Here is a 70665-nt window from a genome sequence, read left to right on the forward strand (position 1 = left end):
TCCGTTATGGGCTATATTTCCCTCAAATTCATATACTGAAGTCATCACCCCAGTAGCTCTGAATGTGTTTCTTTGGAATGTTTCTTTGAATGGTTCTTTGGAAACAGGGTCGCTGCAGATGTACTTAGTTCAGTTAAGATGGGGTCTTGTTGGAGCAGGGCGGACCATTAACCTGATAAACCCAGTGTCCTTATAAGAAGGAGAAATTTGGACACACGCTCACACAGGAAGGACATGGGAAGATGAAGGTGAAGATCAGGGGTTGCATCGACAGGCCAAGGGAGGCTGAAGATTGCCAGCAACCCCCAGAAGTTAGGAGAGAGGCCTGGGACAGATTCTCTGAATGGCCCTCAGAGAGGACCAACCTGGTCAGCGACTTGATCTTGGGCGTCTGGCCTCCAGAGCTGTGAGCCAATGAATTTCCATTGTTCACCTTTGTGATACCTGTTACAGCAGCCTGAGAAAAAGAATATCCTCCTTCTGCCTGGCAGGCCTCTTGCCCCCGTCCTCACTTAACTCACTCCCTCGAGTCACTTAGGTCTCTGATAGAAGGTCTTCTCTGACTGTCCTGTCTAAGGAGCCTGGCCTGCCTCCACCCCATGGCAAGGAGAGGCTCTGGTCACCCTTAAGCCCTTTGCTCTCCCCCTGCATTTCTGTCATCCCACTCCCAAGCCCTGAAAGATGAGGATGGAATTATCTGTGCACCTGCGGGTTGTCTGTCTTATGAGCTCCACACAGGCTAGGGCTTTCGGCATCCTCTCCTGTATCCGTAGTGCCTGGGGCTCAGGTTCTGTCACTTAGTATCACTGCTTAGATGCTTTTAGCCCATCAACACATACTTAGTGAGAATCCTTGATGGGGACCCAACAGTGGCAGTCCCTGTCTCACATAGCATCCCATTTGCAGGTGAAAGGCCCATATCTATCAACAAGCAATGTCCCCCCAAAAAATAAGCTACAAGGGAGGCAGACCTGGTGCTGGCTAGGAGAGTGTAATGGTCTTCAACGAAGACTGCTCTGAGGAGAGATGTTTGGGCAAGATCAAATGGCAGTAGGCAGTTTGAAGAAGAGGGATGCATGTGCAAGCAGGAAGCACGCTCAAATAGCAGAAGCTGCACGTGCAAAGGCCCAGAGGCAGGAAGAAGATAATGTGGGAGGGATGGTGGGACTTTTGTGGTTGGAGTGTCGTGAGCAGAGGGCAGAGTGGGAAGCGATGAGGTTAGAAAAGAGGGAAGAGGTCAGAATTACGCAGTATGGATTTTATTCTAAGGGCTGTGGGGAGCCACTGATGATTCCAAGCAGTGGAGCTTGTTTTAAGCAAGAGTGGACCTGGGAAGAAGAGGCCCATCGTCCTGGGCAGAGTGAGAATAGCCCCCGGACCAGGGAGGCAGAGGGAGATGGAAATGGGTCTGAGAAGTATCAACAAGACCAAACACATGCGCTGTGGTTCCGACTCTTGGGAGAGGCAAGAGGAAACAACCACATTTTAGCTTGAGCAAGATGGTGAGCTGCTGGGTGAGCATAGCCACGAGGATGCAGAGCCCAGGGCCGGGCAGGATATTTGGGGGTCAGAAGCAGCAGCGCACAGATGGCATCTGCAGTGAGGGTGGAGAGGGGTGTGTGTGTAAGCAGAAACGAGGGCTCTGGGGGCCCCTAAGGGCGGGCAGAAATCCCGGTAAGGGCCATGGACAGAGAGCAGCCGAGAGGCAGGGTGGTGAGGGAAACAGGAGAGGGTGGCATCAGGGACTGAGATGAGGCTGTAGATGAAGCAGTGGTCGACGGTCCTGGGTGCAAGGAGACGCCGACTAAGCGCTGAGAGATGGCACTGCGTTTGCCAGAACCTGGCCGAGAACGGGCTCACAGTCACAGGGGCACTGGACCTGGCTCGCAGTGTGGGGAGCCAAAGGGGAATTCGCCACAATGTTGAGAGAGGCAGGAGCTGGCAGAACGTGGGGTCCAGGGAGCATGACCTCAAGCAGGTTTGGGTGGGCATGGGGTCCTTTGCTGAGCATGTGAGGCCTTGGAGATCCAGCCAAGGGGAAGGGTGAGCTCAGGGAAGGCCGGGGGCAGGCGGAGCTGCAGCCTCGGGAAATACAGGCCTGCTGGTTTGGGGTAGAGGGGTGGTTCCCACTTTGGAGTGGATGGTGAGATGTGCCTGGCCCGTCTGCTGTGCCAGACAACTTCCTGCTTGACCTCTGGGCCTCCCAATGGCCAACGTGTCCCAACCCAGCGAGTTGTCTCCCACCGAGAATGTTCTTTACAGATTGCTGTCATGGGAACCCTGTGAACACTCACCAGCTCTCCCAGGTGGGAGCCTGGGCTCAAGCACCCCATTGGTCCCTGTCCTGCCACCCCCACGTCTGATGGGTAGACTCTCCTGTGCACCCCCAGTCCCTCTCCTCCACCCAGGCCTCCAAAAGCCTCAAGGATTCATAACAGCCGGGTGACAGGTGTCCTCTCAGGAAGGAGACTGGGCCCCTTACCCCAAATTGTCAATTAAAATGTCCACAAAGAGTTTAATGCCTTGGAGCAGTCCCGGGAACCCCCTTCTCTGGGGTCACAGCACTTCACAAGGCTGTTGAAGGCCACTTTCCAAAAAGCAGCAGAGACAAGGGCTGGGCGCTGTGAGGGCGGCGGCAACTGCGCAGGCCAGAGCTCTCCCTGTGCGTGGAGCCGTGTACTGCTGACCTGTGACCTGGTGACCTCCCCCTGGCTCCCCAAGGATGTACCACCGAGGCTCAGGGGGACCCTAGGGCCCAGGTCGCACTCCTCCAACTGGCCAGAAGCTTGTCTTCAGGTGCGCCACTGACCTCACAAGCCCCTGCTCTGGACCCAGGACGCCGGTGCGTGCCAGGCAGTGGGATCCCTTCAGGACGGTGGATGGCGAACGGGGTCTGGGGTGGCTGCAGGGGCATCACGACAGATAAGGAAGGTGGGTCATATGTCCCAAGAGTCCACTGAGGTTAAGCCCCCAAATGGCGCAAGCAAGGACAGGTCGTCCCCTGCAAACTCTACCTGAAACCGTTTCATTCATGTCTAACAGCCAAAGGGACCCAGGCCCAGAGAGGAGGGCCGTCGGCCTGGAGTCACAGAACGAGGCAGGGGAAAGGCACAGGGGAACACGGTGACCCTGACCATAGCCCAGCCCACAACGCCTTGGGCTTCTTCCTCAGTCCAGCCCCTGCCTCCTTGCGGGGGTCAGGGAATGAGGCAATGGGGGGGGGCAAGCTCCCCTGACCAATGGTGAGGGGGCCCCCAGCTGCCCTGGGAAGGATGGCAGCTTCTCTTCCCCAGGCCGCAGACCCCAGAGCGCAGGGGCCCTTCGCCCAGTCTCCGCCACCCTTCCCTCCACCCTGGAGCCTCCATTCCTGTCACCTCGACGCTCCCGTTGGTTTCAATAACTAAAAATAAAAAATAAAAGACAGAGCTGCCTTTCAGACATTTCGTGTCAGGAGACCCTTCCTCAGCAGCCACTGGGATCGATGTGGTGGCAGGGAGCGGAGGGTGATTCAAAGGCCACTGGGTCCAGCTGTGGGACAGGTCAGAGTCCACCGTGGCCCGGTGGCCGAGGGGGCCCAGCACACTGAACTCACCGTACTTGGGACTTGGTAGCAGGGGGACAATATACTTTTATTCCACACAATGAAACACCAGTTCTTGTCTACAACTAATGTCCCACCTCCCCTGGGGACCCCCTGTGCCTCCAGCTTGTGTGTCCTGTTCCATCACTGGCTCTGTGAAGGCTTCTTCCCCAAAGAGCTTCAATGTTCTGAAATTTATTTTCTGTGCATTTACAGAAATCAGAATCCCACATTGTCATTTTGTATTTTCTGACTCTGGGAGGATGTGCTGGTTGCCTTCAAGAAAGGGAGTTAGGGGGCACCTGGGTGGCTCAGTGGGTTAAAGCCTCTGCCTTCAACTCAGGTCATGATCCCAGAGTCCTGGGATCGAGTCCCGCATCGGGCTCTCTGCTCAGCAGGGAGCCTGCTTCCTCCTCTCTCTCTCTCTGCCTGCCTCTCTGCCTACTTGTGCTCTCTGTCAAATAAATAAATAAAATCTTAAAAAAAAAGAAAAGAAAAAAGAAGGGGACTTAGGGCACGGGGTTGACAGGGGCAGGGAAGGGCAGGAGGGAGACTTTGTGCTGGACATTCTTCTGTAGGTTTTGAATTTTGAACCATGGGAATGCATTTTTTGATTAAAATTTCTTATTTAAAAAGATAGTTTCCATTTTAAAATAGTACCTTTCTGGACCCTGTTCTCCTCCTTAGCACTTCTCCTCCCTTTTTTCTATATAGCTAGACTCTTGACTGCCTCCTTTTTGGGGTTCTTATCTCTTCCCCTGAGGCTGCTCTGGTGCATGGGCAGTCACTCTCCTGCCCCAACCTCTTAGGACAAGGTCTACTATCAGCTGCCTCCTGGAGTGACAGCTCCCGCCCCCCATCAGCCCTCTGGCTCTGTCTTTCCCATCTCCCTGGTGGGCCACCCTGAATGCTGGAGTGGTCTGGGCCTTCACCTGGATCCTCTCCCACACTGTCTCTTGTTCGTGAAGCCCCAACACCATCCTAGACCCAGTGACACCCAGCATGTCCCCCGCACTGGGTTGAGTCAAGGTGAGGTCCTTCCCTGCATGGCAATGGCTCTTACACCTCCAGCCAGGACCTCCCTACCAAGCCCTGGAACCTGGATCCACCTGCCCCTGATACCCCTTGTTTGTCTTGGGGACCTCACTCCATCATGTCTGGTTTGCCTGGTTTCAAATCTGTATTCCGTTCCTTCTTTGCTCTGAGCAGGTTTCTCTTTGTTTCTTTATGCGTAAATGGTGGTAAATGTGGTAGTAGCTACCTTATAGGATAATTACAAGGATACATGAATTAATAGTAGTAAAGTTCTTGGAACAATATCAAGCACAGTGTTAAAACCAAAATATGATTATAGGTAAAAACGTCCCAAACAGAATCCTTTATCTTCCTCTTGCGAACCCGATCCTTCTACAGCATTCCCCACTGTCATCCTGTCCTTCTGAACACCAGAAAACCTGGGGGTCTTGCTTAACATTGCCCTCCTCCTCCTCCCCTTCTTCCTCCTCCAATATGCACCCCATCACCAACTCTGGTGCATTTTACCTCCTAAATGTCTCTCCATCTCCACCCCCCTTGCTGGTCCACGAGCTCCTAAAATTGCTCTTGTTAAGCTCATCAATGTTCTACTAATTGGCAAATCAAAAGAAAATTTTCAGCCTTCATCAGTTTGGAATTTTCTGCTACATTTGGTCCTGCTGATCCCCCTCTCCTAGAAACGCTTCGCTAGCTCAGTTTCCATGACAACCTGCTCTCGGCTCTGCTCACGTGGCCACGTGGCGCTGACATTTCCTTCCCGCTGCTGCTTTTGTAGGTGCCCCAGGCTCTGCCAGCCCCTGAAATGGTGGGTTGGAGGTCCTTGGACTTCGGCGGGACTCTCTCTACTTCTGTCTTCACAAGCTATGGCCGTGGGCAGGGTGACCACTCCAGCTCTGTGTCTCCAGGAGAGATGTCCTCCTGAGGACCAGAGTCCTTCCTGGCTCTGCCTCCCTGCTGGTCATCACTTCTAGGTGTCCGCAGGCCCTTCAAAGTCAGCCCCCAACTGTGGCAATGACTCCTCCCTAGTTCTAGTTGGTTCTAGTTCAAGTTTTGTTTGATGGAGATCTCTCTAAGTCCCAGAGAGATCTCCATCAAACAAAAATCTGCCCATGGCACCTGAGTGCTCAAAACTTTTCTATGGCTCACTGTCACCAACAAGGTTAAGTTCAGACTCTTTAATACAGCAAGAGCTGCTCCCTGCTGTTTTTTTCCAGTCTGTTTCCCTGTTTCCCAGACTGTTTCCCAGTCCCTGTCTCAACCCAAATTCCAGGAACACCTAGCTGCCTCCAAGCATACACTTCACATCCTGTCTCCTGCCTTCCATGGCTTTGTTCATGCTGTTCCCTCTGCCTGGAAATCTCTGCGGTCTTTTCTACCCTGGTCCCTACTCCTTGAGACATCAACTGAAGTGTCACCTTCTTGGGGCACCCAACCTTTCCTGGGAGCCTCCCCCTCTCCCCACACTGACCAATTCTGAGTCCCCAAGGTGAGGTTACAAACCCCTTCTTGTGTTCTGATTACACTCTAGGCATTATCTCTATGCTAGCCCAGAATGTTTCTGGTCGCAAGCAACAGAAACCACGTTTGAAACAACTTGGGCAAAAGGAAGGGCAGGGATTCCTCTGGGTTCCTGGGAAACTGAATGCAGAGATGAGAGCTGTGGGAAATTCCCTGGTCCTCACGTATACCAGTATAATTCCTATTTTGTTATTTATTTATGTAACAGCTTTATTGAAGTGTAATTGACATACAAATAAACTGAACAAATATAAATTGCAATGTGGTGAGTTTTGACATATGGATATGCCACGGAACCATCGCCAGGTAAGATAATCAGCATACCCATTAACTCCAAAGATTTCTTGTGTCCTTTTGTCATCTCCTCTTCCCCTCCCTTTCTAACTACCCCTCTCCCTCCATTCTCCAGGCAACCCCTGTTCTGCTGTCTGTCGCTCTACATTAGTTTGTAATTCCTAGAATTTTGTACAAATAGAGCCATCCCATTTCCCATTTTGTCTGGCTTTTTCTCATTCAGCGTAATTATTTTGAGATTCACCCATGTTGTATATTGATAATTTATCCCTTTCTAGAGCTGAGTAGTATCCCATTGTTTGGGTGAACCATAGTTTAGTCATCCTTTCACCTCTTGATGGACAGTGGGGCTATTTCCAGTTCGTTGATATCACAAATGAAGCTGACTTTGTATGGCCACATGCTTTCATTTCCTTTGGGTAAATATCTAGAAGGATGGCTGGGTCCTATGATAGGTGTCTAAGCAACTTTCTAAGAAATGGCCAAATTCTTTTCCAAAGTGTTTGTGCCATTTTATATTTTCATCTGTGATGTGTTGCTCCACACCCTCACCAACATTTGTTCTGGTCGTTTTTTTAATGACTTTTAAAAATTTATTTGAGAGAGAGAGAGCAAGGGGCAGGGTGGAGGGGCAGAGGGAGAGAAATCTTCAGCGGACTCCCCCGCTGAGCACGGAACCTGATGTGGGCTCCATTCCAGAACTCAAGCTCTTGAACAGAGCCAGTATCAAGACCCAGGCGCCCCAAATGGTCTTCTTAACTTTAAACATTCTAATAGATATGCAATGGTATCTCATTGTGTGTTCATTTGCATTTCCCCAAATGACTAAAGATGCTGAGCATTTTCACGTGCTTATGTGCCATTTGCAGGTCTTTCTTGATGAAGTGTCCTCCCTTCAAATCCTTTGCTTGGGGCGCCTGGGTGGCTCAGTGGGTTAAAGCTGCTGCCTTTGGCTCAGGTCATGATCCTGGGATCGAGCCCCACATCGGGCTCTCTGCTCAGCAGGGAGCCTGCTTCCTCCTCTCTCTCTGCTTACTTGTAATCTCTGTCTGTCAAATAAATAAATAAAATCTTTAAAAAAAATCCTTTGCTCATTTTTAAAAATTGATTTGTTTGGTTTTTTTATTATTGAGTTTTGACACTTCTTCATATATTCTAGGTACAAGTCTTTTGTCAGATACATGACTTGCAGATATTTTCTCCTAGTTCATGGTTGGTCTTTCCATTCACTCATCAATGTCTTTCAAAAACCACATTTTTTTAACTTTGATGAAATCTAACTTATCAATGTCTTTTTTTTTTTTCAAAGATTTTACTTATTTATTTGACATAGAGAGAGAAAGAGAGAGAGAGAGAGAGTGCACAAGCAGGGGGAGCAGGAGAGGCAGGGAGCCTGATGTGGGGCTCTATGACAGGACCCTGGGATCACGACCTGAGCTGAGGGCAGACACCCAACTGACTGAGCCCCCCAGGCGCCCCATCCGTTTATTCTTTCATGGATCATGCTTTTGTTGTTGCAGCTAAGAAATCTTTGCCTACACTAAGGTCACAGAGGTTTTCTCATATGTTTTATTCTAGAAGTTTTATAGTTTGAGATTTTACCCTTTAACTTTTTTACTTTTATATTTTTAAAGATTTATTTATTTGGGAGAGAGAGAGAGAGCACGTGCACAAGTGTGAGAGACAGAATCTCAAGTAGACTCCACACACTGAACGCAGAGCCTGACATGGGGCTCGATCTCACAACCCCAAGATCCTGACCTGAGCTGGAACCAAGAGTCAGATGTTCAACCAACTGTGCCACCCAGGTGCCTGTTGTTACGTTTTTATTTTTATGCCTGAGTTAGTTCTCAGTTCAAAAACTGGGTTTTTAGTATTGCAAAGAGAGTTCCTGCTAATACTGTAATCTATCTAGAAGGAAAGCTTAAAAGTCTTCAGTGTTCCTCACTGACCTTGGGGTAAAATCCTAATCTCCCTGGCAATGCTCAAAAAGGTCTTCATGAACTGCCCAACCTGATTTCCCACCCATCCTTCTTTGTTCTTTGCTCTGTGTGTAATGAACAAATTCTTGATCTTGATGCCCAAGGCGATTCTTCAAGCTTTAGGCAGGCTGAACCTCTCCTTCTTTCTCTCCTTCAGCTATAAAGTTCTTTGAATTTGAGATGATCCAGGACCCCACTGGTCATCTTCTAGGACTTGACCATTTATTTCCCTGTCCTCTTCAAAGCTTATTTGTCTGGAACCCTGTCCCTACCCTTAGGTTCAGGGATCCAGCATGTATCTTTTCATTAAAAAAAAAAATTCTCTTGTTTCTTTGTTTCCATATCTGAGATAATATCCAGCATACTATCTGCACCCTTGTTTCTCACCTGCTTTCCCATTTTGATATTGCAAGAATTTTTCAGAGTTTTAAAAAAAAATCACAATTACTTGATGAATAATAGTCCATTTGAGTGGATATAAAATAATTTGTTTAACATTTTCCGGATAATTGGTTATTTTGGTTGTTTCAATGTTTCTGTTGTTGTTGTTGTTATAAACAAGGCCACACTGTATCTCTTTGTACATAAATCTTTGTCAATTTGAGGTTATTTCCTTTTGCTGGAGTGCCCTAAGTGTAATTGCTAGGTCAAAGGCTGTAGTAATTTACATTCCAATCAGCAGTGTTTATTTCTTCGCACCCTAGCTAGCATGGGATATTCTCATTAAAAATTTTTTCTTCACTCTGTACTGGGCAAAAGTGTTATCTCATTGTTGTTTTAATTTACTTTTAAAAAAATAATTAGATATTGGGAAATAGATTCAACCTATGAGCCATAAAAAAATTAATCTTCTGTTAATTGAGTGCTCCTATACCTTCCCATTTATCCAGCAGTGATTTGAATTTTTGAAACTCAATTTTTATAGATTCTTAAACACCAAGGATATTAACCCTCTCTATGACATCCTCAAAGTTGTTTTCAATTTTCATATGGAGCCAAAAATTTACAACCTTTTTTTAATTGATCTTTTCTTTTTGAATGCTTCCCTTGCTTTTAAGCTGAGAAGGTAACACTCGTACAGAGTTTTGAATGGATATGCACGTCTACTTTATTCAAGTGTGATTTTTTAATTTAAATCTTTAATCCATCTGAACTCGATGTGGATGTATGACATGGAGTAAAGAATGAAGTGGATCTGCTTTTCCAAACAGATTAGTGATCAGTCCTGACCTTTGATTGACTAATCCCTCCTTTCCTTACTGCTTCAGGGTGCCCCCTTTTTAACCGTGTGAGGTCTGGTGATATTTTCCTCTTACACTGTATGTGGGTGGAATTCCTTCTACCTAACTCCCTGCCCCACTAGCCAAGTTTCCTGGATGATCTTGGGGGTAATGACATTATACAGAGTCCCTAGCTTGGCCTCTGGTTCCTGTGTGGGCTTCTAGGAATTGATAGCACAGATAGTTATCCAGACTTCTGTCCACAGGGGAGCCTACAGAATGAGAGCTGTGGCCTTTCAGGGCAAGAGTCGGGGCTTGAGAAAGAAAAGATTCTGGATGCCGCAAAGCTTGGAGTCAAAGGGAAGGGAAGGGGCAAATTGTTTACGCAAGGACAGTAGATTGAAAAGATAATTCACAATGCTGTCCAAGCTTGGGCCTCATGAAGGGGCTAAATGTTCAACCTGTGAGTAGAAGAAGAGAAATCCAAGGGGATCGACTAGCACTTTGACATTGCCTGGGTCCCCAGCAGAATATCATGCCCCAGCTGCTAAGCTGGGTCCCAAGGAGGAATATGACAGGGTCCCAGGCAAGTTTGAGGGATCTCAGAACAGAAGTCTTGAGTCGATCCTGATGCTGATGTGAAGGAGGACACAGGCAGACTCCCTGTAGAGGCCTTGTGGGGGCTGGGACATATCCGAGGGTGCCCTTGGGGCCCACCACTGCCTGCCGGGGGCTGAGTGAGCTGGCAGATCCAGGGAAGCTAAGGAAAGCTGTGGGGGGTGCCGAGCTTGTGGGAACAGTGGCTGTGGCTGTTGGCACGTGAGGATGGGTTCAGAAGAGGCAGGGTTCTGCCCAGGATAGCTGAGCAGCTCGCATGTCCTGCCTGTGACCATGTGCCGGTCTGAATCTTGTGGCCTGGACACATACTTGGCACTGGGGCCTCATTTGTAGTTTATTTGACAGAGAGAGAGAGAGTCTACAAGCAGGGCAAGGGGCAGAGGGAGAAGGAGAAGCAGACTCCCCACTGAGCAGGGACCCTGACATGGGGCTTGATCCTAGGACCTGGGCTGGAGGCAGACCACCAGCTGACTGAGCCACCCAGGTGCCCCTTGAGCTATATTTTGATGTCCAGGAGGGCTGGACCACCCCAAGCCCCAGGAAGCCCTCTGACAAATGTCTTCTCTTGAAGACCCGCACACTGCTTTCATCTTTCATAACTTTTACTTCTGGTTCTGGCCTTGGTTTACTGCAGCAGTCAACTTCAGAACAGAAGTTTCTTGGGGGGCTCATCCTGGGGCACAGAGGGGCTGGGTCACCGGAGCCAGAGGTCAGGGAGGGGGCCATTAACACACTCCAGGTTCTTCCCACATGGACTCAGCTTCCTCTTCTGCTCATCTGGAAAATGGGCTGCCCACCCCTGCCGGCCTCACGGGGTCTGTAATGGCCACATAAGACCATGGCTATGACCTCACTGTGTAAACTGTAAAGACCCAAGCCCAGGCTGGGATGTGTTGTCCTGGTTCTGTATCCCAGGGTACACCTCCTTTCCCCATATCCCTTCGGCCCTGAACGGCTAGGATGTCCACCACCTGGTCCATCTCCACCCCGCCCCTCCCCTGCCCCCACAACTCTCCAAACCCTCACTCTTTCTCCCCTGCACGATTCAGCACACACTACAAAATGTGTTTGTCTGATTGTTCTATTGATCACGAAGTCTTTTTGGCTAAGAATTTTGACCTTCCATTTCTGACACTTTATTTTAAGCCACAGAATATATTTATTCTGCTCCTGGTTGGCTGCCCTGGGCTGGGGATGATTCCAAAATGGATAAGCCAAAGTCCCAGCCATGGGCAGGATGCAATTCCTGCTAGAGTGAAACTCAGTTAAGTCACAAAGGTCACAGACAAATTCCCTGAAAGAAAGTTACTCGCACAGAGTTTACCCGGTAAAAGGCTTAGTATTGAATTCTCTCTCGGGAGTCTGGCTGTGTTATTGCCCAAGACGGATCCCTCTCGCCCACGTGGCCTCATTCCCTCTGAGGCCTCATTTAGCTAATTGCCCTTGTGCTGCAACAGCTCATATCCCACAGGTGCCTTCCTCTGGGAAAATTAATATGTGAATATTGCTCTTTTACTAAAACCAAAACCAAATGAAAAATTCTGCACCGTTTATGGGCTTTCCTCCCTTCACAGGTAGGTAGGCCCTGGATCACCCTTGTTCCTCATCTACCCCCCTGCAAAAAGCTGGCAAAGGGCCCCTCAGGCCAAGTCCAAGGAAGCCGATCAGCCTTCAACACCCCTGAATACTTGACGTCCCTGCCCCTGGCCAGGGGCCACTCTGTCCTTTTGGAAACTCTTCTCTCTGTGCTCCTGGGGAATGCACCTCTTGCCTTCCCCACTCTGGACCTTCCTTCTCAGCCTCCTTTTCCCTACATTCCCCAGCCCCCCCAAATGCAGACCCCCCTGTCCTCTGCTCTTCCCTCCATACTCTATTCCTTAATATCACCCATCCCCTGAGCTGCTTCAAGACCCCCCCCCCACTGCCTCCTTTTGAGCAGTGCCTGAAGCTGCCCTCATGCCCGTCTCTAGCTGGAGCTCTCCTCCGGGCTCCAGAACCCAGGAGCCCAAAGGTGCCTCATACTCAACACACTCAGCACACGACTCTTCTTGTCCAAAATCCAGTCCTTCACTAGACTCCCGTATGTCTTGGAAGGACGCCAGCCAAACGCCCAGGGTCTTGCCCCTCAGCTCACTTGCACTAACCCCCATCCACAGTCCAGGCTCCAGCCTTGGAGACTTGACTCCCAATGGCTCCTGGGTCCTCCCAATTGTCTTCAATTCCACCATTGACAGCCTAGCCCAAGCCAAACCAATAGCCCTGGTCTGAACAACCATCTCCGGGCAGCCCTCTTGCACCCCTACCATCCTTGCCTCACTGGTAGCCAGAGAGACACCTTTAACATGCACATGGGAATAAGCTTTGCCATTTGCAAACAACTCCAAAGACCACCGCCCCCCCCCCCCCCAATCATTCCCTGAAGACAGTCCCACACCTTCCCGGTCTGTCCATCTCTTCAACTCATTTCCAGCCCTGCTTTCCCCTCATCCATCAGCCCAAGGCTCCCTGGTCTTCTTTTCCTCTTTCCAGAACAGGCTCTGCCCACACACATGCCCATGGCAGGGCCCCGGGGGGCCTGTGCTGCTCCCTCTGTCCACAAGCTCTTAGCCTGCTGGAGGCTCATCTTTCAGCTCTCCCTATCGGAAGCATTAACAGATCCTCTCCTCCCTGACCCGGCCCCCTGGCTGCTCTCAGCCCCATCCACCTCCCCTTTGTGATTACCTTTGTTAATTACCCATGCATTGACATGTGATTTTTTTCACGTGTGCTTCTGCACTCAGACCATCAGCTCGATGGTCGCAGGGATGCATCTGTCTTGTTCTTACCAGCTCCCTGACGGTCAGCTGGCACAGGGCACGTGCTCGAGAAATATCTGTTGAACTGAGTTGGAAACTTTCTCTTGACTCCTTACCACTTCAGTCTCTAGCTTCCAGACAATCTTTCTCGAAAGTTTTCTAATTATCTAAACTTAATTATCCAAGCTTCCATAAAAGGGGCTTCTTTGCTGACTATCTCTCACCCTCAGGCCCTGTGGTTGGGGTTCTGCTCTGTCTCACCCCAGAAGCTGCTCTCGCCGAGGGCTCCGATAACCTCCTAATTACCAGCTGCGGTGGGTGTTTTTCCATCCCTGGCTTATTGGAATTCTCTGCAGGGTTTGATATCGGTGATCACTCTCGCTTTCTTGAAACGCTTGGCTCTCTTGGTTTCCATGACAACACCGTCTCCTTGTTTTTAACCCGTCTCTATGACGACTTTGCCTTCCCAGTCTCATTAATCAGAGGCTCTGACTCAACCACCCTTGAAATGTTAGGGTCCTGAAGACTCGATATTGTTGAAGATGTCAATTCTCTCCAAATTAATGGACAAATTCAATGCCTTCTGAATCACAGTCCCACCGGGATTTTTAAGTGGAACTTAATAAGCTGATTCAAAAGGTCATATGGAAGAGAAGATAGGCAAGGACTGCCAGGATAATTTTGAGAAAGAAAAACAAGCGGTGGGAGCATAGTAGGAGTCAAAGGACTGGATTCGCCCTACTAGGTAGCATCTGATGAAGCAACAGTGATTCAATGGAATGGTTGGTCAGGAATAGACACACCAACCCATACAACTCAAGAGTTCAGAATCAAATCCACGTCCAAAGAGAACCTACCATATTTTAGAAAGGGCATTTCAAACGAAGAGCATCAGTCACCTGGAGCACAAAAGTCTCCATAGCCCAGTCCTTTGAAGGGGCCCGCTGGGGCAGCCTTCCTGAGGCTGGACCTTTTTCTTTCCTTCCGAGCCCATCCCTGTGCCCCACCTTCAAAACTTGACCAACGTGGGTTTTAGTCCCTTAAGACCTGCCTCTTTTTTTTCTTGCTTTTCCTACTATGAAAGTAATACAAGGATATTGTGTATTGTGTTCATTATACTATTCTTGTTCTCTTGTGTTCTTTTCAAATATGTTCCCATAACACAGCGATACCGGAACATTACAGAAAATTTGGGTGTAACTAAAGAATGAGGCACAGAAAAGTCTTGACGAGAATCCCAGCACCTACAGCTGTGCTACGTGCAAATTCATGTGAAGAGTGCATTCCATCGTAGTCTTTTTTTTAAAAATGCATTTGCTTACAGTAAATGCTTTTATTATATATGTAATTTTGTGCCACCCCTTTACGCTGATTATATGCTAAGCATTTCCCCATGTTAGTCAACATTCTTTGTAATTATTACGTTTAATGGCTGTCTAATAATACACTTAATGAATGAAACCTAATTTGGTGAACCCCTCTCCTGGGGCTGGAGATTCTGAGAGTTTTTTTTTTTTCTTTTCTTTCTCCACCCCTCCCCTCTGTTCTCTTATTTGCTTTTATAAATCAAACCTTAGTACACATCTTTCTGCACCCGTCTTGGGGCATTGTTTTAGATCATTTTCTTGGGACCAGCTTCCTATAAGTTGAATTCCCAAGTCAAACAGCATGAACCTTGTCAAGGCTCTTCACGCGTCTTAAGCAAATTGCCTTCCAGAAAGGTTTTGCCGCTTCACAGCCCTGCCAGCTGTGTACGAGAGGTCCCACACCGCCAGGACCGAGCCAGCACGGCTAGCCTCTTGTTCTGCAGTACTCCTTCGATGGGCCCAGAGTGCTAGCTCTCCATCTGAATTTATGTTTATTGTATTATGACTAAGTTCAACATTTGCAACTGAATTTGCCTTTTGAACGTCATCTTTCATAAATGGACTCTTACCGCCTTTTATTGCCCCAACATTTCATTATGAAAATTCTTACTGCCTCTGTGAATGTTATATTTATGAGAATTTTCAACAAGAAAAGCTTTACATTTCCTATAGTCAATTATGTTTGTATTTTCCATTATAATTCTCTCTATTGCTGTGAAGGCTACAATGGCCTCCCTTAATCACAGTTTGAATAATCAATCATTTTCATTTTTTTCTAGCTAGTAGTATGCTTCCCCCCACCCCCCCGCTTTTAACTCTTTAACTCACCTGGCATTGATTTTTTTTTTTTTAATTTACTTAAATTCCAGTTAGTTAACATACAGTGTGATCATAGTTTCAGGTGTACAATAGGGTGGTTCAACATTTCCGTACGACACGCAGTGCTCATCACAAAAAGTGTGGGCCTTAATCACCTGGCATTAATTTTGGTGTTAGTATAAAGGGAGGTAAAAATTGTTTTTTGTTTCCTGGATAAAAATCATTTTCTAGTTGCACTTAATGAAATAAACTCCTCCATAAAACCCTTCTACTCCCCATTGGTTTGTGATGTCTCTGCTCTCAGAAGCCACAATGGGAAATGTTGCAGGGATCTGCGTCTGGGCTTTCTAATCTATTCTGAGATGTCTGTTTTTAACCAACAACAACAGCAAAATGTGTTATTTTGTTTGATATTATGCTGCAATATCTGTTGGGGTTAGAGCCCTGGGCAGCTCTCTTTCACATCAGCTCAGTTACCCAAGTGTCTGACGCCCACGTCGAACTTCCTAGAGGGCATCTCATCTTGGGTTTCCCATGGCCCCACTTTTTCATCCATGTACCCATTTTTCTAGCTATTTCTACTCCCTGGAAGTCCAACTGTATCCTTGTGCTCCCCATGTTAGTCAACATGGGAGAGGCGAGTGGAAGAGATGGTCTCTAAGAAATGGACTTCAGGGAACTTGCAGGAGAGTGACTAAGGGTAAGGGCTCTTTTAGGGGAGAGCTCTTTAAAACACAGGGAAAAAGGCAACTCCAAAGAAATTACAACAGGGCCTCCAAGGGGAAAGAACAGAATGTTGAGAAAGGGATGGGCAGAGGCTCTGCTCTGGACAGGGTGCTGGGGAGGGCCTCCCTGAGGGGTATGTAAACCCAAAAGGCTGAGAGGAGGGAGTTCGGCGAGAGCCTTCCTAGGCTGAGGAACAAGGTTGGCAAAGGCTCTAAGAGAGGAACAAGCTGGTCCATTTGAGGAACTAAAGGAATTCGCCCGTGGTGGGAGGGCAGTGGTTGGAGCACACCAGGGGGACTGACAGATTGCAGGGCAGAGCCGGTGGGCTGTGACAAAGAGATAGGATTTTGTTCTAAGGACCATGGGAAATCCTGGAAGCCTGCGGGTATGCAGGATACTGATGTGATCCTACTCGGGGTTTAAGAAGTCTGCTTTGACTTCTGTGTGACAAGCAGAGGGCTGACAGGGGAGAGAATACTGCCAGGCCATGGCCAAGAGAAAATGGAAGAGGGGAGGTAGCAGGAACCAGGTGGTGGCAGTGGGTGTTGGGAAGGGTCAGACAGAGGATGACTCTGGAGACCGAACTGCCAAGAGTCGCTGGGACTGGGTAGGAGCAGAGGGCGGGGAAGTGTCAAGGATGACTCGCAAGGGCCAGCTTTGGGAAATTGGGTTGAAGGTTGGGCCCTTGTAGAAAAGGGGAAGACAAGGGAAGAGAGAGGTTCTGGGGAGAATTGAGCACTCTGATTGGCTGTGGCAAGCTTGGGGGGGGGGGTGTCGTGAAAGACATCCTTGTAGAGTTGTTGGCTGGGTAGTTAGGCATGCCAGTCCGGAGAGGGCAGGCAGGGCATAAAAATTGGTCATTAGTGGGGCGCCTGGGTCGCTCAGTGGGTTAAAGCCTCTGCCTTCGGCTCAGGTTGTGGTCTCAGGGTCCTGGGATCGAGCCCCTCATCTGGCTCTTTGCTCAGCAGGGAGCCTGCTTCCCCCTCTCTCTGCCTGCCTCTCTGCCTACTTGTGATCTCTCTCTCTCTCAGTCTCTCTGTCAAATAAATAAATAAATAAATATTTAAAAAAATTGGTCATTAGTGACCTCCCAGGGTGAGAACATAGAGGGAGATGGAAAGCGCTCACCCATGAGTCTTGAGGGAACCCAGCACTTAGATGGTGGGTGGAGGAGGCTGAGGAGGAGTGGCCCGTGAGGGTGGAGGTTAACTGGGCCATCTGGTGTCACCATGGTGTCATGGAGGCAAGGAGAGGAGATTTCAGGAGGGAGTGGTCAGCTCTGTCAGAGGTGGCCCTGAGGCCGAGTGAGTCCGAGAAGGGTGTCTGCCAGGTTGGGCAATGGAGGTCACTGAAAAGAATGGTGGTGTGAACAGGGGGGACCGAGGCCCGGCCAGGGGGTCGCAGTGCCTCCTGGGAAGAGCAGGGCCCGCGCTGGGAAGAGTCCAAACCCTTCGTCCTGTGCCACCCTCCCGGCATCTCTCCTGTCTCCAGCCATCCAGCTCACCTGGTGACTTTTCAATCCCCTGGACATCCAGCCCCCGCACACCCTCCAACAGGCCCTTTCACCTGTAATCTCACTCCTTCAGAGTTCCCATGTCTTAGTGCTGAAAAGAAAATTTTCTGAACTTCCCTTTCAGACATTTGATTTCAAGCGAAAAATAATGAGTCTGCCTCTACCTCGCTCGCTGCCTGTTGCTAGGTGCCGAAAGGTACAAAAACCAAGGAAGACATGGCCCCAGACACAGGCAGGATGAAAACACTGCTAATTAGAGCTGTAGTCGCTACCCAGAGGGCAGAGCAAAAGCCTCCAGAAGAACATGGAGATCAGCTTACCTTGTAAAATGTACATGATTTAATTTTGCCCCTTTCCACCAACACGGCTAATCCCTTCCCGTCTACACTGAATCCCACTGCTCTGGGGCCCCTTGCATGACCCGTTGCTGCCCTTCCAACTAGGCTCCCATAGCCCTCTTCTGTCCAAATATCAGTGGGTAAGACACAGCACCTTCCTGAGCCCTGCTGTTCCCCCCAGCTCCCCCTCTTTCCTCCTGCTTTCTCAGCCAGACTCCAGATCATCCCCTAGCTGGCGGGCTCCTGGTCCCTCCCCCGAAGTTGCTGTGGCAAAAGTGCCCAAGACCAGGTCTGGGGGATGCCCTCATCTCCCCTGATCTCTGTGCATCTGGCCCACCAGTGGCCACCCTGACCTGTGGGATTCCAAGATCCCCTCTTGTTCTGTCTTCCCCTCTTTTTCAGACACCCCTTCCCATGTCTCTTTCACTGTGCACCTTTCTTCTTGATCTCCTGCATCTCTAAAGCTTTACCTGGCCTCCAGGGCTGATTTCCCAAACTGATAGTCCAGGCCAAGTCACCTTTGAGCTGCATTCCTGTCCTTCTCTTTAATGATCGCTCTTCCATTTGCAGTCCTGAACTCTACTCCAAGCTCCAGAACCCGATAGCCAACCATCCACCAATGGCTGATATCTCAACAGCAGGACCCAAATGAAACTCCGGTCTGTTTTTCTTCTTGATTATCTTTTTTTATTAAAATACTTAATCTTTCTTCACCAAATTTGTTCTCAACTGGAGTTTCCTATTTTGAGGAGCTGATACCACTGCTCTGGTGGGATATACTTGACAGTCACCCCAGAATATCCATTTCACCCCATCTTGAGGCTTAATGCCTCCACCCACAGCAGCAATAGCATAGTCCAAGCCACTATCTCTCGCTGCAGTCACAATTGGTCTCTCCAAATCTACTCTTCCCTCCAGTCACCCAACTCCCACCAAGCTGCCCAAGTGGCTGTTCCAGAAGACACATCTTTTTTTTACGCCTCCTATTAACACCATTCAATGGTCTTAAAGAAGGTCAGCTCTGATTTCTCCAGCCTCATTACACACCATGCCCTCCTCCCCTCAACAGTCATTCTCCCTGGTTCTTGCTAACAGAAGCCACTCTCCATGTGACATAGATTGACCTATGTCAGTCACATTGGCCAGGTCTACTTCTCTTGACAGTGATTGGTTTATAAGTGGGTATTTGTTGCAAAGTGGACCAATGAGAGGTGGTGATGGGGTCTTCTGGGAGAAGTTTCTTAGTCTTTAAAAAGAAGTATTAAGGAAGAACCACTTTCTTTCATCCATCTACGGACATCAGTATGATGACTACAATGCCTGGAGTGGCAGCAGCCATATTGTGACCATGGGAACAGAAGTGCACTTACTGGGAGACGGACAGAAACTGGGACCTTAATTTCAGTAGAGCTGCCTTCTTTGGAGCTTCTCATTATGCGTGGCAATAAATCTTTTATTGTTTAAATGCTTTTGAGTTGAGTTTTTCTGTCGCTTGTTTCAAAATCATTCTTACCAATAAGTGCCACAGCCATGATGGCCTTCTGGTTTCTGGAATGTACCACCCACCCACCATGGAGTTTTTGCACACTGTTTCCCTATGAGCAACACTCTCCCCCTTCCTAATGAACGTCCATTCCTCAGATCAAATGTTACTTCTCTGATCTAGAAAGATTTCTCCATGGCACCTCTCAGAGTTTGAAATTACGGAGATCTTTATTTACCTGATTAGTATCTGGTTCCCTTGATGGATTGCCAGCATATGCGGGCCGAGACTAGCTCTGTCCTTACTCAACATCGCGCACTCTTCTTCATGTGTGTCCCAGCGTTTAGACATATCAGATTCACCAGTTCATTCAGGGTCCTGGTAGAAAAGAGAGTGATGTGCTCAAAAGGATTTGACTGAAACCAATGGAATGCAAGGACTATTCACAGACCGGCAGGGCTCAGGTTTCTAGCAATGATAAAGGACTCATGGATGAGAAAAAGTTGGAAACCATCACCCCTTCTAGGCCTGAAGAGATGAGAAGAGGGTGTGGGTTTTTAGAACACGTAGAGAAAGTGTGACTTTAAGAAAGGGACCCTACCTGTGGCCATAAGTAAAGGCAAGCAGTCACTGCCAACCCAAAGTCCATAGGAAGTCAGCCAGGGCAAACTTCCTCCCTCCACTCTCCCCACTGATTCCTCCACTGGTCAAAGTCAGTGAGAAGCCAGAGAGCGCAAGGAGCCTAGAGGGTGTAGAGGTCAGCCTCCCCGAGCACAGAACAGGATGGAGAAAGAGAAAGGCTTGAGGGGCCCGTGGAGAATATTCAGATCAGTGACCTCCTAGCTATCTATATATCACCAAGAGACCTCCTAGCTACTTCAAGTGCAACTTTTCCTTTCTTATTAGTCTTGACCACCCTGTGGAACTGGCCAGTGTAGACCACCTTCCCGCCAAGTTTTCAGGATTGGAAAGGGCACACAAGGGAGTCTTTGCAGGTTTGCCCTCTTCTCTTGAGACATCTCCAATCATACCCACTTGTTTCCTTTCAGCTGGGCTCAGAGGATGGATCCCAGCTCATGGATTGTTCCTCTTTTCACCCTCTCCCTCTTTGCTGGTGTCTTCTTTTAAGATGAAAAAATTCTAGGGTCTCATGTTTTGAAAAATCCTCCTGTGATCACCCACAGTCTTCTCATTGCCACCCAACTCCTGCCCTAGCTATCCAGCCTTCTCTAAGGGCAGGGGTCAGGTCTGCATATCCTCTACCCATTCCCTCCATTGCCCCTATAAACTATTACCCTCACTCTTGCCAAGGTTCACAATAGCCTCCGACTGCTAAATTCGAAGGATTTTGCTTCTTGTTTTTCTGAGACTTGGGCCATATAGCAGGTTGATTAGTTTCTCCCCGAAACTCTTTACTACCTTGGGTGCCATGGCAACACCTCTCCTAGCTGTCATAGCTCCCAGGTCTCTTTCTCCTTTATTGCCCGCCTACACCTCTGGGGCCCCTCAAATGTCACTGTAGCTCACAATTCTGCCATGGGCCCTCACTTATTCTCTCCCTACACTCTTTCCCTGGCAATCTCATGAGTTCTTGAGTTTCCCATTACCCACTGTCCCTGCGTTGGCCCCTCCAGTTGAATTTCTTCTTGAGCCTCTGATTTTGGGATCCAGCTGCCCGATGGGCCCCACCTGGCTGTGTCCCCAGCCCCTCAGCTCTACCTGAGACTGAACCCATTGTTGACCCACTCAAACTGGCCCCCAAACCATGCTCCCCATTCCAAGAACTTCTCTACCATCGCCACCTAGGACACACGGGAGTCACCCCCTTCACTCTACCCTTGCTCTCACCCCTATAGCCAACAATCATCCAATCATCCTGCATTTCTGACTTTATTTTCTAAAGGTTTCTGGGCTCCATCCACCCCCGCTCCCCCACTGCCATGGTTCCAGGCTCATCTTATCTTACCTTGACCATGATCACAGTCTAATTCATCTCCCTACCTAGAGACTGTCACTCTCTAAATCCAGGCTTCACGCTGGCTACCACAGTGATTGTCCCAAACCACAAATCTGAAATTGTCACTGGTGTAAAGACATGCAGTTATACCCACGGACTGCAGGATGATGTCCAAATTCCTTGATGTGGGGCACCCAAGGCCTTGCAGGACCTGATCTCTTTCCACTTCCTGTCTCACTCTTCCCATCCCCTCCTGCTCTCATAGCCCAGGAACACCAGATGTCCAGCTAGATGCCTGCAAGCTCACTCTTGGTACTTCTCACTTGTGGGGCTTTGCTTGTGCTGCTTCCCTTGCTGGGAATGTCCTTCCTGTTCCTTCTACCTTGCTCATCCTGCTCATCTTTAGGAAGTCAGGCCAGTTGTCACCTCTGCTGGAAAGCTCTGTGCATATCTGTGTTCCATTACTGCATGTACCATACTGTATAATGGTCTGTTTAAGGGCTGTGTAGTAGGATTTACATCCTACTACATCCTACATCCTATGTAAGAGTTACATAACTCTTCAACATGTTTTCCTCCCATTTCCTTGCCTGTCACTGTTTTGCATGACAAATGACCCCAAACTCTAGTGGCTTAAAAAATACAATTTATTATTTCTCATGGCTCTGGGGGTTGACAGGACTCAGTTGGGTGGTTCTTGCTTCAAGTCTGGATGGTAGCCAGACTGGAGTCCTCGAGGCTCAGGGGGGCTCACTGTGCAGGAAGGCTCCCTCACACGGTTGACAGGGGCTATGGACTGGGGTGCCCTCATGTGGATTTACCACCTGGGTTGGGCTTCTCATAGCATGGCAGGTGGGTGGCAAGAGGGAGTGTCTCAAGACCAAGTATTTCAAAAGTCCTTTGTGGAAGCTATACAGCTTCTGATGACCTGGTCTCCCAAGTCTCAGAACATCCTTCTGCTACATTCTATTGGTCAAAAAAGTCGCCAAAGCCAGCCCAGGTTCACAGGCAGCAAAAGTGGACTTCATCTCTTGATGTGAGGAACAGTGTGTATATATAGGGAAGGCAGGAAATTGATGGTGGTCATGGTCACTTTCTCTTGCTACAGTTGGAGTTTTGGTGGGGGACCGGGGTTGCTATAGTAGGAATGTGGTAAGACCGTCAAGGGTTTCAAATAGTCTCTTGAAACCTACAGCAGAGCCAGGGCATTTGGTAGTCTTTTTGTAAAGAGATAAGAACCCGAACTTATCAGAACTTGACACTGATGTCACGAACAGCAAGTAGGGAAGAATGTGGAAGCTGTCTTTCTGCCTGAAGAGAAATAAAAGTTTGGCTAGCTAGTGAGGGGAGTTGTATGGACACATCACTAATGGTAGATACTAGATCTCCCAAAAGCAGTAAAAGAGTAGAAAGTCTTGTTGTCTGGCTCTTTATGGTGTTGCCCAGAAGACCAATCTCCCCAGCCCCCCAAAGCTTGGGATGGAGAGGTTGAGAGCTTTGGGGTTAGGCCCTGACAGATGGGTCTGGGGGTATTCCCCTGGGTCCTGTGTATCCCCATAGCAATGTGAGGATGGTGAGGGTACAGGGAAGTGGGGGACTGCTTTGTGGTTGGGACAACGACTCAGCGGGGCTGTCTTGGCTCAGTGGATGGCCGCGGAGAGATTCTGGTCTTCCAGGATCAGATGCACCCCCCAGTACCAGGGCAAAATAGGGGATCCCAGAACAAAGACCACTACAGGGAGAAGGGAAGGAGTAGTGGGAAGCAGAAAAGCTGGAAGTAGACCAAGAATTTGCTTAAGAGAGACTTACGTCAAGTCCTGAAGTAATTGCATTTACCTTGAACTAAGAGTAAGTTTTTGCGCTGATCAGAAAGGGGCGGGGTGGTAGAGGGAACTTGAGTCCTGAAGAAATAAGGCTATACTCTGGCCAGGCTCTGTCTGTGGCAGTTTCTGGGTCAGCAGCCCAGGGCACCCTTCAACCTCTCGCTCTCTCCCACCGCTCGTGTTCCGTTGGCACCAGGCTCCCTAGTTCTACCTCCACAACTTCTCTTGAATCCACCCGCTCTCCAGCCACACCTTAGCTCAGGCCTGCAACACTTCTCAGGGACAACAACAACGTGGTGGCCTCCTCCCTCCCTCCAGGCTTACGGGGCCCGAGTCAAACCCTTTTCTGCAGACACCAGAGAGATTGACAGGATACATCCATTGGCTTCTTTCCCTAGACCAGCACCCTCTCTGCTAGTTAGTCACTCTGCACTCCAGCCTCTCTGTTTGGAATGGGATTCCCCTTATTGGCCATCACTGATTAGCCAGGGGTGACTGAGCCCCTAACTTAGGCTGGGCCAATCAGAGCCTGTTCCAGATTGTTTAACTTGGGAGCAGAGACAGCTCCTAACATTTATGGAGGATTCATTCTACGCCAGGCCCCGGCTAAGCCCTTCACAGGCATCATCTTCTATCATCTTCTTTGACCCTCCCAATGCTCTGGTGCTGATAAGGCAGGTGCTGTTATTATGAATGTGGGCCTCCACAGACAAGGGCGCTGAGGACAGAGCAACTGGACAAAAGAGAGAGTAGCCAGAAGCACTGACTCAACTAAGTCCTCTTTTTTTTTTTTTTTTTTTTTAAATAAAGATTTAATTCATCCATTTGGGAGAGAGAGAGTGAGAGCGCGAGATAGAGCATGTGGGGAGGGATACAGGGAGAGGGAAAAGCAGGCTCCCCGCTGAGCAGGGAGCTCCACGCGGGGCTCCATCCCAGGACCCTGGGATCCTGATCTGGGCTGAAGGCAGACGCTTAACCCACTGAGCCAGCCAGGGAGACCTTCGAACCAAACTTCTGCACTTCCACCTGGGTCTCTTTTTGGTCAGGACCTGAAGGAAGGGAGACATGCAGAGCATGTGGAAGCAGCAGACCCCAGAGAAGGAGGTTGGCAGGCCATGGGATGCGGCAGCCCAGAGACGAGACGGAGGGGCTGATGGCCCAGTCCCTGACTCCAGGGGGCCTAGAGGCCCAGCCTGGTCTGTGGTTTGGTTATAGAAGCCAACTGAGTTCTCCCTCTGCCTGAGCACTTTTGAATTGAGCTTTCCTCCCTGGCACAAAAGAAAGGAGGACATGAGAAGGGGCTCACACCTGTCTCCCTGCTTCAGGGAGAACGGCATCTGCTACCCCCTACTTCTAGTTCATGAGCTTCAGTGATGTCCTATGCGGCAGAGTAGGCTTTACAACACTTGGAAAATACTCCCTTCCATCTCTGCTTTCTTCCAACACAGTTTTGAAGTACCTCCACTGGTTATCTTTTCAATTTTTAAGAAATCCGCTTGCTCCTTCACTCCTTGTGCTACTGCATATGCCCACAGAAGCCCCTGCCTCCCCTCATCACCCCTGTCAGGCCCCCGCCCCACACAGGGCTGTCTCCTGACTTCTACATCTTTCTTTTCACATTGTGACAGGTGATAATACTGACATTTTATTCCATAACCATAATAAAATCCAGGTCAAGACAAAAATTGAATATCAATGAAAACTGGAAAGGAGAAGACAAAATGCTCATGATTTGAGACAACTCTAACATATATTTCCTGTGGGCACCTATCTGTGAATTTAGAAGTTTCCAGAAAGTCTAGCAAAGTGCACAGTGAACCCATTACAGTGGTTACCTCTGGAGAGGAGGGAGGTAATGGGATGGCAGTGGGTGGCCAAAAGGGACTTCAGCATCATCTGCAATGTTCTATTTTTTAAAAAGGAGAATGTATTCATGTTCCGCTTGTGTCATTAAACTTTAATTTGAAAAAAACTCCCATTCATTTTCAGCCAATTATGCCAGCTCTGTGTGTTTGGCAGTGCCCGCGTGTTTGTGTCCAGGGAGTAAGAACGTTTACTTTGTGTGTGTCTGTGAATGAAGTGCAGTGATTAGGAAGTAGATTTTTTAAAAATGTAGCAAGCCAAAGCAAACCAAAAAAGGGAGTGCGGAGAGAACTCCCTCACAGCAATAAAAATACAGGAATAAACCCATTAGGAAATGGGTAGTTTCCTGATCGAGAAAAGTATGTAACTGAAGAAACACAAGGCGATCAGAATAAATGTACTCGCAGATGAAAAAGCTCAGTATTGTATTGATGTCAATTTTCCCCCAAATTAATCTCAAAATTCACAGAACATGAGAGCAATTTTAAAAATTCATGTGGGGGAGTTAACATGCAGTAATAGTTCGTGTAGATAATTGAAAAGGAAGCACAGGCAATGGGGCATTTTACTTAAAAGATATCAAAAGGTGGCATAAAGCTCTAGCAGATAAAATAGTCTGGTACGGACAGGAAGGTACAGACCAGTGGGACAGAATAGGGGCCTCATACGACCTAGACACTATGACTCAGGGAGCGAGGAAGCTTTACTTCGATCATCAGAGAAAGGGTGAGTGGTCAGTCACCTGTGTGACAACAGTCAGTTGTATGTTGGGGAGAGGTTAGATCATACCTCATTTCAACCATAAAACTGTATTGCAGATGCATGAAAGACCCACATAAAGGCAAATTTATTAGAAAAGAATACATGGGGCGCCTGGGTGGCTCAGTGGGTTAAAGCCTCTGCCTTCGGCTCAGGTCATGATCCCAGGGTCCTGGGATCGAGCCCCGCATCGGGCTCTCTGCTCAGGGGGGAGCCTGCTTTCCCCCGCCCCCGCCTGCCTCTCTGCCTACTTGTGATCTCTCTCTCTCTCTGTCAAATAAATAAATAAATAAATTTTTGAAAAAAGAAAAAGAATACACAATATGTTTAAATGTAGGAGTGAGAAAGGCACAAGTGTGATATATATGTAAAAGGAATAAAGGAAAAGACTGATACGTTTGATTAGGTCAAAATTAATAACTTCTGTCTAAAGGAGCCTACAAAGAGTTAAAGGCCACAGAGGAGCTGGAAGAAAATATTTGCTGTGTCTATACAAGAGACTACTATCCAGATTAGATTAGGAAATTCCACAAATCAATAAGATAAAGACAAACCATCTAATTTTTTTAATGAGCAAAAACAAACAGATAATTCAGAAAAGGGAAAACACAAACAGCAGTGTGCAGGAAAATCTCACTTGCAAACAGGTATACAGAAATATTAAAAAAAAAAAAAACCTTCCATTTTTCGTCCATCAGATGGGCAAATATTTAAAACAGCTGCTTATGGTGTGGGGATTTGAGTCCTCGCCTATCCTCTTACTGCAAGTTTAAATGGTACAGAAATTAAGGAGGACACATCGGTAGTGTCTGTTAAAACTACAAATAGTTTTGTGGACTAAGTTTTGTGGGCACCTTGAGACCCCAAAGTCCATTCTCAATCCTAGAGAAAAATTATAGAGCCGGCATGTGCAAGGCTGTTCTCTGCAGCGCTTCTTATGATGGAGGAACAAAAAGGAGGCGACCTCATTTGTGCCTGGATCTTAGAGGAGAGAGAATGAGGTATCATCAGAGGAATGAGTAACAATACAGCTATTAAAAGGAACTGGCAAGAGCCATTTACATCGGTTTGAGTATATCCTAAAAATATACGATTGAGTGAGAAAATGCAGCTTACAGTAAAATCCTTATAAAGTGAGATGATTCATTCAAGATATCTACATTAGTACTATATATTTCTATGAAAGGAGATGCATAAAGTTGTGGAGGGGGTAGGAAACTATACGTTTTCGGAGGATGGCCAAGGAAAACTTTGGCTGTATTCATATTCTACTTTTAAAAAGGAGAATGTATTCATGCTTTGTGTGTTTAATTAAAGTGTAATTTGAAAAGATTCTCATTTGTTTGTAGCCTATTATGCCAGCTCCGTGTGTTTGGCTATGCTCATATGTTTGTGCCCAGGGAGGAAGAACGTTTACTTCGTGTGTGTGTCTGCAAACCAAGCCCAGTGATTAGGAGACAGGTTGAATTGGAATAAGGAGAAACGGGTGCCAAATAAAGGGAGAGGCGATCCCATTCTCAGGGGACCACCAAACCTAAACTAAATCCAGGAATCAACCTATCAAGAACGATGCGAGACTTCAGCTGGAGGAAAATGTAAAACTTCCCCGGAAGACGTAAGAGACGACCAGAGCCGAGAGAGGTGCGTGCAGGCCTCGTGTGCTGGGAGGAAGACCCAGTGTGCCACAGATGCCAATTTTCTTCTAACTTATCCAGAAACTCCAAGTAATCCCAATTCAATTTTTCCTGAAATTTGGCAGGCTGGTTTTAAAATTCATGTGGCAGGACCAATATGCAAGGATGACGAAGGCAATTTTGCAAAAACAACAAAGAGAGTGGGATTTGTCCCGCCAGTTGGCAAAGCATATTATCAAGCTCGGGAGTAGACAAATAGATCAGTGGACCAGCAAGAGCTCTGACATAGACCCGCCCTGGAATTTAGAGTCTGGTGAAGGTTGCAACCTTAAATCAGTGGAGAATGCCAGATTATCCAGTAAATAGATTGAAAAACACTGCTTTTCAGTTTTGAAATTTATTAAGCACCAATATCACACTAAAGATAAGCTTTATATACAGCAAAGTCTTAAAATTGCAAAATAATGTAAAATATACACGGGAGAAAGAAAACTCTAAAAGCTTTAGAAAAAAGTGAGGAAAAATGGTTGTGATCTTTGTGTAAAAGAGGGTCTTTTTTTTTTAATTTTTTTTTAAGATTTTATTTTATTTATTTGACAGAGAGAAATCACAAGTAGGCAGAGAGGCAGGCAGAGAGAGAGAGGAGGAAGCAGGCTCCCTGCTGAGCAGAGAGCCCGATGCGGGGCTCGATCCCCGGACCCTGAGATCATGACCTGACCCCAAGGCAGCAGCTTAACCCACTGAGCCACCCAGGTGCCCCAAAAGAGGGTCTTCTTAAGGCGAGATTATAAATTCGACATAGAAATGAAAAGAGCTGTAATAAGAGCTGTAATAAGAGCTGCACTACAGTTAAAAGACAAAGGTCAGAATGATAAAGAATTCTACATAATGCATAGGGCAGACAGGAAAGCACTATTAGGAATATATAAAGAATTCCCATAAATCAATACAAGAGAGATGTTTGCTTGATTTCCCATAAATCAATATGGAAGATGAACAAGTTGTGGGGGGCGCATACAATTTCTCCAATGTGATACAACATAAACGGCCAGGAGATCCCACGAAGAGACTACAGCATGACTAATCGCTCAGGAAAACACAAATTAAACCAAGAAGAAACCATTTTGCACCCATTAGATCTGGAAACTTTACAAGTTGTCAGTGGCCTGGAAAAACAAGGATATACATCCACTTGTGGAGGGAGTTTAAATTGTCATAGCCACTCCAGACGCCAACTTGGGTCATGTCTCTTAAAACCCCAATAGTGGACAGATGCCAGAGTTCCACTCTCAGTACCTACCCTACAGAAGCATTTCAGAATGCAGCAAGTACCGAGATGTTTCCAGCGGCATTCTTGGTTTTTGTTTTGTTTTTAAGATTTCATTTGTTTATATGACAGAGAGAAAGAGAGATCACAAGTAGGCAGAGAGACAGGCAGAGAGAGAAAGGGAAACAGGCTTCCGGATGAGGAGGGAGCCTGACGTGGGGCTCGATCCCAGGACCCTGAGATCCTGACTGAGCTGAAAGCAGACGCTTAACGGACTAAGCCACACAGGCGCCCCTCTTGTTTTGTTTTTTAAAGGATTTTATTTATTTCTTTGAGAGAGAGAATGCACTCAAGAGAGCACATGCTGGGGGCAGGGGTGGTGAAGGGTGGGGCAGGCAGAGGACAAGGGGCTCGATCCCAGAACCCCGGGATCATGACCCGAGCAGAAGGAAGACACTTAACCAACTGAGTCGCCCAGGTGCCCCTCCCAGCAGCATTCTTCATAATAGGGGGGAAACCCTGTCATGGTCTTGGACACTAGAATAGAGGAAACATGGTCCAGGCACGTGAAGGAGTATCACACAGCTGTTCAAAGGATGACAAGAGCTGGTATGTCAACAACATGCGTAGATCTCAGTAACGTAAGACTGTAATTAAATGAATGTAATGAAAAATGCAGGATACGGTATAATCCCTATGATGTGGTATAATTAATTCAAAATGCCTCCACTAATACTACATATTCACTATGGAAGGCAATATGTAAAACTGGGAACCGTAGCCACCTCCATGGAGGGGGAAGGGACCAGGATTGCAGGTGGCCAAGGGAAACTTTAGCTGTATTTGTATGGTTCTACTTTTAAAAAGGAGAATGTATTCATGCTTTGTGTGTTTAATTAAAGTGTAATTTGAAAAGATTCTCATTTGTTTGCAGCCTATTATGCCAGCTCCGTGTGTTTGGCTATGCTCATATGTTTGTGCCCAGGGAGGAAGAACGTTTACTTCGTGTGTGTGTCTGCAAACCAAGCCCAGTGATTAGGAGACAGGTTGAATTGGAATAAGGAGAAACGGGTGCCAAATAAAGGGAGAGGCGATCCCATTCTCAGGGGACCACCAAACCTAAACTAAATCCAGGAATCAACCTATCAAGAACGATGCGAGACTTCGGCTGGAGGAAAATGTAAAACTTCCCCGGAAGACGTAAGAGACGACCAGAGCCGAGAGAGGTGCGTGCAGGCCTCGTGTGCTGGGAGGAAGACCCAGTGTGCCACAGATGCCACTTTTCTTCTAACTTATCCAGAAACTCCAAGTAATCCCAATTCAATTTTTCCTGAAATTTGGCAGGCTGGTTTTAAAATTCATGTGGCAGGACCAATATGCAAGGATGACGAAGGCAATTTTGCAAAAACAACAAAGAGAGTGGGATTTGTCCCGCCAGTTGGCAAAGCATATTATCAAGCTCGGGAGTAGACAAATAGATCAGTGGACCAGCAAGAGCTCTGACATAGACCCGCCCTGGAATTTAGAGTCTGGTGAAGGCAGCAATTTTAAATCAGCGGAGAAATGATATATTATTACATAAATGGTGTTGGGACAATTACCTATCTATTTGGGGATGGGGGGTTTAAAGTCAGAGCCTAAGATTCATGTGCATGGAATTTATTTCTTGTATATAGCATAAAGGCTTAAATATATATGTATATGTAAACTATAAATTTTAGAGAAGAAAATATAGAAAAGGCTTATGATCTTCATATAGTAAAGGTTTTCATAAATAAGGCTGTAAAAAAGACATAAAAGATTGATAAATTTGATTGTATTAAATTTAAAGTTTTTCTAGGACAAAAGATACCATATAATTAAATGACAAGAATCACAATGTAGAAAACATTTGCAATATACACAACAAAGTATTAGTATTCAAAGTACATAAAGAACTCTGAAAAATCAATAGCAAAAAGACAAAAAAAAAAAAAACTTAAAAAAAAAATAGGCAAAGGATATAGACAAGCAATCCAGAGGAGGAAATATAAATGGACAGTAAGCACATGAAGACTTCAGCCTTGTATGTAGGTCACAAAGATTTGGACTAAAACAAAATACTATTTTTCACTCATCAGACTGGTTAAAAATGTAAAACTTGGAAATGGTCTGGGGAAATGGAGGCTCCTGTGCTGCTGGCAGGAGATTACATTAGTAAGACACTCTGCTCTATTAGAAGTTAAGATGTATATACTCTATGACCCATCAATTTCATTTTTAAGTATCCGTCCCAGAAAAACACCTGTACAGGCACAAAACAGGCAATGTACAAGGATGCGCTGGGAGGTTTGTCTTAATGGAATGGCACTGGTAACATTTTAGCAGTCAATAAATAGGCAACAAGGAACTCACACGTGGTGTAATCGGTTATGTCCTCCAGTCGCCAGCTTCAATAAGCTATACCTCCGGTGTGAACACACCATGTCTGTGCAAACAAACACACACGGAAAGAGAACAGAAGATGTGTTTCAATGAGCATCAGAAAACATTTTAAATAAACAGCAAAAAGCCTAAGAGCAGCAGCTACCTCTAGAGGAGGGGAGGGGCCTGAGGCAGAGATGAGGGAGGGGAGTCCAGCAGAGACTTTATCTGTACACTCTAATTTTATTTAAAGGAATATGTATTCATGTGTTTCTTAAATAATTCGAATTTAATTCAAAAATTCTAAATCGTTTCTAGCCAATGAGCTCTGCTTTACATGTGTGCTGTGTTCTCATTTATGTGCCCAGGGACAAAGCACATTTACTCTTGAGTGTGTCTGTGAATGAAGCATAGTGATTAGAAAATTCACTAAAATTTGGAAAGCAAAGGAGAAAAAGGAAAACTTTTTCCACTTGCAGAAGCAACAGAATTGATAAGGTACTCAGGAATAAAACTATTAGAAAATGTGAAAAACCTTTATGGCAAAAGTGACCGAACTTTATTTAAATGGCATTAAAAATCAAACCCAAGAGATAAGGCCTTGATTAAATGGAGACAGATGCCATGTTCACAGATGAGAACTGGTAACCTAGAGGTGTTCCTTTTTCCCTTCAGTGCAATCCCACTCAAAATTCCAATAAGATATTTTTCATGGAACTTTGATAAGTTGATTCTAAAATGTATATGAAAAAGTAAATGTGCAATATGACAGAGGTAATTTTTTAAAAAGAACGAAAGGCTAGGGAGGGAGGTGTACTCACCTTATCAGGCAGTTAGAGAAAGCTCTGCTCATTCAAGTCTGGTATTGGCCCAGAAGTAGATGAACAGATCAACACATCTGAATAGAGTCTAGACATAGGGAACTGGGAGAAAAGATGGTGTTGAGACAATAAATGGTGCTTAGCAAGCTGGTTATCCATCTGGAAAAAGATCAGATCAGATCTCTGTGTCACACCATACGCAAAAACACATTTCAGATGGATTAAAGACTTAAGTTTTTAAGATTACGGAAGCTTGAGATGCAAATAGAGAATGTACACATCATTCATGCGGTGGGGAGGTTTAAACAATGCTCCTCGCTCTTGTTCTTACACTGTAGATTTCATCACTGCAGTTGGATTTGATGCTTTAATATCCGGTAGGTCTGGAGTTGGACTGCGCGTCCACCCCTCTGCACGTGCCCGCAGAGCATCTCCACCTCCGGCTCCTGGACCCCCTCTCTCTCCCTCTTTCTCTCTGGCTCAGCCTGGTCGTGGGAAGGACTGTTACACTAGCTGCACTGAGTTCTGAATCCAGCTCCCACTGCTTGTGCTCTGTGTCAGTAAGGCACTTCCTCTTCTGCGTCTGTTTCCTCCTCTCTGAAATTGGGTCATGCTTTATCTTGTGGGGGGATGTGAGGTTCAGTTGGGATGAGGAATGCGAATATACACAAATGGCACAGAGCTTACAAGGATGAGGGGAGCTGGTACCTCCGCTCTCCCTCCATTCACCCAAACCCCATGACTTCATGCCCCAGTTCTTTCCTGCATTGTAACTTCTGGAGAATTGTCACATAGTCTCTTTGGTTGGAGAGTTTGAGTGTTGACTTCAGATATTTGATCCCAAGGCAGAAAATACTGGTTTGGCACGCAAAGAGCTTACTGCCTGTCGTTAGGTGCTGAGAAACAAGAAAACGAAGACACAAACCCAGCCACAAGACAGGATAAAACTGACCTAATTAACACTGTAGTCAGTACACAGGTCAGATTAAAGCTCCCAAAAGAACATGGAGATCAAGTCACTCTCTAAAAGGTAAATAATTTCATTTTGCCCCATTCGGTCCAATACACATTATGCCCCCCAGTGAATTTCTCCACCTCTGGACTTGATCCTGGCCCCTTCGGGAGCTCATTTCACGCTAATTGTCTCCGCTCTTAATCGCTTCATCACTCAGGCTTGCTTTGCTCAGAATATTCATACACCAGCATTGCTCTCCTTTAAGATTAAAATGAAAAGGACTTAGACTTTGTTCCCTCTTCCTTAATGGACCCCCACCCAAGCTGCCTTGGTTGAAGTCCCCAAAAGGTCTCAGAGCATGGGCCCTGGTGGGTGCTGATCATCAGGGCCACCATGGCAACTGGGCAGTTGGACATGAGAGGGGCCCACAGATCAGCCACACATACCCCCCACTTGACCTCTCTGCTGACCACGTCATCCTTCTGGTTTGAAAGGCCTCCCTGGTCCTTTCTCTTCAGTGTCCTAGGAGGATTCTTCTTTCCTTTTACAGCTCCCAAGTGTTGGTGCTTCTTGGGCTCTATTTCATGCCTCTTCTTCCTCAGTCACCTTTCATAGCCTCAGAATGTTCCAGAAACCTGACACTGCTTTAATTCACATTTGGGATCCCTCAGGAACTCTGAGCCCGTCTCTGTAATTTCTCACTCTATGCTCTGGATATAGGTGTTCAGCCACTTCCTTCCCATCTCCACTTGGATGTCTTAGCTGTGTACTACCAGAGTTGGGGTCGGCCTCACAGACCCTGTCCCTTTCTAGGACTTTCCAATTCTGAGAATGGCACTGCCACCTCATCCGTACAAGCCAGAAATGCAGGGGTCATTCTGAATCCCTCCTCCTCTCCCTGCCCTACTCCTACTTCATTCCATCAGCACCAAGACTAATCAGATTATGTTGACTATCCAAATTCTGTCTACCATGACCCAGACACTTCTTAACTGGTCTCCCTAAGTCTCCTTGTGCTCCTTCTGATTTCTCCATAGCATAACCAGTCTCAGGTGGCAGTGACATACCAGAGCAGGTCTCAGTCCTGGCTTCCAAGAGCCTGCTCAACCAGCACTGCCTGCCTTTCTGGTCTCACCTCTTCTCCTTTTGCACAGGCTGTTCCCTCTGCCCAGAATGCTTTTCCCCCGTTTACTCTGTCCACTTAACTCCTTTCCCTTCTGAACAGCTTGGTTCAAGTGTCACCTCCACAGGGAAGGCTCCTGGAGTCAGCCTAGGACAGGTCCCCTTGTTGGACACCCTCCAGCACTTAGTTCCTCTCCTTCAGAGTGCCCATTCATGTTGCATATCAGTGTGTGCCCGTTATTTCATTCCTGTCTTTTTCCTCTCCTACCATGCAACTTCCATGGGAACAGGGATTCTAATTCATTTACCAAATATCCACGCTGCTAGGCACTCTGCCAGGCACATAATAGGCATTAAATTAGAATGTGTAGAATGAAAAAATTATGTCACTCAACAATGCTTGTTGCATCTGGGAGCTGATGTCTGCCTATAAACTTGCTCATATCTTTCCCACGCTCAAACTCTCTGCCCCTAATCCTTCACCTCTCCAAGTCTTCCTTCCAGACTCCTCAAAGGGCTCTTAGTGACAGAATCACCTCCCCCTCACATCTGAACCTTAGTTCAGTTTATGCCCTATTACTCCCCCAAAATGCTTTTATTAAGGTCAACAAAAACTTACTAATAATGAGATCAAAGGAAAAAAAAGTCCGTCTTTTTTGGAATTCTCTGCCGTGTTCGACAATGTTGATTCCTTTCTCCCTGGAATGCCTCGCTACCTTGGTTGCCCCGGCAACCCCCCTCGTAGCTGTTTGTCCACATCTCTGAGGTCCTTCCTTCTCTTTGCCTTTGTCACCTGCTCACACCTTGACTGATTCCTCACAGGTCACTGTAACTCATGATTCTACCCTGGGCCCTGTCCCATTCTGTCTCTGGTGATCTCACTCATTCTCGGGCTTCCCATTACTCTCTGAGTAGCCACGGCCCTGGGCCAGTACTTCCAGTCCAATCTCTTCCTGAGCTCCAGACCCCGGATCCAAGTGCCTGCTGGGCTCCACTTGGCTGTGACCCTGACCCCTTGGCTGTATCTGAGTCCACTGTCCTGCCCCTCACACTGGCTCTCCATGCTGTGTTCCTCATACACAGGGGCCTTCCCCCTACTTACCCAGGGCCCACCCAGACACACGGGAGTCACCCTCATCTTTGCCCTCTCTTACCTGAGTGTGAATCCTACACCAATTATTTCTGGGTTTTAGCTACTACGAGTTTCTGATCTATTTCTGTCCATCTTCACTGGTCCAGTTCAGGCCGCTCTGTCTCTCATCTGGACCACAGCTTTCTATCAGATCTGTCTCTCGGGCTCTGGGCTGGTTACTTCATGTAATGGATGTCTCGGGGTTTGGGCTTTCGGGCGTCCCTCATTCCTCCTCACTCCCCTTGTTACAGTATGTAGGGAAATGTCCTGTTCTCTAGTTTATGTGGCTGTGGTGGCACCTGGTGTGCTCCTGTACACAAAAGCCAGGTGTTGTCAGTGGTGGCTCTAGGCCAGAGCTCAGCTGGTTAGAGCAAAGCTCTGTTTGATTTTTGACTCCTGTTCAAATATGAAGGAAAGAGAATTACTCCATGTCTAGGAGATACAACCACTGCGTGCTGGTGGGCTGTGCATGTAGCGTTGAGGATTGTGCCCAGTCTCCGTCCACGTCACTGCCCATCACTCTCTCCTTCCAGCCTGCCTCTCTCGGTCTCAATTTCCTAAGTGACATGGGGCTAATGGCAGCGGTGTGCCTCACCAGGGGTGGGAGGACAGGGTTGCGATGACCAAAGGAGACAAATGTAATGATCCACCATGTAAACTGCAAAGAGCTGTGCCCACAGAGGAGTACAGCTTGCATTTACTGGGACGCAGACAGTCTCACATCCATGACAGCCTCAACCTTGAACTATATTTCCTTGTTCACGGATTCCCTGGGAATTGTCACAAAATCTCTGTGATGAAACAGAATTCTGAACCTCAATTTCAGACGTTTGATTTCAAGCGGAAAATAATGATTCTGCCTCTACCTCGCTCGCTGCCTGTTGCTAGGTGCCGAAAGGTACAAAAACTGAGGAAGACATGGCCCCAGACACAGGCGGGATGAAACTACTGCTAATTAGAGCTGTAGTCGCTACCCAGAGGGCAGAGCAAAAGCCTCCAGAAGAACATGGAGATCAGCTTACCTCGTAAAATGTACATGATTTAATTTTGCTCCTTTCCACCAACACGGCTAATCCTTTCCCATCTACACTTAATCCCGCCGCTCTGGGGCCCCTTGCATGCCCTTCAAACTCGTTGCTGCCCTTCAAACTCAGTTCCCATAGCCCTCTTCTGTCCAAATGACAGCGGGTAAGGCACAGCACCTTCCTGAGACCTGCTGCACCCCACCCCAGGGTGAGGCAGGAGACCCCCCCCCCCAGGTCCCCCTCCTTCCTCCCACTTTCTCAGCCAGACTCCAGATCATCCCCCAGCTGGCGGGCTCCTGGTCCCTCCCCCCGAAGTTGCTGTGGCAAAAGTGCCCAAGACCAGGTCTGGGGGATGCCCTCATCTCCCCTGACCTCTGTGCATCTGGTCCACCAGTAGCCACCCTGACCTGTGGGAACTCTCAGCTCCCTGGGCTTCTGGGACCATTACTTTTCTGGTCTTCTCCTTTAGCCCCTCCTGCTCAGTCTCCTTGGCAGGTCCTCGGCCTGCATCCATTCCTAAAGGGTCAGTCACAGCTCCGTGTCTGGCCCTGCCCTGTGAACTCTGCACCTCCTTCCAGCTCATCCCGAGTTCTCCATCTGTCCCTCCCAGGACATGCCCACACTTCCTCTGTGGGCTCCCAGCTGGCATATATATCCTCCTACTTGACAGCAGCTCTAGTCAAGGTCACCAGTGGACCTTTTTCTTCCCTACTGACCTTGTCCTTAGATCTCACCTCTGATTTCTACCGACAGAAGCGCATTAGGCGACCGCCCTTTCCACCTCTCTTCTGTCGTATCTATCCTTATTTTCTCTCGGCCCAGCTCCGAGATTCTCCTTAACCCAAATCGTAACTCGAGTACTTCTTCCCAGCATCCCAGACTTCTCCGGACAGGGGGCCATGCTGTCGCCTTTTCCTTCCTCTTTCATTTTATTCCGCTCTCCTTGCGGGGCTTCTGCCCCATTTCTTACAGGAAACTGCCCCTGTGAGGATCTAGCAGCCCGCAGTCACTCCATGCCGTGGGCTCTCAGTCCTTATCTGGCTTTTCTCTGTTGTCTGTTGAGTGTTCCCTCCTGGAAATACTCCACATCCCTGAGTTGGCATGTCAACACAGGCTTCAGGTGCTTCTTCCACCTTTTTCTGACTTTTTGCCTTCGTGGGCTCATCTTTCTCTCTGCCCACCCCTTACATGGGGAATAGGTTCTCTGCCTGGATCCCTTTCTCTTCTTAGCTGCCATTTCTCCAAGGCCCAGCTCACTAAAGCCCGCGGCTACAGTCACAATCAGTTATAAACCAAATCTTCTGTTAAATCTCCTGTTGGATCCAAACCTTCTGCCTAGCCCCTCGTAGGCCACCTCCACCGGGACGCCCACCTTTCACTCAACCTGTCCAAAACTGAGCTCGACAGCCTTCCTCCAGCCCCTAAGTCTGTCCTTTCTCTGGGGTATTCTCCCATCCACCCAGTTACTCAAGACAGAAATGGGGAAGGCATCCTTGACTCTCCTTCTTTAACTCAGCCACCATCAGTCAGCAGGTTTCTCTAATTCTACCTTCTCTCCATCCTCTTGGCCCAGCCCTAATTCAGGCCTTGCCCTCTCAACTTGGACCAAGGCGATCATCCTCTCATTAGCCTTTGCCCCTCCCAATGTCTCCAGGCAATCAGAGTAACCACCTTAAAACAGAAATCTGACCATGGCACCTGCCTGCTCAAAATGCTTCAGAGGCTCCCTCTTGTCAAGAGGAAAAAGAACCAAGTCTTCAGTTAAGACAGTTAGACAGACACGCACTGTGCGATCCGGTCCCACCTTCTCCATCCCGTTCCTTACTCTCATGCTCTGGTGACCCTGAACTGTCCATGAGCTCGTCCATGATGCTTACTTCTGCTCTGCCCTCTGACTAACTCCTGTTCATCTGGGCGGCTCTTCTAGGAACCCCCCAGACACTCCCAGAAAGCCTCACATACATACCGCCCATCCCAGCTGCTCCCTGCTTTGCCCACGTTTCAAGCACATCTCTGGCCTTCTTATTACACATCATTTTAGTATCTGTGTGTCTTAACCCTTTGACCATATGCCCAAGATATGCCATATCTTATTTATCTTCGTATTTTAGTACCTAGCACCATGCCTGAAGACAATTGAAGACAAAGAAGACAATACATGTTGTATAAATACATAGGCTACTTGCCCTTTCTTGAAACATTCACCTCTCTCCTTCTCTTTGACTATTGTACTACTTTTCAAATAGGTTACACCAATTCACAGTCCCCTTAGCACTGAATAATGGTGCCCGTTCTACTGTGTTCTCGTCAGCACTGGGTGTTCTTAAACCTTCCCCCTTGATTTGCTGGGGGGAAACTCCTAATTCCTTATTATGTTATTCTTTTGAGAGAGAGAGAGAGGACGTGAGCAAGGGAGGAGGAGAGAGAGAGAGAGAGAGAATCTTAGGCCAGCTCCGTGCCCAGCAGAGCCTGATGCAGGGCTCAACTCCACGACCCGGAGATCATAACCTAAGCTAAAACCAAGAGTTGGAGGCTTAACCAACTGAGCCACTCAGGTGCCCCTCCTTATGTTTTTTATTGTTGATCTTCAGTTATTAGTGGATTGAATATTTTCTCAAAAAATTTTGTCAGTTCTTCTATTTCTTCTTCTGTAAAGTCGATTTAGGTGAGTTATATACTTTCCTGTTGCATTTTTACCATTAAGGTTTTGCTTGTATTCTTTTACCCATTAGGGATCTGCAGGTCGTTTACCTGTTGCTTTCTGGTTCTCTTTGTGATATTGATTCTGAAAATATTTAGTTTTGATGTAGTCGGATTGGTTGGTCTTTGCCTTCTTGATGTCATTTTGTTGCTTTTGGGGTTCCCCATTCAGACACTCAATTATCCAATTCCTTTATTCCTTGATTTTTAATGGGCTTGTATCTCCTTTCTGACCTTTTAAAATAGGATTTGAACTTGGGTGTGTGCTCTTAGGTGACACTGGAAATGGATTAATATTTTTCTTTCAATAGAGCTGCAATTTTGGACAAGTCTTTCTCTCATGGTTCTGCCTCTGAGCTAAGCCATTCCTGGCTGGTTACAGTATCGGGGCCACAGTCTTCTCACAGAACATGCCACCTGGATGGGGAGCTGGAAGGCTATGGGAAGGTATAATTCCAGGCATAGACAATGAAATACAGAGAGGACTTCAAGGAATGGGAGCAGAAAACTTTCTGGAAGCCCCAGCAGGACGGTGTGTGAAAAGATGGTTCACCTGCTTTGCCAGTATGAATGGCTGAATCTCGCTGGCACCCACCAGTCCTGAAGGCTTCTGATCCTGCAGACAACCATTACTTAGGGATCACAAGAGAACGGACAGCCCAACCCTGCCCTTCACCTGCATCAACCTACCTGCACAGACTCTGCCAGGACACGTCACCAGCAGTGGAGCAATCTCCTAGCCCGTTCTGCCAAGCTCATCTTCTGGCGGCTGCAGCCATCACCATGATTCTTCCATGCTCCAAGACATGGACTTGACCCAGATCCCAGAGTCACCACGTCCCCTGTCTAATGACACCCTAGGCACCAGGACATCTGAGGGTGATGCTAGAGCTGGAAAGGAACTTAAGGTTATCCAAACGCCTCATTTTACAAATGGGGAGACTGAGGCTCAGGGAAGACAGGTGACCCATAGTCACCTGTTCCCAGAGGGAGGATGCCAGGCTGTGGAACCATTGACAAGGTTCTTCTTGCATATCTGAGAAATAGTAGTCTCTGTGACATCTATGTGTGAAATATTAGTTTGGAGGCTGGAAAATATTGTCACTTCAGAGTTACTGAGAAGAGACCGGGAGGCAAACTGAATTTTCTTACTTGTAGAAGGACTGGGCCACCTAAATCCTTAGAAAGTCCAAGAGGTTGACTGATTGGGGTCATCCCTCCAGCCACCCCTCTAGCCAGCAAGTCAGCAGGTTCCCTGCCAGGTCTGGTTAGGCCTGTGCCTGGTCAAGGGACAAAGCCCAAGCACCCACCCTCAAGGGTTATACAGGGCGTTGGTGGCCAAGCTAAGGAGTTGGGAGCACAGGCAACAGGGAGCCACTGAGCGGCTTTGTCTGTCTTCCTCCCTCAGAGACATTCCCGAGTGTGCCCTGACTTTAAGACTCTGCACCCAACAGATTTGACGTTTATTCTTTAATGCAGAAAGTCCTTTAATTAAACACTTGCTTATTGTAACACACTTTCTTTTACTCTGTATCTCTAAGAAGTAACAGGGGTACTGAAATAACCAGGGTGAAGTTCACTGATGGCTTTGGAAATGTTCAAGACTTCTAGTCCTGTCCCCTCCTTGGCATACGCATGGCTTGAGAAAGAGTGAACGGAGGACAGCAAAGTCACATGGGAAATGAGATGGGTGGAGATCGGGGCCCCTTAGAGAGCTGCAACCACCAGTGTGGGGCAGGGAATTGGCTGAGGGTCTAGCTTTGGAAGAATTGGTGAGCCAGCCAAGTGTAGACTCCCAGCTGCCCAGGAAAGGAGGTGAGAGGCCAGACATGGTCCTGCAGTGATCTGCAGGGGTGCCGCCCTCCTGCTGAGTTGAGCTCAAGGACAGTGTGGTCTTGCTCTGCATCAGCTTCTCAGAGCTTGGCACAGGGTCTGGCCAATGCTCCTGGCATGAACGATTGAGCAGGAGAGCTGGATGATCAGATCACATCCTTAAGAGGCTTGAGCCCAGTAAGGATGGGAGGTAGAGGCCAGAAGAGAGGGACTATTTGTGAAGACGACATCTTGAGTCAGGCTAAAGTAGATGTTATGATGTGCATTCTACAGATGAGGAAACAGGCTCTGGGAGGTGGAAGCACAGGACCTGGGGCTCCCCAAAGCCTCACCTCTTAAGGTTTGTTGGTTCTATGCCGTTCCCCAAGTCTACTCCCACCATTTTGAGTCCCAGCATCCCAAAGGAGACCAAGGGCTTCCGTAGGAAGCCTTTAGCTGTTGCTTGGCCAGGTTTCTCCCTTCTCCAAGCCCACTCTATTATCAAAGTTTTTCTCAAGATACTGCCTTCTCTGTCTGAAGCTTGGCAGACCAAACTGCCCCTCTTCTGGCTTTTGGGAAGACAGTGGGGAGGCAGGGTGTGGGCGGAGACTGGACCATCCCCTCTGGAGTCAGGATCACCTTCCACCATTTGCTGAGGAGAGCACTTCGTAGTTCTTCCCTTTTCCAGAGTGTGACCCTTCTACCCATCATGGGATGGGTTGGGGGTGAGGGGCAAGTTTTGCACTGGATGTGGGGGATTGGACACAGGTGACAACCCTTCTCTGGCCTCCTTTCCTGCAGCGGTTGAATGGGAGGCAGCTTTCCTTCTATCACTTTTCTCCATCCTCCTCCCTCCCTGGTTCCTGCCCTCACTTCCCCAACCCACCAGCACGCCTGAGATCTCCTTCTCCCTGTTCCCAAGGAGCTGGACAGGGCTATGGCCTTCTGGAAAGCCCTGTCACTTTCACTGCTCGAATGCTAGCTGTCCTGTCCCTTGCTAAAAGAATCCAGATTGGATTGGGTTATCCCCTATTCCCACCAGATCCTCATTTGTGATGGTTCTAGTCAGCTGGAAGCTGAAGAGTTCTCAGGACTGTTTGGGGGCCTGCCAGCAGCAGGTCAGTCTTAGGTCCCTCAGTATCTCCCAGTATAGTCCTTGAAGCTTCGACAGCCTAACCTCTGTTGCCAAAAGCCATCTGAGCTCTGATTCTAGGACAGCCACATACTGGTGGCCCTTCATTTTACTTTCAGTCCGATTTCTGTATCTGCAAGAACAGAGACTGCTTGATGAGATGCTGAGAAATAACATCTCATGCACTGTTCAAACATTCAAATTTGTCCTCAGGTCTCAGCCTGAACATCAGTCCCCTCCGGCCTGCATCAGATCCCCTTTTAGACTCCTATTATAGCATCTGCCACAATTCATAGTTTTACATGTCTCGGTGGGATTATCTGCCCAATGTCATGCCCTTTCCCATCAGCCTGGATGACTCCCTCCCTGATGGCAGGGATATTCATTCTGTGTGGCTCCAGGCCTAGTCCTACTCGGATTCTGGTAAGTGCACCCCTGACTAACAGTGCAGATCCCCCTGAGGGGTGGGAGAACCCAGTCGCTATGAAGAGGAAGGGACAAAGTTCAGGAAGGCTTCCTGACAGAGGCGTATCTGGGTTCACATGGTATACTGACTAAAGGAGAAAGCATACACTGGCTGTCCTGCAAGGGCACTGCCCCCTTCCTGGAGCTCAGTCATCTTTCTCAAGTGTATCCAGGAGCACCTTAAGATCCTAGGAAGAAGGATTCCTAGTATTTAGGGCTAGGAACTGTTTGCTCCCAAGACCACATTTTACCTATAAGGAAACCAAGGTCCAGAGCAGGGTACAGACCAGTTCTGACAGAAGCCCAGCCTAAGGCCTCATGGGGGTCCCGTGGTTAGCAGGTACCTCGTTAGCACCCGTCTCACACCAGGAGCCAGAGCAACCAGAGGGATGGCAGAGCATGATTTTCTAAGGCCCGGTGCCCTTGCTCTTTTCCAGAAGAGGTATCTACTTTTCATTTTCCTGAAAGACATTTCAGGAAGAGGAGGCAGGGTGCATGCCAAGGTGGAAAGCAGCACATACGGCAGATGGAATGCTGATTTGGCAGTCACCTTGGGTTTGGGGGAGAGGGGGCTGCAGGCTCCCTGCCGGCAAGGGCCACACATCTTTCAGAGGGAGGCCTGTTTGTAACTCTTAAGCAGGCCTGACCTATGACAGAAAGCTGCTTTCTGAGGGAGAGCAAAATAAACAACAATCTTGGCTTCATTTATCATCCAGGTGCCTCCACGGGAGAGTGGGGCCACAAAAGCCTTTTTTGTTTGCTTGTTTTGTTTTTGGAATTTGCAATTGTCTATTTTCTTAAGTCTTCCCCACTAGGCTAGAATCATGCGCTCCTGGTGGGTCAGGCCTGGGTCTTGCCCCTGAAATCCCCAGCAAGCCTCATACAGGGGCTATGTTTGCTGAATAAATCCTCCTTCCCACATGCAGGATTCTTCTTCTTGTCAAGACTTTGCTGAACCATGAAATAAACCCAGAAACCCAGAAAAGAAGAATTCAGAGGTAAAGGCACAAAAGGATCAGGCAGAAAATACTCAGCAGATATAATCAATACAAGTTCAGTTCTTTGAAAGTACCTTTAAAATGGATAAATCTTTGACAAGTTTTGGTCAAGAAAAGAGAAAGCGTGGACAAGCAAAGCTAGGAATGAAAAAAGGGACAAACTGACAATGTTGAGATTTAAAAAGGGCAAGAGAAAATAACACAAAACTTTACAGCAATAAATTAAAAGTCTAGAAAAGACATGTGACCTCCTCTGAAATTACCAAAGCCCTTTTGCAACAGTTACCTCCAGAAACCCTTACACAGCACTGTGCTTTGGACAGCAGTGCTCCAGTTAGGTTTTCTAGAAGGAAAAGAGACTGAGAGGTGGACACCCAGCCCAGGTCCCTGGCAAGCCACCCGCTTTGTCTCAAAGGTCACAGCCACAGGAGCATGTGCCCATCAACGACAGGGACCTGCCACACTCTTGCACTTCTAGCCATCACCTTAAGCCCCCTGGTTGGAGGCCAGCCTTATTTATTTTTCCACTTGAAATGCCATAGGAGTTTCACTTTATTTTTACTTCAAAAGCAGCACCATAAAAATCCTTGATGATTAGAGCTCCAGCTGTCCTAAGTTGTTTGTCAAGGGATCGGTTACTCAAATCTCCTATGGAGGGAAACAGTTTCAGGCGAGAGGCCATGGGAGCTGAGAAACACGAATGTCTCATCTCTAAAAACTTTCAGACTCCCTCCTGTTCACCGCCTGGCCTGCCCCCTCCTCCCTTCCCCCAACCCTACCATCTGCTCTCTAGAGAGCAGATCAAATTTTCGGGCTAAGGTATCTGGCGCCAAAGACTCAGTCCCTCCAAGGTACCCCCTGCCCCCCACCAACGCAGAAATCCAACACCACGACCCAAATGGACTACAGCCACATGAAACCACAAAGTAAAGTTTATAAAGCTTTATTAAACATTTCAAACAGCTGTGCAACGAACACACCAAAAATAAAAGCTCCGGAATAGCAGTCCACATGTTCCCCAAGTGTGGCCTCACAGTCCCATTCCCTAGATGGACTGCCTCCAGTTCTGTCCTCTGCCTGGCCCACTGCCCTTCCCGCTCAGGCAAGAGAAAGATGGATGATTGAGACTGTACGGACAACCATGCTGGTCCCCAGTGGGCAGGGGCCAGGAGAAAGTCTCGTTTGCCAACACTTGTTACAGAAGCGCAGAAAAAGCAAAAAGCAAGTGACAGTCACAAAGTCTTCCTGTGTATTCTTCATAAGGTACAGTCTCTATGCGCAGGACTGAAGGAGCTCCTGGCACAAGGACGATGGCCACCGCTCCCCTCTGTCTTGTCTGAACCATCTCGGAGTCCAGTGTGCTGGTCACCCTGCAGTCCCCATGCTAAATAAAAACTGTAGCGGCACCTACTATAGCTAGCTACTGCTAAACCTCCAAGTCAGAACACGCTCGATAAAGCTTCTTTAAAAGGAATATACACATGTATTTGTATACACACGCGCACACACGCACGTACACACACACTCACGGCACGCCAAAAAATATCCAAACACCTATTACAGGGATCATGGCTGTTATGAAACACACAAGTACTCTCCCATTCACTCGGCTGGGGACTGCTAGATCTACAGGGACACGCCACACCTCAATCCTGCAGAGCATGCACGGGAGACACGGTGAGGCCCCCCTCCTTGGGACAATTGAGAAAGGCAGGAGGAAGGGCAAAGAAAGTGAGGCTGGGCTGGTAAGCATGAGCCCAGACACCCAAGTGAAAGAGCAACAGGTCTCTGTTACTTCTTTCTTAAAAATGAGTGGAGAAAATACTGGAGATTTGTGAACAACAAACAGTCAAGACACGTTTTTGTCTGGGCTGCTGACCGGGGAAAGAAGGATGAAAAAGCGAGGCTCTCGGGCGTCAGCAATCTCTTTAAATTCGAGATAAGTGCAAAAATGAGCCCTGTCTTAGACAGGTACTCCCCCAAAAAGGAAAGGGGTAGAAGAGAACTAAAGGGAAACCAGGACAGGGACTGAGGGGATGGTAACATTCTGGGAAAGGAAGAGACCCTGAAAAGGAGGGGGTCACAGAGGTGACAAGACTGGCATTTTATCTGCCCAGGTCATGCTGGGACGGTGGACCAGGATGGGCACAGACTCCTCGCAGGAATGAGGCGATGGGGGTGACCATCCTGCCAGCCTGGGGGGTACGGGGGGAACCGAGATGGGGACAGAACACACACAATCACAAGACCACCCACAACTACAGGACTCTACAATAAAAGCACCGGTCAGTGCCATTATTCACATTATAAGGATAAAACATCACAGGCCAAGAAAGGCGCCGTCAGGAATGTGGCACCCGCGGGGCTGCGGGATTTGAAACTCCAATGCTTTATGACCTATGTCAATGCCTCCCCTCCCATCTTCTGCTTCCTTGGAAAGCTAACTGGGCAGGCTGTTAGGTGCCCACAACGCCGGGGTCGTGCGCCGATTCTGGAAGCGGGGAATCAGAACAGTGGTACAGGAAACAGTTTCCCCAGCAGCTATAGCAGATGAGGAAAAGGGCTGCCAGGAAAACCAAGGCACAGATTGTGCAAGGCTTCCGCTCCAGGAGGAAGCTGAGCAGGTAGAAGCCCATGAACATGGAGTGGCTGAACCACAGGGCGGGGTTGAGGGGCTTGGGGATGAGGAGGACGGGCAGCAGCCACTGGAGGCAATACATGATCTCTGCTGGGCAGGGCCTTCGCCAAGGCCACCGGGCACCGCTGCAGGAACCGACCTAATGGGAGCCAGCGGGCGCAGGCAGCTGCCCTCCGCTTTCTTCAACCCTCACTCTCCAGGAGCTGAGCCGCTGTGCTCTCTGGCTGTCAGCCCGGGATCACCAAGGCAGCAGGGATCCTGAAGAGAAAAGTCAACACAACAGACAAACAGACAAAAAACAGACAGACAGACAGACAGACACCAAAAAAAAAAAAAAAAAAAAAAAAAAACAGGAACAGAATGTAGACTTATTTGGGAAAATGGATCATGGTTAACAACAGCAAATGTGAATGCCCTTTCCTCCCTGCCCACCCATGGAAGTCTATTCCGCTCCACATCACCATCTCAGGAAGCTCCTCGAGTATCTCCCCGGGGCCTGTCGGGGAGGTGGGCCAGAGGGCTCTTCGGGCAGGTCCGGCACAGTGGACTGGCTTTGCCTGGGCCCTGCCCAGCAGAGATCATGTATCGCCTCCTGGGGCTGCAGCCCGTCCTCAAGGGCCCCAGACCTCACAATACCGCCCTGTGGTTGCCACCGGATGGCCACGGGCTCCATGCTGTGCCCCCACAAAATAAGAACAAGGTTCGGTTCTGTATCTAGTCTGTCACAGCAGGTGCTCGGTAGAGAGTTAAAGCACCTCACTGCCAGCCGGAGCTCGCTGGTAATGGATCCTTGCATGCCCTGTGAGGCCGCTGGGCGGGCTTGGGGGTGGGGGTGCAGTACTACCAAATATTTTGTTTTAAGATGGCAGCCTGGCATCATTTTGCCAAAACCAGCCAACTTCTTAGAAAGTCAATGTAGGAAAAATCACCATGCTACCTCATCCAAACTGACTTTGCTTGGATCACTTACACTTTCCATCTGCTGCTGGCACTGTATAGAACCTGACCTCTGTGAGCTTTTAATCAGAATTAATTTTCTATCCACAGAGGGGCAAATGCCATTTGGCCCCTGTGCTAGATAGCTTGCTGGAGAGGCGCTCTCCAGTGGCCGGCCCCCAGGGCGTTGAGGCTGAGCTCGCAACCTGTGTCTGGGTCTTCCCCGCTGTGCCTGGAAATGGACCTGCGGTGGCCACAACCCTCGTGACGGTAGCAAAACCCCATTCCGACCTCCAGCTGCCCAGCACAACGGGTACAAAGAACCTCACTGGCTGTGTGAAGTCCTACCAGGGCCTGGGGGGGGGGGGGGGGGGAGCATACGAGAGAGATTGAAAAGACCTGTCTGGCAGAAATGATCCCGGAGCATTTTCCGACCACTTTTTGAAAAGCTCATCCCACCCCTTCCTTCCGCGCACACAAAGGCACCGATCCCTCCCGCATCCCTCCCACAGGGTAGACCCAGGGACTACTGCTTGTGCGCCTAGAGCTCAGTGCTCTGGCTCTATTTCTTTCAATAGTCACCGAGGTTGTAACTCTAAGAAGCTGGACGCAAAGAATGAGAGAAAGTTCCGTGTTCAGGGACTCTCGGGAAGCAGAGGACACGGGCTTAGAGCACATCAAATACCAGAATGAGTACCAACCACGGACCTCTGAAGCCAAGGCTCCGGGAAGGGGCACCTCTTATTTTTTCCCCCCGCTCTGTGGGGCAGATGAAGTCTTCCTAGTTTTCCACCCGTGCCCAAGGTGGGGTACTGGTGTGTCACGGACACTGAGATAGAAATTGCAGGCCACCGCTCAGAGAAGGAGTTCTGTGCCAAAAGGCGTGCATCCCCTACTCCAGCCCTTTGCGCTACTCAAGAGTTGCAGTTCCTCTCCATTTTACACTAAAATCTAAAAGCGGGCACAGCGGAATCTTCTGGAAAGGGGCTAAGATGGAACTCAGGAGGCGGGGGTCGGTGTGGAAAGAGCAAATGAATTATTTTTTCCTCTCCTGGCGAATGAGAAGCGCCCCCGGCCACCCCTCCTCAATGGAACCCACCCCAGACGCGCATGCGCACTTGGGTGGCGGGCGGATACTTAAGGCGCGGCCACCGCGGCTGCGGCAGTGCGCCCAACAGCGAACTCCAAGAAATCGGTGGACCTTGGCGAACCGCGCTTGCTCTCGACCACTCACCCACCATTCTCGGAACCATGGCGGCAGTGGCGGCAGCCTCGGCTGAGCTGCTCATCATTGGCTGGTACATTTTCCGCGTGCTGCTGCAGGTAAGTGTGCCCAGGTACCGGGTGGGAAAGGGGTCCCGATGGGCGCCCCTTAACCGGCAGGCCCACGTCGCAATTGCCGCCTCCCGGACCCATCCTATCCTTATTGCCGCGAACCCTGCTTGCCAGAGTGCCGCGGTTGGCACCGCGTGCCCCCGCGCGTTCCCTGCGCCCTCCTCCTCGCGCAGACCCTTCCCAGTGCGCCCGCGCCCGGCTGGGAACAAAGAGTTGGGGCGCGGCGGGCGCCAGCCGCTGACGATCGCCGAGGCTCTTAGCGACCAAAGCGGTAAGAAAAACCCGCTATACCCAGACTCGACCCCAGGAGGGAGGCGGGGCACTTGTGTTTTGCGAAGAGACTTTACGCTCGCATAGCAAAATTTTCCGCCTTAAAAAATTGCGCATTGCGGGGAAATTTCTTAAAATATATACATATATAGCGCTTGCGAAGGTGGAACCAAAAATAAGTTAGAAAAAGGCACTTTTCAGGCCAAAAAAAAAAAAAAAAAAAAAAAGCTCTTCACAAAAACCCACAACGAATTGGAGAAAAGTAATTCGCGGGAAAAAATGAATTAGAGAAAATGCGCATTGCAGGAAAAATAAATCAGGCAAAAGCACTTGACAGAAATAAATGCATTAGATAAAAAGCGCACTGCAGAAAAAAAAATCAGACAAAGGAGCTAACAGAAAAAACATGAATCAGATAAAAAGCGCTTTGAAGCAAACAATTAGAAAAGGTTCTTTGCGGGAAAAATGGGAGAGAAAAAAAGCGCTTCCAAAAGGACAATTCGCTTTATTAAAATAAAAAATCAAATAGAGGCAAAGTGCTTTGTAAAAATAAATCAGAAGAAAGCACTTTGCCCATAAAATCATTTACCCTAAAAGCACCCCTTGCAGGAAGAATTCCCTACTAAGGGAATACTTTGCCAAAGGAATCGCATATTTCCTTTAAGGTGTTCCTGGAATGCTGCATTTACTGGGTAGGATTCGCTTTTCGAAATCCTCCAGGGACACAGCCCATTGCGAGAAGTGAGGTATACCTAAGTTGTGGGTCCAATCAGCTTGCTGCCATGCAGCCTTCAGCACAGTTGGAAAAGCTCCAGCTGCCCTGACTCGTGGACAAGCTGCGCCCGCGCCTGCCTCTAAGTCCAACCGGCGGGCGGGCGGGCGGGCGGGGCAGGGGGTGGGGCGGGGGCGGGCACGGCAGCGCTGCAGACGGGCTGCGGGTGCCTGCCTCTAAGGGCAGATCCCGGGTCTCTTGCTGCAGGTGTTCAGGTACTCCCTGCAGAAGCTGGCATACACGGTATCGAGGACCGGGCGGCAGGTGCTGGGAGAGCGCCGGCAGCGAGCCCCCAACTGAGGTCCCAGCCCCCAGCCCTGGGCGGCCTTGTCACCAGGTGCTCCTGTGCTTCTTGGCCAGCATGGGAGCCAGTGCCGCGCAGGAATGGGGGGTCCCCTGTGCTCTCTCGCCAGAGGAGCATTTGCCAAGGTCAGTGAGGGGCCGGTAGGCTCCTGGAGAAGCAGCACCGACAATGACGACAATACCAGATCCCTTCCAAGCCCCTTTGCACCCCTCTGACTGCTGGGTGGGGTAGAGGGAGGAGGGGGGGTGGGGGGGGAGCTTACCCCCAAGATCTGGGCACAGGCAATGCATTCTGATCTGGACCAAGTCGGGACAGCGCCATCCCAGCCCCGCAGCCATGGCCATGCTAACAGGCCCACCACAGAGATCCAGACAACCACACCAGCCAGCAGAATGGACATTCCAGCATCACCAGCCAAAGCCCTGAATCTCCATGCAGCAGACAAGGCACCAGCTGCATGCCTGTGTGGCGGGACTTGAGGGCGAGAGGGAGGGAGGAGGATTAAGAAATGGAGGGGGGCCCTCTCAATGTCCCTTGCCTACAACACGTGCATTCCAGCCTTGCTGCCTTTGCTCCCTCAATTCCCTTCCCCCACTCCCTGCCTCCTAAACCCACCCCAAAAGAAATGTGTCACTCAATTTGGACCTATTCAACCAGTAAATGAATTCCATCTTTACTAAAACACCTTCTCTGAGCTCCCAGCCCCTCACTGATCTTGCTTTCCCTGGTCTCACGCAGTTGTGGTCAATATTGTGGTAATCGCTAACTGTACTGACTGTGTAAGTGTGCATTAGTTGTGTCTCCCCAGCTAGATTGTAAGCTCCTGGAGGACAGGGACCACCTCTACAAAAAAATAAAAAACCAGTACCTCCCCCATCTCGCACAGTGTCCCAGGACCCTGCGGGGTGGTGGAGGTGCACCAAAAAGTTGTCTCTCTTGTGACTTCTTTTACGGCTTCAACACATACTCCTTAAGACTGAACTGATGTACCACTGCGGGGGGGGGGGGCACACTACTTGAGAGAGGGAGGGTGGGGGAGGCAACAAAGGCAGAATAAGCAAACCCAGTTCCATCTTCACTTAACACTGTTCTGAGATAAAGGAACACTTCCCCCACCCCTAAGAGAAAGGTCTACATCCTTAATTGTGGTCTCAGAATAAAGGACCACTTACCTTCCCCAGAGGGGTGGATGCCTTCACTTGTCCTGGAATAATGGGCCTTGGCAGATAACTACTGGGGAAGATGGGAGGCAAGAAAGGTGGGACTAGCCTTCAAGATGGGGTACTAGAGACCAAGGGGGTGATCAGGACTTCAGAACATAAAGTATTATCTCCATTCAGGAACCTGAAGGAAGTGAACACTGGGCACAGTGGGCACTGGCTTGGACAATGAGTATGAGATAAGAGGTGTGGTATGGTGCCTCCTTGGCCCACCTTATCCCTCCAGGCCCTATAACCCCTACAGGGACCACTATAAGGACATTCTACTCTGCTGTGCTACTCTCCTAACACCCAGGAAACTCTCTAGCTCTCCCCATTAGTGGGTTCTCCACTTCTGGCATTAGCTTTCATATTCTTAGGGACTTACCAGGTCCCTGGCCCTGGGCTCTCTCCTGCCATGTCAGGGTAGATGAGCGGGTGGCCTGGCTGTTTGGATCCTGGCTTCTTTCTCTCCTCTTTCACTCTTGAGTGAGTCAGGACTCCTTTCACATGGTCAGCTGACTGCCTCACCAAATGGCCCTGCCGCCTGTTCAGCCTTGTCTCTGGCTTAATGTGTCCCTGTCACTACACACCTGTTCCTGGGTCAACACCAAGGGAGGATTTGGAGCGGTAAATCTCCCTCTCTGCCACTTCCTCAAATCCCTTAGTCACAGTTGTCACAAACACTTCTGGAGCACTAAGCACCTCGCCCCTTGAGCCTGATAATATCTCCCCTCCTCTAAGCAACCCCTTTCTAAACCCCACTGCCAGCACCTCTAGAGGCACCTGTAACTTTAGTACAGCATCAGAGAATTATGGGAGTAGAGGGTACAGACCTCAGTTTTGGTACTGGCCTTTGTCATCAATTAGCCCAGGGAAACTGGCCAGGTCACATCCTACCCCTCACCATCAGCTCCCCTCTGTACCAAGGCTGCTAAGATCCAGGTGAACTCCAAGATACTAGCAACATTCTGCCTTCAAAGTGGCAATCAGGACCCATGGGGACTGGGGTGGGGTTGTGTAATCAGACTCCCATCTCCCTTAGGCCGGGTGACTCCAGCTTCTACTGCAGCCTGCAGGTGGGGTGGATCTCCTCTTGCCCCAGGCTGACTCATCAGCAGGCAGTACCCACACCTCCCTTCTGAAGTTGTTGGCAGGCCTCTAGACTGGGAGTTGCTGTGCTTTTCCAGACTAAGCCCACAGAACCGTGGACATTTCAAAATGTGTTCTCAGTGAAGACTGCCTCACCTCAGAGCCTTCAAGGGGTAGGCCCACAGCCCCACTGTCCCACATGCTCTAACCTCAGCCCAGTTAGAAGGTACCTGGGTTCAGACAGACAGGCATGGAAGGGTCTGGCTGTTCTGGACAGAGCATGCTCCCCTTAGCCTCCTGTACCCCCTTTAAAAGGCTGGAAGCTGCTGGCAGCCTCAGTCTTTCCAGATAATCTTGGCAAAGCCCACTTGTGGGGCTTCTCCATCCATCCATCAGAGTGGCATGGTGAGATGACAGACTTCCAGGCAAGCGCTGTCCTGGTGGCCTGTATCCACGTGGGTGGGCTTGAGTGTGCAATGTCCACTCTCCCACTTTCATCCCTCATCCCCAAACCCTCATGTTCTGGCAGCAAACAACCCACTGGAGAAGGCAGAAGGGATGTGTCCACTTTCTGTTCCTGTGTGGTACCTAGAAGTCTGGTCCAAACACACCTTGTTTATAAAAATTTTTCCAGAAGCAGTACCAATAAAGCATTTTATTCTGATAGAGAGTAGAAGTTAAAAACGACTACAGTTTCATTGCAGGGCCCTTAGTCCACAGGCCTCCCTTTCCCCCAAACTATCTCCACCACCCCTAAAATGCTCTGTCCCTGTAAGACCAAGGATACAGCAGATGATTTGTGAGGGGATTGGAATGGCTTTGGAATGGCTTTGGAAAGGCAAGACTCTTGGCAAGAATACCCCAAGAAGGATGTCAGCGTCAGCCTAACCAGGTAAGCTGGGGGTCGGGCGGGTAGGGTTAGGTACCATGACTTTCAGAGTTGTGGGGTCTATGTGACACCGCTATCTCTACCTGTGGAATATTTGGATTGTGACTGAAGAAGGGGTGGGGGACAAGCTTCTTAAGCTTTAGCTGTGGGACAGCAACAGCTTATTACACTTGCGTTGGATGAGGGAGCAGGTTTGCGGTGAGCCATTTGCTACGGATCTATTTTCAAACTTGTATCTACTCAGGAGCCAGCACCCTAAAGTGAGATTCTGAATTTGCAGTTAGTTTTACCCCCCGAGATTTAAACGTGCACAAACGCGCACACAACACACAAAACATTAGCCTAACCAACAGTCTCTTTTTCCCTGGTGACCTCTGACTTCCTCTGTAAGCCCCAGAGTCATGTCACCATCTTCTCTGGGAAAGATACTGTTCACCCTCCCCTCCACCCCCTCTCCCTCCCACAGGGCCCAAACCCCAGCAGGGTCCAGATTCCTGAGCATTCCCAGAGCAGGAAGTCAAAGAGGAAGGCAACACATGGTCCTTGGTATAGCACACAGTGACAGGCTTGGAATGGAATGCATATGTTTCAAAGAGAAGAGAACAACAAAAAAGACAGCCAAACCCAGACTTCCAGATTCCTCTTTGAAACAACATATTACAGATAAAAGGTTAAACCGTTTTTGGCAGCAATTCTAACAAGACCAATTACAGATCCGGAATTGATCTGGTCACTGGAAACTGACCAGGGCTCTGAATCTTTTAAAGATGTGCTTGACATTAATGAGTCTCTGATTTAAAATAAACAAATAAACAAGATCTAACACTTGGCATTAGCACTTAAGCTGGAACTTTTTTTTTTTTTTTTTTGTCCTGGCTTTGGTGTTGCTGTCCAGAAGGCTGAGGGGATGGCTGGACCATGTCAGGCAGGGCAAACAGAAGCTGTTCCCAACACACCAGCTCCCTGAAAGGGATAAAACACGATCCGAACCTATGAACAGAAAGATCATTCGCTCCCTAGGACAGATCCCAGTCTGTCCCAACATTTAGCGTTGCCCAACACTTAGCGTTGAAAAGGGACACGGAGGCCTGGAAGGAATTTACAGAAAGTCTGGAAGGGGTAAGCAAAAAGAACTGTTCCCCATCCCCCATTCTTTCAGGCCAATGGTGTGCCAGGCATTCCGTTCCTTCAGCTGCCCTTGAGGGCCACTCCCCATATATACTGGAGGAAAGGAAATGGTGTCCAGACTTGATGTAAAGTTATGAGATAGGTAAGAAGCACCCGCGACTCAAAGCCGAGCGTCAACCTATTACCCCATCACCTTAGACACCAAAGCGGGTGCCTTGGGGCTGGAGACCCCCTTACGCCCCTCTCACCCACGCCCCTTCTGATTTAAAAAAAATAAGACTGAAGGGTCGGGGACAGAATAACAGGACTCTCAGAAGCTGGGCCCCCTGCCATGGGCCCCTGGGACGAAGAGGCGGTAGTCGCGCCCCTCAGTCCCGCGCTCCCCGACTCTGCCTGTCCCGTCCCGGGAATAGACAGGCGAGCACTGACCTTGGAGGCCAGACCGAGACCCAGGGGTCCGGTCACTCGGCCTCGGCCCGGGAAAGGACTCCCGAGGCCCAGGTTAGGGCCACACAGGGCAATCACGTGACACCGGACAGGGGTGGCCCCCTGGGTGCGCGGAAGGAAACCCCTAGAAAAGGACGGGGAGACGCCTTAAGGTGACCCCAAAGGGACAACATGGCGGCGCCGCCGCACTGAGGGCCTCTCATCCCGTCCCCAGGGGGCCGACGCCACGGTACCTGCGAGCCCTGCCATGGCGCCGCCGCCACTGTCGCCTTCGCTGCCGCAGCCTGCCTCCACCTCAGCTCGCCACCGACGCCGCAGGAAGCCGGGGAGACGCCCCCTTCGTCTTCGAGTGGAGCAGTCCAAGGACCCCTCCTGGCATTGGGCTGTCTCCAGAAGACGCCTGATCATAAACCCCAAGTTGCGATCATCTTCGCCCGATATCCCCCCAAGGTTCACCTCATATGAGCCTTTGAAAACTTTCTATGTACGTGTGAGGAACTGACGGAGCTCCCACGTCTTCAAGTCCGAAGAACTTTTAGTCAGGCGCATCTCGGGTAGTCCCGAATCAAGGCCTCATGGTCCCCTCATGCATATGCAGCAGATTGTGATTCTTACTCAGTGAGAGCCCGAGGGGGCGTACCTTAGTCTCCGTAGGTGAGCTCTGGGTTCCGCGTCCGTGCGTAGGTTACCCGGGTCATCCGGGGCAAACCTTCTCGTGGCTCAAAGTCCGCCCTCTCCCTGGCCCTTTCACCAAGGGGCCAAAGTTCAGGAGCGGGAAAATCGGGTTCAGAAATTAGGACCTGACTTGGGTCAGGACCTGACTCCTCCCCTTTCCCCATACACGTTGGGGCATCTTGACAACCGCGACTCTCAGCTTCCCTCGGTGCGATGAAATGCTTACCTCACAGAGTTGTTACGGGGGTTGAATGAGTCAGGATTCGTTTATTAGCTAATTAAGCTCATTCCTTGAGCGCTTACTATCTGTAAGTGCAGTGCCAGAGGCAAGAGGGTTGAGTGGAAGGTGGAGTGGAGAGCCGTAGACACTGCTCTAACCTCAAGGCTCTGCCAGCGCAGTGTGGGCAAGTGTAGGAGCGGGCGGGGGGCGGGGGAGACGACAGTCAGCAAACAATGACTGTGTTAATAATATTAATCAAATCAAATCAACATACAATTATGCGGCGTGGGAAGTGTCGTGGGGGAACGTAAGGAGGATTCTGAAAAATGAATGGGGTCCTAACGGGGTAAGGGATGTGAGGGTGGATACGCCCTGAGAAGCTGGCATTTAGACTGAGAAACTAAGGACAGTTAGGAGTTGTGCAGGGCTAGAGCGAAAGGAGAAATACTATAGGCAAAAGAACCACTTGTCCCAGATGAGGTTGGAAGGAGCAGGGTGGGGGTAAGTGCCGAGAAAGGAGTAGTGCAGGTAGAACTACCAAATGAATTTGGATTTTATCTTGAGAGTAATAAGCCATTTTTTTTTTTAGAGGAATGATAACAAATTTGTTTTCCAAAAGGCTACCCTGGTTGCATGGCTTGGAGCACACTTGGGAGCAGATGTAGGGGGGACCAGTTAGAAGGTTTTTGGAACTTTCTAGCTACAAAGTGATGATGACTCAGGGTGATGGTTTGGAAAAGTGGAGAAATAAAGGATGAAAGAGTGGATGCGTGCTAAGGTAATGGCAAGAACATCTAGGTTTTTGTCTTGAGTATGAAGGAGTCAAGAGCCCTTCACTATAGTGGTGAAGCTTGAAGAGGGATCAGTTGAGGGGGAAGATACAGAGTTTGGCCTTGAGAAGGCAAGTTTTTGAAATGCTTGGGCAAAGTCTAGGTGGAGAGGTTCAATAGGCATTTCTGTATGAGACAAGCTCAGAAGAGAGGTCTGGGCCGGGGATTCATATCTGGGTAGCATTGGCACACAGGTGATGGATGAAATCATGGTGCTGGATGAGATTCCAAGGGAGGGGAGGTACATTTTTAAAAAACACAGACGAGGAGGAGGAGCCAAGAAAGGAGGCTGAGAAACTGAACAGAGGGATAGGAGGAGGACCAGGTGTGCATGGGATCCCAGAGAGGTTTCAAGAAGGAGAAAGTGCTTAGTGGGGCTGACTGCTGTAGAGGACAGAAGTGGTACCATTTGGTTGGGTTACAAGGGGGGCTTACGGACTGTATCCTTTATGTTGTAAGTCCACAGAACCCCAAAAAACCCAAAATCAACTGGCTTAAAAAATAAGTAGGCTGCCACCCAATGGCAGATTAATTGAGTTGCTTGGCAGTGTCATCAAAGACATTCTATCTCCCAGGTTGATTTCGTCTCTGCTCTGCTGTCCTTATGATGGTTTCATGCTCATGGTCATAAGATGGCCATTTCAGTTCCTAGAGTCACCGTCATGTCAAGATGCCTGTTCCTCCCCCAGCTAAGAAACAGGCTGGATGTGGCCTCTGTCATGCTGCTTGTGGGCTGGGGGATCAATGTATCCATGCCAGACACACCCAATATCTAACACTGGAAGAAAAGAAGAGTCTTGTAGTGGAGGCAAGGGCATGAAGCAATTGAAATTCTTACCTGTAGCTTGGTACAGCCATTTCTGAAAACCTGCAGTTTCTACTAAATCTGAACATACACCTAAGCTGTGAACTAGAATTTTAACTCCTAGGTATTCATTCCAAGAGAAATGAGTGCCTATGTCTACAAGAAAGGTTTTTGCAAGAATTTTCGTAGTAGATTTGTTTATTGCTTAAACTGGAAATAGCTCAGTGTCCATTAACAGGAGAACTGATAGGGGTGCCTGAGAGGCTCAGTCAGTTAAGTTTCTGCCTTTGGCTCAAGTCATGATCCCGAGGTCCTGGGATCAAGCCCTGCATTGGGCTCCCTGCTCAGAGGGTTTGGTTCCCCCTCTCCCTCTGTGCTTTCCCTCTCTCTCAAGTAAATAAATAAATAAAAATCTTAAAAAAAAAAAAACAACCCAGGAGAACTGATAAATTATGGCACGTTCATTCAACAGAATACTCTGTTATAGATACAAAAGTACAATATACTGACACACCTGATAAATGAATTAATGTCACATACAGTATGTGGACTAAAAGAATCCAGAAAAAAATTAGTACATGTTGTATGATTCCATTCATAAATAAAGTTCAAGGGTAGGCAACACTGATCTGTGGTGATAGAAATCAGAATAGTAGTTACCTGGATTGGTTGGAGGGCACTAGAGATGGGAAAGGAGTGAGAGGGAATTTTCTGGGAGACGGGAAGAGGTCTATATCTTAATCTGCTTGGTGATTACATTGGCACAAATTCATCAAGCTATACCTTAAGATGAGGGGACTTTCTGTACCTTATGTATGTTATACCTCAAGAAAATCAAACTGTAATAGTGAAAGGTGTCCTGCCAATGCATACTATGTGATTGAGCAGAATCACAGAAGAATCAGAAGGTACTTTTTAGAGAGACTCTGCTTTCCAGTAACCTTCATGCTAGGTCTGGGCATTGACAAGGCCTCTGTGGCCAACCCACTTCCCCTTGGGACTCCAGAAAACTGGAGAAGATGAGGCAGGACTTCTCACATGTGGCTTGCCCCTGCCCAGCTGTCTTGCTTCCTCTGTACCCACAAGGCTGCTCTACCCTCCAAGCTCAGTTGCAGGTGGTAGAAATGACACCAAAACGGGGCTCTGACTTGAGGAACCTGGAAGGTCTTTCTGCCCTAAAATTTTCTCAGCAGACCTCAACTTCCTACCAACACCTCTCCAACTGGCCCTACTACACCAGACACCTGAAGTCACCCATGACCCCTGCTCTGTCCTGCTTCACACTCCCCAAGCCTTTTCCATCCTTTCTGGGTCCTCCATCAGGGCTCTTCTGTCTCTGCCTCCAAAGCCTTGGTCCAGACCACCAACCACTCACCCCTGGACCCTGAACCAGCCTCTCACTTGTCTACCTGCCCCTCATCTCACCCAAAACCATCGTCCTCCACACAGAAGCCAAGATGACCTTCCTAAAAATGACCCTGTCCTTCTTCCTGTTGGAGAGAGTGTACCCTCTCCTCTGTTTTCATCTTTCAAGAGCTCTCTAATTGTCGAAGTCCCAGTTCAAATGCTGCCTTCTCGATGAAGACTATATTCATTCAGCAAACATTTATCGAGTACCTAACATGTGCTGGGCACCATGTTAGGAATGGAGGATAGAGGAGGGAATAGATAAATACCATCTGTAGAGTCTAGGGAGGTGGGCAATAAAGCAGTGCCATTGTGTGTGTACTTCCTGTCTGTCAACTCTCACTAGATTCTGAGCTCTTTGAGGGAAGGGTGAATGGGGCGTGGGGTCATTTCTTAGCTTCAGATCCTAGTACAGAGCCTGACAGGAGAAGGCAGGCACTGTGGACTGAATGAGCGGGTGAAGGACTGAGTAAATGGATGAAAGACATCTCCAAGCTCCTTCCTTTCTCATTCATCCTCCAAGCCTCTAACTGACCTGGGAGCCAGGTCCATGGAATTCTGTTGGTACTGGATGGCAAACTTGGGGGTTAAATGATAAAGAATCAGCAAAAGTTACGTTTTATAGAGCAATGTTTTGTGAAACCACAGTAACTATTTTCCTACATCATCACTCCATTTAACAATTACTTTTTCCCAAAATCAATGTTATTTCTTTATCAAGACTTCAGTTCAGGAAAGGTAACCTGTAATGGAACAACAGTGATTTGTTAAATCATCAAAGAAGCTATGTGGTATCAAAAGATTAAAAATATAATAAGACATTATCTCCAAGTTGACCAAAGAAGTAAGCTCTGGGATGGCCCAGACTGCAGCAGAATGCCAGGGTTTTAATCCTGCTGCATTTTCTAGCTGTGTGTCCTTGAGCAACTTACTTACCCTCCCTGTGCCTCACACTTCCCACCCATAAAATGAGGAAAACATCAGAATCTACCCCTTACGGTTGTTTCTGCCAATTCAATGAGTTCATGTTGTAAAACACTTAGAACGCTGCCTGTCACATAATTAAAACCTATGGTTTCCTATTCAAGTGGATAACACTGGCTGTCTCAGGGGCGGGATGAGCTGTGAGAAGCTTGCTGGGAAGTTTGCCATCCTTAAGGGGGCAGGACCAGTGGATTCAAATTCTGGACCGGCTTTCATGACTTTAAGCGATCCTGCTGGTTTTGTCCTCAGTTTCTCCAACTCCAAGTTCTTTTTGCTCCAGACTTAGGGCTTCTACACTTGGGAAACTGATGTTGCTATTTTAGCCAGGTCTGTGGTGACATCTAGTGGTAATTATGGGTAAATGCCCAATGTTCTTGCTATTAACCCATTGATGACAGGAACAATAAAGGTATAATGTGCCAGAAAATGAGTTTTATACGAACTTGGTTAATATTCAGTGTAATTTTTATAAAGAACATTGTGTTATCTTTATTTTAAAGATAAGGAAAAGAAGATTCAGGGAGATGAAATCATTTGCCTAAGGCTACACAGTTACAGGTGACAGAGGCCACAGGGACACGAAGGCTGTATTTTTAACCCCTCTGTGTCAGGCTCGTGGATGAATACTGAGAAAACATGAAAAATTCATATTCCTACCTCTATATAATATAACTATAATCCATAACTATTTTTGGCAGAATAAATGAGGCTTAATCTCTGGTGCTTGGGTAAGCTATAAAATGTCTCCCTAGTATCCCTGGGAGAATTTAAGAACTAAAGAGCTTTACTTTCTCAAGAGACCAATTTCATTCCAGAAGATCATGGGATCCTGCCACAGACTAGCTGTGAAGGATTACAAAATCCCACCTGCCATTCATTCATTCATTCATTCCTCCCTACAGCAAACACTTACTGAGTACCTAGTATGAGCCAGGCTTCTCTCTAGGCTCTAGGGATACCATGGTGAGGAAGAGAGTCCCTGATTTTGATGAGCTCACAGTCCAATGACAAAGGAGCCAGACATTGAATACAGATTATAAGCATGCCACTGTATGACTGAGGAGAAGCATAAACAAGGGGCTGGCTACATTAGTCTTGGAGTAGCCGAGGAGGTCTTCCTGAGGTGAGAACATTTAACTTGAGCCCTGAGGATAAAGATGGAGTTTTCTGGATCATGAATAAGGGTGACTGGATTAGAGATAAAGAGAATAGAATCTGAGACAGCCTGGAGGTGAGAGGTCAAGGCTATTCAACAGACCAGAAACAGGTCAATATGGCTGGATCTCTGAGAGTGAGAGGGGAGTGACCTGGGTCATGGTCATATCACACAAGGTCTTAAAGGCCAAGGAGAGGAGCTCAAATTATCCTAAAACAATGTGAGAGCCCTTGGCGGCTTCAAGCAGAAGATTTGCATCTTTAAAAGATCACTCACTCTAGCTGCTAAAGTAAATGGACTGTAGAACAAGTAGGGGAAGAGGGGAAACAGTGGGGGACAAGGGTAAGTGTCTGGGTGGTAGTGACTTGCCCAGGGTGGAGACAGTGGTGTTGTAGGGAGGAGGGCTACTTTGTGATGTATTTTGGAGACAGGCTCTCAGCACCTGTTGATTATTTAAATGTGAAGGGCTAAGGAAAAGAACTGAGGATGATTCCTGGGATTTCAGTTTTTTTTTTAAGATTTTATTTATTAATTTGACAGAGAGAAATCACAAGTAGACAGAGAGGCAGCCAGAGAGAGAGAGAGAGGGAAGCAGGCTCCCTGCTGAGCAGAGAGCCCGATGCAGGACTCCATCCCAGGACCCTGAGATCATGACCTGAGCCGAAGGCAGCGGCTTAACCCACTGAGCCACTCAGGCGCCCCTGGGATTTCAGTTTTAAACATAGATTCATTTACTGAAATGAGTAAGACTGAGGGAGAGAAGATTTGGGGAGACTACCTTGGGTTCAAATCTACTTCAGAGGGTAGAGATTCTTTATTCCTTCTTTTTGGCTCAGGAGATTACTCCTGGCATGGGGATGGGAGGAGTAATGAATACCTGAGTGTTACTGGAAAACTGCTGGGCTCTACTATCCTGGCATTGTGTAGATTAGTGTCAGTGCCTTGTTCTGAAGACTCAACAACAAAACAAAACATGGAAATCAGATTGCTGTTCACTCCTTAGTTGCACAAAAGGATACTCTTAACTTCCTCGGAGAAACCAGATGGGCCCACATATATTTTAGCACAGGACTCATTTCTGGCCAGTGAGTCCATTGAGGTGGGAGTTGGTCTTCAGAGCCTTGGGTTGGCATGACCAAGCACAGTGTAGACTGTAGCCCCAAACTCCTGCCTAAAGTACAAAGTATATATTCCTTTGGTGGAGAGCAATAGAATTTCAGTGAATTAAAATAAAAAGGAAATGTATCAGTAGGATCTCTGGGCTCAAGAGAACTGAGAGGCATTTGAAGAAACAAGCTTGGAAAATGCAGAAAACCAGGAGACACCCCCCCCAACCGCCCTTTCCCCAGGGCCTTTGCACATGCTGTTCCTTCTGCTGGATCATCTTGCCTTTGTTCACCAGGCCCATTCAGACTCCTTCTTAAGGTCTTAGTTTTACTGTTGCTTCCTCAGGAGCTCTCCCTAGTTTTCCAGATGAAGTCGGGTATCCAACTGCTGTCCCAGGACCAAGTGCTTCTCTTTTGTAACCCTTAATGGGATTGCGACTAAAGAATTACTCATTTGGTCAGCATCTGTCTTCCCAAGTCTACTGAGCTCCATGACAGCAGGGACTAAGTCTGCCTTGGCTCCTGTTGTACTTCCAGAACAAAGGATGAGGGTTGTAAGCAGGACATGCTACAGGGAGAAACCAGTCCAAAGCCTCCGCGGCTGATGACCCCAAAAGTTTATTTCTCGTTCAAGCTATATGTTATTTTTCTCTGGGACTCAGTCTGGCAGGGACTGGGTCTCACTCCTCTGTGTACCAAGCCCCTAGCTGAGGACCAGACAAAAGGTTGGTGCAACTTGAACTTGATTGATTAAGCAGAATGGCGCCAAATGGCAGTAAATGGTGGTTGTCCTAGGACTCAGCTGAGGGGGAACGGTGGAGACTTTTCCTTTAGAATCTTGGTCATGCATCAACATGTCACTTAGATCCTTCCAGTAGTAAAGATGTGTTTTAGAGAGTTGAAGCAATTTGCTCAAGGTAACAGCTAGCAAGCAGCATGGAGCAGAGAAGAGTGGTTAGGGACGTAGGCTCTGGATCAGACAGACCTAAGGTCACATCCTGCCTCTGTGACAATAAAATATCAGCACATATAATGACAACAATGCATTATTTCTCAATGAATAAGGTAAGAATCCAGGATGGGGAGTCTGCTTCTCCCTCTCCCTTGGCCCATCCCCTTCTCCATGCTCTCGCCCCCTTGCGCATGCTCTTTCTCTCTCAAATAAATACGAACTTCCGTTTAAAAACTTCCTTTTCAAAAGAAGTTATGTGATCAGAAAGCAAGGCAAAGCATTTTTTCACCCTATGCCTCAGTGTCCTCATCTGTAAAAGGGGGCTGATACATCTGACCTCTTGGCGTGGCAGAAGATGCATGAAAAATATTGAGCATCAAGCTGGCACATAGTAAATGCTTGAGAAATGCCAGCTTAATAAAGCTGGTGGAGGAGGGACAGCAGTAAGGTGGTGGCATGGGAGGTCATCCACATGTACCCCCTTCAGCAACAATAACTCCCAGCTGTCCATGGACAAAAGTCCCTTTGCTGAAGCTTTGGGTTCTAGGCAGGAGTCTGCGCAGACCCAGTCATGGCAAATTGTAAAAGAACTGCTTTCTAATTAGAAATGAACAGGACACCTGTGAGAGAGAACTCCACAAGAATTCTGTCTGAGGGTCCCTTCCCAAAAGTCTTAAGTGGCCATTTCCCTTTCAAGACACTAAAATCGGAAATTCTCCATGTAGAGATAACGAACTGGAATGCCCATCAGTGGACTCCTCAAAGGAAAGGTCTTGGACCGATAGCAAAAGATTAGAGAGCAAATATGCATTTATATGTTTTTAAAAAATAATATTTTGTTTATTTGACAGAGAGAGATCACAAGTAGGCAGAGAGGCAGGCAGAGAGAGAGAGAGAGGAGGAAGCAGGCTCCCCACTGAGCAGAGAGTCTGATGCTGGGCTCGATCCCAGGACTCTTAGACCATGACCTGAGCTGAAGGCAGAGGTTTAACCCACTGAGTCACCCAGGTGCCCTGCATTTATATGTTTTAAGTTAAAATAAAAACTTAGGGGTGCCTGGGTGGCTCAGTGGGTTAAGCCTCTGACTTCGGCTCAGGTCATGATCCCAGGGTCCTGGGATCGAGCCCCACATTGGGCTCTCTGCTTGGCAAGGAGCCCGCTTCCTCTTCTCTCTCTGCCTGCCTCTCTGCCTGCCTCTCTGCCCACTTGTGATCTCTCTGTCAAATAAATAAATAAAATCTAAATAAATAAATAAATAAATAAAATAAAACTTAAGCTTTGTACGTAATATTTTAAGACTTTTTTTTTTTTTTTTTTAATTAACAGACTAACCTCTAGCCCCTATCACATCTTTGTGTGAATCAGAAAAATCACCGCTTCTGCTGGGTGGATTGGGCTCCACAGGCAGGGGGGCGAGGGGGCTGGATGTCAGCCTGTCCTCGGCTGAGCGCTGCTGCGCAGTCTGCAACCCGCTTGGCGGTTAATGGCATCCCGTAGAGGAATCTCCAGGCCCAAAGACAAACAGTTCAAAGGGCTGTGCTGGTAACTGCCGCATCCACTAAATCTGAGGGGCGTCTCACCTGCAACAGAAAGGCCCCTATCGGAATGCCACCTCCCCCATCTTCCCTGAGCCCTACCTACGCTAATTCCACGATCACCTTGATCTCCTCTTTCCGTCTGTCACATCCTATTAAAGCGGCTGGAGATGGGGTGGTGGGGGGAGCAGGGGGAGGGGATCTCAAGGATTATCAGTCTGGAAGAAGATAATTTTTCAGGCAGACAAATTGTTAATGACATCCCATGGGCCCCCACACCCTACTTTTGCTCTGCCTGTGGTCGTCAGAAGTGGGTGAAAGGGCATTCTAGGTGGTGCAGGGAAGGTCTGCAGAATGAAGGGAGACAAGGTCAGAGGCTGCGATGTCCTCTTTGTCTGATGATTCGCGTCTTCCCACCCACATCTAGCTGGAGCTTCCCTGCCTCTACGCCTCCCTCCCTCCATGGGGGCTACAGACATGGGCATGGGCATGGATCCTGCGGCCAGGCCCAGGAGGTCCGAGTGGTTCCAAGGCCCGGAGTGCTGGATGGCCTAGCCTTCAGCCACAGCTCGGAGAGGGAAGCTGGAGCCTCCAAACCCCCTGAGCTGGAATTGGCCCTCATGGAGCTGTCCCAGCAGACCTCAGCTGCTTCAAGGACATCTCTAGGGTCCCTCTAGGTATTCTATGTGAACTTGGGCAAGTCACTGTATCTCTTGGAGCCTTAGGTTCCTGGTCTCCAGGTATAACCATAGTACTTCCCTCCTGGCGTGGTTGTGACCCCTGAGTGTGTTTGTGTGACACAGCCATGGGCACAGCACATGACATATGCAGTAAGCTCTGGGGAAGTAGCAGCTGCCCCATGACCTCTGGGATCCCACACAAGCCCCTGTTCCCTAGGAGGGAGATCACCAATCCCACAATCTGTCAACTCTAAGACAAATGCTGAGAATCTTTTTTGGGGTCTCCATAGCCTGGTCATAAACTCAGCTGAAGAACTCACTAAAAGTATCTTGCACCCGATGAAGAGACACAAAAATTGAATTAAAAGATCACTGTGAGTATTTTCCTAAGCTGGGAAGCAGCTGTGAGTGGCTAAGAACCCTTCTCCCATCACTCTGCAGACACTGATAAATAACTTGACACACTCCGTGGAAGAAGAGAGTCTGGAGATTGCTTTAGATGGCTTCCAGAAACAAAAGTTTGTTGTACAAAAGTACTGACATCATTTTGATAAGGAATTACTTTTCACTGTCCAACCCTACTGGAGAGGGGGTTTGTGGTCACTCTTCTGAACTTCACAAAAATGCCCAACTGATTTTTGATGAAGATGTAAAGGCAATTCAGTGAAGTCAAGATAACCTTTTCAATATACAGCGTGGCACCATTCAGCCTCCCTGGGCAATGGAAGGAAGGAAGGAAAAAAGAACATCAACCGAAATCTCCCATAACTCAAAAGAGGTCACAGACTTAAATATTAAATGTGAAAGTATAAAACTTTTAGCAAAAAAACAAAGAGAGAGAGAGAAAGAAAGAAAGAGGAAGGAAGTAGAAGGAAGGAAGAGAGGGAGAGGGCAGGGCAGGAAAGGAAAGGAAGAGGAACTCTTCAAGGTCTGAAGCTAGGCAGAGTTCTTGGGTTTGGCAGCAAAAGCACGATTCATAAAAGGAAAAATTGACCTCATCAATTTGACCTCATCATGAATTTTTTCCATGAAAGACTATGTGAAGGGATAAAAAGACCAAGTATAGACTGAAGGAAATAACTTAAGAGACTAGTGTCCAAACTCAAAAGTTAAAAAAAAAAAAAAATTTCACTTAGAAACTAGACAAAAGGTAGGGTACCTGGGTGGCTCAGTCAGTTAAGCATCTGCCTTGGGCTCAGGTCATGATCCCAGGGTCCTGGGATCGAGCCCCTCCCCCCACCCCATAGGGCTCCCTGCTCAGCGGGGAGTCTGCTTCTCTCTCTACTTCTGACCGTCCCCCAACTCGTGTTCTCTTCTGCTCACTCTGATTTCTCTCTCTCAAATAAATAATCTTAAAAAGAGAGAGAGAAACTAGACAAAAGACATGAACTGACATTTCAGCAAAGAGGATATACAAATGGCAAAGAAGCACAAGCAAAGACGTTCAAAATCATTAGCCATTAGGGAAATGCAAATAAAGCCACAATGGAAAATGCACTGTACACCTGTCTGAAAGCCTAAAATAAAAAAATAGTGACAACACCAAATGCTCACTCATACATTGCCGGTGGGAAAGTATAACTGTACGACCACTCTGGTAAATGTGTTTGGCAGGGTTGTTTTGGTTTTTTTTTTTTTAAGATTTTTTTTTTTTTTTTAACTAATCTTTACACCCAGTCTGGGGCTTGAACTCACAACCCTGAGATCAAGAGTCACGTGCTCTACTGACTGAGCCAGCCAGGTACCCCCATGTTTGGCAGTTAAAACAAAACAAAACAAAACAAAACAAAACAAAACAAAACACCAGGCGTGCACTTACCATATATCCAACAATTGCACTCTTACGTATTTACCCTAGAGAAATGGAAACTTACGCTCATTGAAAAATCTATACATAACAGCTTTATTAGTAAGAGCCCCAAACTGAAAATAATCCAGACATCCTTCAATGGGTTACTGTTAAACAAATGGAATCCCAAACCATAGAATACGATTTGGCAATAAAAAAGAACTAACTGGATACATGCAACTTGGATGAATCTCGGCAGAATTTAGCCAAGTGAAAAAGCCAGTCCCTAAAGGCTATATATTATATAATTTCATGTATATAAAGTTTTTGAAATGGCAAAACTATAGACAGTGAGAACAGACCATTGGTTGCCAGGAATTAAGGGTGAGGTAGGAGGATGGAGGGGTGAGAGTGGGTATGTTTTTATTTTATTTTATTTAAATTTTAAAGATTTTATTTATTTATTTGTCAGAGAGCATACAAGCACGGGGAGCAGCAGAGGCAGAGGGAGAAGCAAGCTTCCCGCTGAGCAAGGAGCCCGATGTGGGGCTCGATCCCAGGATGCTGGAATCATGACCTGAGTAGAAGGCAGACGCTTAACCGACTGACCCACTCAGCATCCCATCGTGGGTAGGTTTTTAAAAGAAGAATGCAAGTGATTCTTGTAATGATGCAACTGTTCTGGATCTTGACTGTGTTGGTGGATACGGGTACATAAACCCCCATGTGTGATAAACTTGCAAAGCCCTCCCCAACCCCCTCCCACACAAGAGTAAAGCAAAACTAAGGAAATCTGAAAAGATCCCATGGACTGTATCCATGTCAATATCTTGGTTGTGATATTTTACTGTAGTTTACTATAGTTTGGGGCCAAAACTGGGTAAAAGGACCGTGGGATTTCTCTGCATTATTTCTTACAGCTGCATGTTGAATCTATAATTATTGCCACATAAAATAATTAAAATAATTAAATCAGGTGACATTGCTGTATTTTCCACGATTATTTATTACTGGGACATAAATGAACAAATCTTAATTGTACACATTCAAATGGTCACCAGCCAAACCAAGACATGGAAAGTGTTCATCCCAGAAAGCTGTCCCCATGCCCTCCGCCTACTCCATCTATACCCATCTCCTCCAGGAGGTAACCACTAGTCTGATTCTTGTCACCACAGATTCCTTTTGCCGGTTCTAGAACTTTAATGAATGGAATCCCATCAAATGTTATCTCTTGTGTGACATTTTTCATTTGCCATAATGTTTTTGAGATTCATGCATGTGACCAAATGTGGCAACAGTTCATACCTTTTCATTGCTGAGCAATATTTCACTATATAAACGCACCACTGTTTATCAAGTCGGCTTGTCGATGGACGTTTGAATTCTTTCCAGTGTGGGGCTATTGCAGAGAAAGCTGCTATGAACATTTCTGTACAAGTCATTTCATGGACATTTGTTTCTGTTTCCCTTGGGTAAATACCTAGAACAGAAGTGGTTGCATCACGTGGTTTAACTTTATTAGAAACTGCCAAAATGTTTTCCAAACTGGCATCATTTCATAGTCCCACCTGCTAGGTAGGACCATTCCTCTTGTTCCTCATCTTTCCTAAAATTTGATACGGTCAACTTTCTATACTTTAACCATTCTGGTGGGTATGTAGTCATAATTAATTTGAATAACAAAAAGTATTAAATAAATTAGAATGATAAGTAGTATACGAACATATTAAAAAAAAAAAATCAGTGGCCCAGAAGTTTGACATCTTAAGGAGCCCAGCGCAAAGTAATTCCTGTGTGGTCAGTCCCAATTTCCCTCCAGTCTGTTCCCAAATGTCCACGCCCCCTGCTCTGCTCATGACATACCCAGGGCCCCAGCCCAGTGCCAATGCCAACCTCCTTCCTGCCCTCCCCACCTCCAACCTTACCCCTGACCCTGACCCTCCCCTGCTCTAAGCCCGCAGATCACGTCCACATACTTGGGTCTGGCATCTGAGCCCCCCTCACCTGCCCCAGACTCATTTTCCATTATTGAAGTTCTGTCTGGCCCTTTGCAGCCTCTGAAAAGTTTCTGAGAAGCAGGGCTGCCCTCTCGTGCTCACCGCAGCTCATCTCTCCCTAGAGACAGAAAGTAAATGAGAGGTTGCTGGGCACTGGGGCTGGTGGGAGAAGTGAGATAAGGAATGACTAAGGGGTACAGGGTTTCTTTGGGGGGGTGATGAAAAGGTTCTGGAATCCGAGAAGACGTGATCATGATGGTTGCACAATTTTATGAATATATTAAAAACCACTGAATTGTACACTTGATGGGGGTGAACTTTATGGCATGTGAGTCACCTCTCCACAAGGTGGTGGTAGAAATATTGAAGCAGGCCCTCCCTCTCAGGAGCTGACTCTACATTTGCACAACCCCAGCAGGGGTGGGAGGCCTCTGTACGCTGGTCCTGGCCACTGTGGAAGATGGAATGTAGCCTCCAACATTCTGACCCTCAGTGAGCAAGGGACACCTCTGGGCTTTCACTCTCCTGGCTTGTCCCCTACATCCAGGCAAGCTCAGGGCCACGGACAGGTGACTCCCACAGGCACAGAGACATGGGAAGAGGACAGGTGACTCCCGCAGGCCCAGAGGCACAGGAAGTCCTGAGCAGGTGAGGGTCTGATGGCAAGCACTATCAGCTACCACCATTTGGATGGGGCAAGAAGAGAATTTGGATATTATATACTCATTTGTTTGTTTATGTCCGCAGGGTCTGTCTTCCCCATCAGGCTATAGGATTGAAGAGAGAGGGGTTGGGTCTGCCTTGCTCATGGCTGTATGTGCCATACATTTTGCTGTGTATGGCATTTAGAAGAGACTCAGTAAGTGTTTGTTAGAGGTTTGATGAAGAAGCCCCATGCCCGGCTCTGCTTGTCAGAGCGATCACTCCCAGCCAAGTAGGGAGGGAGGTGTCCAGAGGCATCTGCGTCACCAGATGGGCCTCATCTTTACAGGTAGGTGAGCAGAGGGGTGTGTGAAGCCAGAGAAGGGAGAATTTAATTCTGGGAGCTCAGAGAGGGGACAAAATCTAGATGGTAAGTACCATTTGAGTTGGCTTTTGAAGGATGAATAGGAGTGTATCGGGGATATAAGGATATGGGAAGAAAATATCAGGCAGAGGGAACAGCATAGATAAAATTTGGAAGCAGGTAAGCATTGCTGTGTTGGTGTGTGTGTGTGTGTGTGTGTGTGTGTGTTTAGGGGGGTAGGATGGGAGTCTGGAGATGAAGGCAGAGCCCTGGCTATGGCAGATTTCTAATACCCAGCTAAGGTTCTGCCTGGTGGCATTTCCTTTAGTGTGACATCAGTGTCCCTGGAGGGGTTGGGGGGCTGCCTGGCTGATCTGAAGTGGGACATCAAGCTCATGATTTCACAAGGATTTTGAAATAGTATATGATTTTCATAGTTTGCAGATAAAAATAGGTAAATCAAACTCAAAATCATGGGACGTCAACTCAAAGAAAAATATTAAATAAATAAGAAATACGGGTAGATCCGGAGCTGAAGTTTGGCAAATCCTACCAAGGAGGGTGGAGGCCCCAGCAAGGATAGAGCAAGGTAGGGACCTGGCGAGGCCGGCCCCGTGAAGGCTCACTCTGATGGGCCATCTGGATCGCTTGTTGAGTGGGAAGTGGGAACGCAGGAGAGTGGGGCCCAAAGAAGCCACAGGCCTGGGGGTCTGAGTGGATAAGGGGAGAGAGGAGGTCAGGAGTTGGGAGAAGATCTGGTTTGGAGTTTAAAGGGACCAGGCTACACCTCCTTTTAAAAGATCCAGATTCTTACTGCTACGAAACAAAATTTGCAAAACTCTCTATGGCAGAAAGTTTCCTTCTCCAAGTTCCTAGTCAGATCCTATGGGCTGGTACCATTGGGATCCTGCCCATCCTCCGTGCGCAGCCCCTCTTGGAGGTGACCCCCAGCTGGTAGCAATGTCATCTTTCTGGGCCTGTCTTCCCTGGAACATTCTCTGGCCAGGGTCGCTCAACCCACACAGGGCAGCCAGACAGGCCAAGGAGTTCATGCCCTCAATCATTGTCCCAGACGGCTCACAGCTGGACTGAGCCCCTGCTGCCCATGGTGTGGAACCCCATCTGCAACCCTGTGTTGGCTTCCTTTCCTTGCCTGACTTGCTCCCCTTCTCTCAAAGTGTGCTTCTTGAGGCCACCCCCACCCCCAAAGAAGCCACTCCCACCCAAACCTTTGCCTCAGGGTCTGCTTTTGTGGGAAGCCCAGAGGGAGACAGAAAAGCAAGAAGTGCCCAAGTTATCCTACCTCCTCAACCTCACCTGGAGCTGTGGTTTCATTTGTCCAATTGAAACCCAG

At 48.1% G+C, this 70665-nt stretch overlaps 2 protein-coding genes and 1 long non-coding RNA gene across 6 annotated transcripts; 1 reads left to right on the forward strand and 2 right to left on the reverse strand.

Moving 5' to 3' along the window:
* Nucleotides 1-21874: 21874 nt before the first annotated feature.
* Nucleotides 21875-41100, reverse strand: LOC309870719. Of its 2 annotated transcripts, none has more exons than XR_014314766.1 (3): nt 31816-41100; nt 30986-31058; nt 21875-24117 (listed from the first exon to the last, which is right to left on the reverse strand). It is a non-coding gene; the product is annotated as an uncharacterized lncRNA (long non-coding RNA). The 2 variants fall into 2 exon arrangements; XR_014314767.1 differs by lacking the exon at nt 21875-24117 and adding an exon at nt 26045-26671.
* A 2983-nt stretch (nt 41101-44083) lies between these two features.
* Nucleotides 44084-54546, reverse strand: BLCAP (BLCAP apoptosis inducing factor). The gene is made up of 2 exons (XM_082743075.1): nt 54400-54546; nt 44084-46052 (listed from the first exon to the last, which is right to left on the reverse strand). The coding sequence occupies exon 2, from the start codon at nt 45874-45876 to the stop codon at nt 45613-45615; it is 264 nt and encodes an 87-aa protein (XP_082599201.1). The 5' UTR covers nt 45877-46052; nt 54400-54546; the 3' UTR covers nt 44084-45612.
* NNAT (neuronatin) lies at nt 47836-50337 on the forward strand. Of its 3 annotated transcripts, none has more exons than XM_082743074.1 (3): nt 47845-48053; nt 49001-49076; nt 49315-50337. In XM_082743074.1, the coding sequence occupies exons 1-3, from the start codon at nt 47982-47984 to the stop codon at nt 49542-49544; spliced, it is 378 nt and encodes a 125-aa protein (XP_082599200.1). In that variant the 5' UTR covers nt 47845-47981; the 3' UTR covers nt 49545-50337. The 3 variants fall into 3 exon arrangements, with proteins under 3 accessions (XP_082599199.1, XP_082599200.1, XP_082599198.1); XM_082743072.1 differs by having other exon boundaries at nt 47859-48053; nt 49001-49081; XM_082743073.1 differs by lacking the exon at nt 49001-49076 and having other exon boundaries at nt 47836-48053.
* Nucleotides 54547-70665: the final 16119 nt, after the last annotated feature.

The sequence above is a fragment of the Mustela nivalis genome (genome assembly GCF_964662115.1).
Source record: "Mustela nivalis genome assembly, chromosome: 8".
Taxonomy (NCBI): domain Eukaryota; kingdom Metazoa; phylum Chordata; class Mammalia; order Carnivora; family Mustelidae; genus Mustela; species Mustela nivalis.

Excerpts from the sequence above, each read along its gene's own strand:
- NNAT (XM_082743074.1), top strand. The coding sequence starts at position 47,982 with ATGGCGGCAGTGGCGGCAGCCTCGGCTGAGCTGCTCATCATTGGCTGG. Across the intron at positions 48,054-49,000 it reads TTTTCCGCGTGCTGCTGCAG|GTGTTCCTGGAATGCTGCAT; the intron begins GTAAGTGTGCCC and ends ATTTCCTTTAAG. Across the intron at positions 49,077-49,314 it reads GACACAGCCCATTGCGAGAA|GTGTTCAGGTACTCCCTGCA; the intron begins GTGAGGTATACC and ends CTCTTGCTGCAG.
- BLCAP (XM_082743075.1), bottom strand. The coding sequence starts at position 45,876 with ATGTATTGCCTCCAGTGGCTGCTGCCCGTCCTCCTCATCCCCAAGCCC.